General features: G+C 32.5%; 1 protein-coding gene across 1 annotated transcript; it reads right to left on the reverse strand.

Annotated features, from left to right (window-relative positions):
• Nucleotides 1–315: 315 nt before the first annotated feature.
• On the reverse strand, nt 316–41,935 carry LOC129219087 (formin-binding protein 4-like). The gene is made up of 10 exons (XM_054853406.1): nt 41,831–41,935; nt 25,956–26,031; nt 22,772–22,851; nt 14,963–15,140; nt 12,384–12,603; nt 7,414–7,978; nt 4,977–5,178; nt 4,218–4,435; nt 2,731–2,821; nt 316–407 (listed from the first exon to the last, which is right to left on the reverse strand). Exons 2-10 carry the CDS (start codon nt 26,020–26,022, stop codon nt 316–318), a joined length of 1,713 nt encoding a protein of 570 aa, XP_054709381.1. The 5' UTR covers nt 26,023–26,031; nt 41,831–41,935.
• Between the last annotated feature and the right edge of the window lie 30,154 nt (nt 41,936–72,089).

Consider the following 72,089-nt stretch of genomic DNA (forward strand, 5'->3'; position numbering starts at 1 on the left):
ATAAATATTGACACTTTAGGGTTGCCCATCTCCCAGAGAGTGATGCCCCCCCCCTAAATGCTAGAAAAACACTCAAGAATGATATTCTCAACAGAAAAGAGGAAAAAACTCAACTTCATGTTTCAATGATGCAGTTTGCGCTATCTAAAAATCTAAAATTTCTTTTTCAAAAAAAAAAAAAAAAAAATGCAAAATGTTTTGATTTTTCACAAAATTGAGTTTTTACAAAACTATTTGATTTTTCACAAAAAACGGACCCTGTGAAAAATTCTGGACAGACCCCTGTTTAAAGTCATAAAATGCCTCATGTAAATTCTAGCAATTGTAATAGAATACCATTATGTTTTCACCAGATGATTCAGAAGTTTCAGGCAGTTTTGAAGCTCCATCAATTTTTAATTGTTTGTCTGAAAGACAACAAAGAAAAAATAAATGTCAAGACTAAAAATGAAAATAGTAGGCGAAAAAAGAGTAATCATACATATTACAGAATGTATATTTGTGGAAAATATAAATTAGTATCATTAGTTTGCAGTGATAAGACGTAATAGTAGAGGGGCAATAAAAAGAATTGTTAGGTTTAATCTTTCTACGTCAATTTCCAGCATTTTGTATCACACTTATAGGTGTGATTTGAGAGAAACAAAGGGAAGCAGTTGCACCCCACCTTTCCTCCACTTTATAAGGTAGCGGATTTTTTTTTTTTTTTTTTTTAAACTTTACCTCCTTAGTGGTTACTCAAAGAAATCTTTTATTTGGTTTGCTAAACAATGTTTGCTTCACCTTTCAGTAACACTTCTTTAAAATTGTTCCATCTATCAAATTTTGTTATGAATATAAAGATAATATTCCTTATCTAGTATTCAGCCGCTAATATGAACTTGCAACCAAAGTTAAATCATTTTTTAAAACTGTACCGGTGTAGTAACTCCAAAGTTTTGCATAGCCCAAGCGCAGTTTCAAAAAAGGATCATTTGAAAAACTGCCAGGAAGGAGCTAATTTTTTAAAACAAAAGACATTTTCAAAACATGCTGATTCTTTCACATTTCATTACTTATCTGGTTTATAAATAAGTTTTAAAGGATTTTCAAGAGATGGCGTCAATGGCATTAAATAGAAATGGACAATTTTGCAACTAATTTCATTTTATAACCTCATTGTTAGGCTTTCATTTTCAGTATGTGACATTTCGCTGAAGTAAAAACAACTTTGTTTTTGTGTGCTCTGAATGTGTCAACTTTCGTGCTAACAAAACACAATTTGAGGGAAAGTTTACTTTTATGATTCCATTTGAAGAAAAACATGGCTGAAGGCAATCAAATGCTGTAAGAAGCTTACGGGGAACATGCTTCATCAATTTCCACATGTGAGTTTTGATACAGACGTTTTAGAAGTGGTGATTTTGATACCAATGACAAAGAGCACTATGGACAGCCACAACATGTTTGAAGATTCCGAATCGGGCAAAGACTGGTGCCAAACAACTTTATCGAACTCAATTGAAGCGTTTGAGCTGAGCACTGCAGAAAAAACGGCCACAATATAAGGGGAAACACAATAAGGTAATTTTGAACATGATAACGTTCAGCCACATGTTGCGCCGCCGGTCCAAAACATACCTTGATATCCTGAAATGCGCAATCCTACCTCACCTGCTATATAGCCCAGACATTGCCCCTTCCAATTACTATTTGTTTTCATCGATGACACATGCTTTTGAGGATGAGCATTGCTGCTTTTTTGAAGAAGTCCAAAATTGGATCGATTCATGGATTGCACCAAAAGACGCATCGTTTTTTCGAGTAGGCATCCAAAAATTGCCAGAAAGATGAGAAAAGGTAGTGGCCAACGATCGACAATACTTCGAAAACTGAACATGAAACCATTGTTTCACACTAAAGCACCAAACATAAAAAAAAAAAAAATTCTTTAAAACTTATTTGTACACCAGTCACAAATTTTTTTAAAGATAAAAACTGAAGCCTGCATCCTGGATATCCTGCTTGATGTATCACCTTTGATTCCAGATATGAAAAATATTGGGTAGCTCCCCACCTCGGAACTCACCAGTAAAAGTTTGCAAAAACTTCAATTGCTTCATTATAATTTATTTAATGGAAATACAGCTATTGTGTAGAGAAGAAAAACAACAAAACAGTCAACAAATGAAAAAAACAAGTGGTCATTTCTAACTTTCAAGCGAATAGCTCCCCTGCACTCCTTTTTGCTCCCTTTCAACACTGGATAAAGAAAGCAATCCTAAAAATATGCAGAAAATCTTGTTTTAACTGAATCTTTTTATGTGCTCAAAATTTCTAAATTAAAATGAAAAGTGGGCTTAGAGAGTACTAATGAATCAAAGAAACCAAAAAAGACCCATTTTCAAAGAAAAAGAAGGGAGCTCTGATTTCTTTAACATGCTCTCATGTGCTCAGTGCTAGGTCTGTTGGAGCCCCTCTCCCTCTCATTTCATCCTCCAAAGACCATAATATAAGGTCTAGTGACAGAGAAGAAGGGGACTAACTGTGTTTGTAATTGCTTTAATTTCTCCTAAGAAGATCGGGAGAACATTAGATGTGGGCCTTGGAGCCACACTGCCTGTGAAGGAATAAAAAGTGAAAAAGATGAGGCAGTTTACATGTTCACAACTGTGTGCTATGAGAAAGTTATAAATATGGTTCAATAAGAAACTAATCGTGTGATAAGTGGCTTTGTGGCTACTTGCTCACCATTTTCTTTTTTCTCTGTTGTAATGTTAGCAAACTTGACTACATCCTTTACTGCTGGAATTTGAGAAGTCACAAATGCAAAATCTTCCCCCTAATATATAATAAAATAAGATTAGGTGAAAGCAATCAAGTTTAAAACAGCAATAAAGAAAGAATTTTATATAGAAAACAAATTCTAAGCTACATGATTATTAGTCTTAAGAATTTTAAATATTTTGAAACAATTATACCAACCAGCGTTAGAAATCAGTAAAAAATGCTACTGGTTCTTTGGACTAGTCAACATAAATATGTACTGCTCAGCAAATAAAATCACTGGTGCCCTTTAAATTTAAGATTAATTACGTTTGTACCTAAATTATTTCCACTTAATGATTACATTTATTAAGTTACTTTAAATATAACTTTCATTCTCAGCTAATTGATTTAACATTGAATAAAACACTACATTTTAACTATAGATACACGGTGGAATCCATGTCAACTCAACTAGGGCTTTACCATGATATTCTTGGAATTTTTTTATTGTAAATATACGTTAAAACTCATGAAAAAACAAGATCATGGTATATTTTGGTTTTGCCCCCCCCCCCCCCAAAATTAATTCTGGGTTAAGATCCAGGTCCGGCAAAGTCGCAGCACAACATCATTTCTCACTTGAGATTTTTGTCAAAAATTTCTTTTAGTCAGGAATGGTACAACATATTTTATCGCAGTTTGTTATATTTAAAAGGTTTTTTTTGCTGATTACCTGAACAATCAGCAAAATCAGGTTAACCTGAAAATTCAAAACTTTATTTTGCAGCAAGTGGCCAAAAAAACACTTTTAAATTAGTTGTATAGCGAAATTTTCATTTTGAGATGCAGCTCTACACAGGGAATTTTATTTTTTTATGTAAACAAGAATGCAGTTTCCAGTCAATTTGCTAAAACGTAACCTTTTTCACCACGCAACTTTCAGAACTTTCAGCGTAGTGCCAAAAGATTTGTTTAGAGCAGTTGCATCTTGTTCTCACTAAAATCAAGATCCTGGATAAAGTGGTGACTCAAAATGAAAAATTTAGCTGCACAACTAAATTAAAAGTGTTTTTTTAACCACTTGCAGCTAAATAAAAAATTTTGAATTTTCAGGTCTACATTTTAACGTAAAGTTCCAGAAAAACACCTATTTTTTTAAAATGCTTCCAAAACCTGATAAGTGAAAAAAGCAGAAGCTCTCCTTTTCAGGGCATGTAGTGCTCAGGTGGTGCTAATCTTCAGTGGGGAAAAAAAATAAAAACATTTAAATAAGCATTTTTGAGAAAAAATTAAAAAAAAAAAAAAAAAGGTTTCTTTTTCAGAGAGAAAAAAAACTTGAATACATACTTCAAAATGTTGCAATTTTCTTAATCAGAGGAAAATAATAAGTTCTTAATAACATTGGTTAATCTAGAAGTAATATCACTGTTTAAAATAAAAAAAAATTAATTGGTTTCTTTTGTACTTACTTTAGGTTCTGAATTTGTGCCAAGAGCTTTTCCAATCTCATCTATTTCTTTCTCAAATTCACTAAGCGTAGCAGCCATTTTACTGGATATAGAAACTAGTTTGTGCCCATTTCTATTCTTCGTGGAACTACCTTCTTCAGAAGACGTAATATTATTGTCACTCATAACTGCGTTTGTACTTGCTAATAATTTTTCTTGAATTTCATTTTCATTCTTAACTGCTTTGGAAACAGGAAATACTAATGTTAAGTCTTGTGCAGCAGTCGAATTCTGCAGATTGCATAATTTTGATTCTGAAATTAAGTTGCTTTCTAAAATATTTGAATTTTTCCCAACTGAAATATAATTTTTCCTTAACTGCATTGAGGACCATTGTCGGATCTGTGGCAACTCTGATTTCAGAGGCTCTTTCTGTTTGTGAGTCGGAGCACAAATCAGTATTAGGAGATTCTGGTTTTTTAATTTCACATGAGGGTGGATCCTCATTTATTGTATTTAAGTTAAATACATCGCTTGACTTCACAAAACTGATCACAGCTGAAGAAGCAGATACTTGTTCCCTCGTAGATCCAAATGCATTATTTTCTAAATCCAATTGTTGTTCCCTGTTAAATCCAAACCCAAATTTACGATGACTTGTATTCATACTAAATAGGCTTTCAATATCTACTTGGTCATGTAATTTTGCTTTCTTTGAATCACTGTAAGCTGTAAAAACGTTGGAATAGTTTCTTTTAAAGTTCAATGAATCCTTCCTACTATCTGTGGGCTTATTAGTTGTTCTGGGGAGCTTTTCATTAATATTTGGCCTAGAGGGCTTTTCATATGAACATAGATTCTCACTTTTCTGTGAAGTGCTTTTCGAATCACCAAAAGTACAGTCTTTTGATGAAGATATGTTTGGCGAGTCTTGATCATCATCATCAGTAAAGCTATCATATTCCACAACAGGTTTGTAACCCTGAAAAAAGTGTTGAAATATTTTAACAAATGTTTCAAAAAAGATGCTAACATAAAATAAAAATTAATTAAAATATTGACAATTATACTGGTTTCCTTAATTCATGGAAAAGATGTATGGAAATGTAAAAGAAATGAAAAACTTTAAAGTAAGGCAAAGGTATCTAAAGAATAAGATGCTTACATTCAGAAATTCAAAATGGTCAACAACAGAAAAAAACACTTGAAACATCAAGCATGTATATAAACACTTTTTTCAATCCATTAATCATAAAACCAAATTATGGCATTGCCAAAATAAAAGAGATGTAGGAAATTTTTTAAAGTAAATTGGAGAACTTCTACCCCCCCCCCCCCCGCCACCTCAAATGATTCTTCTGCTATTAAACTCTAACTTGATACCAACTTGCACCAATTCATGTAGACATTTCTGATGAAAAAGCATCTCAATGTAACAGGTGTGCACTGTAATTGTATAAAGGGTACCTTAGAGCAAATTTTGTATGGCCGAGGTGACAAACCAATATATTATATATATATATATATATATATATATATATATATATATATATATATATATATATACTGGCCTTATGTAATGATAATTAAGCTGCTCTTTTTACCCCATTGAATAAGTTTATGCTAAGTTTATGCTACCCTTATGCTAAGTTTTACACTTCTCTAACAGAAGGTGCTAATTGTAATAGAACAAGTGGAAAAGGGCGGATCAAAAATACATGTCAAAAAAAAGTTTCTCCTAGATAACAGGACACCCCTCAATATTTTTAGACTTGTAGATATATACTGGAAGAGTTTTTGGTTTCCTATTTCAACTGAAAGAGGGTGAACCTACTAATTTTAAACTAGAACATATATTTACATTCAAAGCCATTAATGCTACTTGATCTGATTTGCAGTTTAAAAAATAATAATAATTCATGGGTTACATTTTTCAGTCTTGTAAGTTTACCTAAGTGTATTTTATATATAATAGAAAAATTTCAACTTCAAGGAGATGATAAACAAGGTAACAAATTATACCCCTCTTGCTATATGTTTCAGGAATATTTATAATCCAGGATTACTAATAAAAAGGTTTTATCTTAATTTTAGCCAGCATCTAGTGGTACTTGATATAACGATTAAATGATCTAAATGATGTAAATGATTAAATGATCTTACATATAATCTTAAATGTTTTTTTTTTAACATGGTGCAATATCCCAATAAAATTGGTTCAACGATGTAAGAATAAGCAAGTATAAGAAGAACACAACAGATTCTTCACAATATTGTTATATGCATAAAATCAAAAAATGTGGTACAAGATCCTCGGGAAAATGCTACTAAAAAAATTACTTTTTTTTTTTTGCTTAAAGCAAACAAACATAGTTGATACATTAATTAATGAACCTCTTTTTCACAAACACACACAATTTACCAAACTATTCACTAGTCCAAAAACATATTCGATAAAAACAATTTTACTTTAATTTTACAAACTGAAAGCAGCAAAAAATCAAGTTTTTGTCAATTTGATATAAGAATACAGCAGCTGTTTCTCTAGAATTTCAGCAGCAGGGAAAGGAGACAGGGAAAGGCCAAAATATTCTCCACTTCTATAGTAATTTCCAAGTTAAAAACTGGTCAGTGGATCTCACAGTCAGATGATTCATTTGGGCTCAGACAGTTATTTTTAAATCAGGAGGGGGGGGGGCACAATTTTTATAAAATATATCATTCAAATTATTACAATGAAAAAAGCTAGAACTAAAGACAACCTCAACCATTTACAAAAGGTTGAGCTAGGATTTAAATTCCCTGTACTAATTTTTTAAACAGTATACATTTAAATTATTCCAGCTAAAATCCTTATTTTGAATATAACGAAACGTAAAAGTACATTTGGTATGAGGAAGTCAAATTTTCAACTGTTTTCAAATTCATGAGCACCCAATTTTACGGATTGTTTTCATAGTCTCAAAGAGGTTTAAAATCAAACATGAACTGTAGTTTTAAACAGAATTAAAATTTTTCCATAAGAATAAAAGTATAAATTTGTATGCAAAACACCACTAAAGTCATTTGGCCCCCAAAAAAAGTTTTTTTTTCATTAATAACGTCATAAAAGCTTATATTGCTTCAGTAAATGATTTTAAATTATGAAAAAAGTAAAAGTAAATGTAAAAAGAAAAATTAATCAGTACAAAACACAAAAAAATGCATTAATACATACATAAGTAAGTACAGCTTTACTCCCTTCTGTTACAGATGGATCTACTACACTGTCTCCTTTCTTGACAGTAGAATCAGGACTTTCTTCGCCGATTTTGTAAGAATCTTTATAGCTTTTCTTGTGATCACTTATTAATGATTCAAAGTCACCATCATGTGATGATGATGCAAATGAGGTTCCATTTATATGTGACTGTGAAATACTTGAGCTAGCAGAGACAGTAGAATCTGATTTTTCACCTCCATGAGCAAAGGATGGTCGATTATAATTAGAAAGCAATTTTGGTCCAATTTCCAAAAATTCATCAACTTCATTTTGTAAGGATTCATCAGATGACTTTGGAGCATTTTTTAAATTAGTAGGAAATTGGAAATTAGGTGGCAGCTGAGGTCCAATTACTTCACCAGAAGAACTCAAAGCATTTATTTCTTGCTTCAGATTGGCAGATGGTAATTGAGATTTCAAGGCACTTTTCTTGTAGGTAGATGAGGGTTCTTCATTACAAGATTCATCTGAAGACTCATCAGATGATGATCCTCCAAAGTAGGTAATAGGAATGATTGCACTGTTAAAATAAATCAAAAGAAAACACGTGAAACAAAAAGCTTATCTTGTAATCTTTACTACATATTTTCAGAAAAAACATTATTTTACATCATTCAAATATTCTGCCATACAAAATAAAATGTTAGCTGCATATCAATTTAATATTTGTAATGTTTTGTACTATATGTATACAGAGTGATCCCGTTTAACCAGCAATACAGTCAGCCCCGCGTAAACAAATATCAATGGTTCCGACATGCCTTATTCGATTAAGCCAGGTATTTAATTAAACGGGGAATACAAGAAACGTATTTTTGAAGTATTTTGCTGGTATTGTATTCATTATTACTACAATAAACGATAAATGATTCTTTGTTACTTAAATATACACATGAATTTCACCAAAATAAAAATACTTAATGTTTTAATGTAAAGGATAAAAAAATTTCATGTACTACATATATGAATGAATGAAAAAAATTGTATTTACTTAGTTTCATTTCTTCTTAAGAAACTTTTCCTCGATTTTATCAGCGTTTTGGTTTATTCTAGAAATCTGAGTTCAGAAATACCAAATTATTTTGCAATTATCCATCTATGTTTAATTTTTAATTGCTTTCAAAAAATTTTAACTGAACACATAAGCTTACGTCTTTTCTTTTTGCTATCATTTTGGCACAGAGTCCGAAGCAGAGCAGAAAATCAACAATGAACTGATTTTGGAAAAGGCCTTTCTGTATTCTCCAGCTACAATCTTGTCTAACATCAAACCAAGTCTAATAATGTCATTGACAGTTATCTCTTCTAAGAACAAAAACTAAATAGCCCAGGGAACCACATTTTCATAGAGAAAACAGACGAGTTTCTTGGGGCATTAAATGGGACGGGATCGAACAAGACCAGAGACAATCAAAGGAGCATTTTAATCCCCCCTCACTGCATGTGGTCCAATTCTTTCAATTCTCCAAACATCGAACCCCTGATGCATTTTACAGCCTAAGAGAAGATCACAGCTAGAAGCCAACTAGGATAACTATTAGCCACTCTTTTGTACATTATTACAAGTGACCTTTTACTTTCAAGGGGTGAACTGGGCTCCTAAAGAAATAGATGAAAAAATTCAACTTGAAATAAAAGTTTGCTCAAGAAACTTTGAATATGTATGAGATTAAGGGGGGATGGATCAAAAAAAATATTTCTTAAAGCGGGGAAATTTGACATTATTGCTATAGGAATTTTTTTTGTTCCACAAATTTATATTCCTATAAGCGGGATATTCGATTACCCCTTATCCAATAAAGTGGGGACAACTGTTCTCCTATTTTCGTAACCATTAGTCCTAGATGCATACTTCCAATTGCCAAAATGCTCAAAAGCAATGCAGAGTTGAGATATTGAACGTTTGAAGCAAAAACAAAAATAAGTCAAAAAATACAACATATAACTTTTTGCATGGGCCTGAGGTCCTTTAACTGATATTTAGAGAAATAAACAAAAAACTTGACATTTGTGGGACCAAAACTCAAGGAGATATTAGAGTTCAAAGTTTTAAAGGACCATCCAAAAGATGAGAATGGAACTTATTGTCCTTTCAAAAGAATGACACGTTGTTGAAGTAAAAAAAAGGATTTAAATTCTTCATTGTTAATTTTTTAAAAAATGCAAATTTTGCACAAAAACACACTACAAAAGCTCACTCAATTTGAAAAAAATTCTATGCACACATATGATTTTAAACCCTTGTTACCTACTATTCCGCCCCCCCCCCTTCTCATGAAAAAAGGTTTCCTTGACAGCAAGTGTAAAAAGGTGTAAGTCAAAAAATGCTGCATTTCATATCTTGGTGATGATTGGTCTTACTAATGTCAAACTTTTTGTGTAGAAAGTGTGCGAGGTTTTTTTTCTTTCCCTTTTTTTATTTTTTTTTCCCATGAAAGTGTGCTAGTTTGCTTTTTCAATGGAGATTATTTCCCTAAACATAGGTTAGGGGACCTAGAGTCTGTATAAAAAGTTATTGTATTTTTTCATATATTTTTTTTTTCACTTCAAACTTTCAATTTCTTAACTCTGCATCTGATTTTGAACAATTTTGGAACTGGAAGTACACATCTAGGACTAACGATTGCAAAAATAGAGGTCTTGCAGGTTAAATGGGAACATCCTGTATAATTTATTTAAATATTACCTAGATTTTTTTTTTTTTTTTTTTTGATGCCTAGCAAATTTTCTTATGCCAGTTAGGCACTATTATGATGCCTAAGTTTAAAGTCTTACTCACAATTGTGCATATATACATCAGACTTGGATAAAATGGAAAGCTTTCTGCAAACACAAATCCTAACTGCAAAATTTTCTGCAAATAATTATTTTGCCTAATTTATCCTTGAATAAATAATTAAATGTATATTCAAATATAAAAAAGGAAAAAAATGCTTTAAAATTATTTATTTATTTTTTGCAATAACATACAGTCTATGTTTATTTTTCACCAACCGATAAAAACTGTCTTAACCATTATTTTTTGCCCAATATCAATCACATGATCATCATCATCATTTTCATTTTGTAATGAAAAAGTTCAGGTAGATCAGAATTTTTTCCAATTGTTCCACCTTATTTTGAGCTAGTGCTGTCAAAATTGAATCAGCACTTGTGCAGTCTAAGGTCTACTTAATGACCAATTTTCTCCGAATCTGTCCATTACTTCCCGAGATGCAGCAGTCAAGTACAATGAAGAAGACAATAAAGGTCAGTACCCAAAGTTGAAACTTGTCATGTGGCAACATTGTTTGAAAGAGTGGAAACCCCAAAACTTTGAAGTACAATGTGATTGGTCTTATATGAAATGGCTATAATGCGAGTTTTTCACCAGTAGCAAATTTTAGACCCAACGCAAATTCTTTGCATGAATATTTCCCCATGCGTAACTACCAGCTGTGCTATTGTCTACTAAAGTATTTTTTTCATGAATTATCCTTTTAACGTCACTGACAGTGGAAGTCCCCCCCCCCCCTACTAGTCTGAACACTGCTTTGTTTACGTATACAAACACTTATTCCTCATCCTTAATTTTTTTCATTCCAATCCGAAACTTGATGAAAAATTATACCTAAGAGAGCCGTTTCATGTAAAGTTTGCGATGATAAAAAAAAAAGAGAACGTTTCTGACAATTAAAGAAAAGCTATAGGAGATAAAGTGCTTGAACGACTAAAAAATTCGTCAAAGGTAGCATATTAGGAAGGTATAAGTGAATCTTTCATACAATAAAATGTCAAGAGAAGGAAATCTATAAAAGTTTGCAATGTAGTTTCTAAGCAAAATGGAAAAAAAAAAATATAAAAACAGAAGCTGGTCCTGTATTGTAGACCAAAGAGGGCAGGAAGAGGGGTGTTACCATAGATGGAAATATTATAAAAGAAGTAGCGAAGCACACACAACTGTATTTAGAACTATATTAGAATAATGGTTTGATCACACAGTATGAATCATAATCATCTTCATTTTTTAAAGCTACAAATATTACTTGATCTACTGTACAGTACTATTATAGTGCATATTTTATTATTACTACATACTGTACCTACCATACTGGTTTATTTTATGTCTCTCTTTCGAATTGATCATTAATTTTGTACATCGTAACAGTATTTTACGCTGAACAAAATAGCTTTTTTTAAAAATACAGTTAAAATTAAGTTTTTTATGCAAGAAACCGTAATGTATACTTAAGGAATGATTTAAAACAGTTTGAGGTGGTGTTTACAAGTATCAAAAATAATTGAGTACATTTATATAAATTTGTACTCATACCCTTTTACACAATGTGAAATTTCGACTTATGCAAGAGGTTTGGAAAGCATCCCTCATGTAAGTCAACACTACATGAAAATGGCTAACATATAGAAACAACTTTTGATTCTACTTGATAACATGCTGCCTTTGGTGCTCATCAGTTAATTAAACATTTAAATACAAAAATGGTAAGGTGAGCCAAACTGCCTTAGTTTTTCATGATATCTAGTTTGTTTATAAACTAGAATAAAGGTAATTTTTATTACTACCAGTTTGTTACTTGAAGAAAACAAAAATTACAAATTAATCCCACTTAAAATGCGTAAATTCTGAATGATGCATAAAACTAAGAATTATTTTTAAATAATCATAAAAATATTGATTATTTCTTTATTATTATCCTTAGGTGTCATGCTAAAACGGAAGGAATGATTTAGGAAAGATATTTATGTTTCATGATTCATCTCATTCTTCTGATGTGACAAGAGTAGGACACTTCCTGGTTTAGCCTTTTTAGAAGGTGCATGAACTGTGGGGCTCCTGAAAGCATTGGAACTTGTGCAATAGCATAATTTGCACTGTTAATGCGGTAGGAAGTCATCAAAATAAAAACACAAGAAAAAAAACTTACCCAACAGTATGATCATTACTTTTCTTTTTCTTTTTGGTTGCTTTGAAAGATTTCTTCCCACTAGCTGAAGTCAAATTGTTAACATTTGAAGAACCCACTGCATTCAAATACTCAGCGTATTCAACAGGACATTCCCAAGTAACATCATTGGTTTCCATGTTCCAGTAATAGGAATAACCACTTGATTCATCACATATCTCTTGCCATGGACAAGAAGTGCCTAGTAAGAATCATATAACTATAAACATTTTCATAAAAGTTTTTTTAGGCGAACAAACATTACACAAAGAGCTTTTTAGAAGCAAGTACCATATTTTCCTGCGTATAATCCATGGATTATCTGTTAAAAAAGTGTAAAGTTAATTGAAAGTGTAACGTTAGTTAAAAGTGAAAGAAAAATTTCTTCAAGACTCAACAGCTTGTGTCAATAACGTCCATAAATTTAGACTTCATAAAATATATTTAATAAACTTCAAAGAAAAAAACTTGCTATCATTTTTCAAAAATTATGTTACTGCACATAGTTATCAAGTTTCTACTGTCTACTTTTGAAAAAAAGTAACTCTTGAAACAATTATAAAAAATTAAAAGTGAAATTTTGTCATTTACATTGCTTTTATTAAACAGGTGGAAAATTTAAAGACCTTGTATGATTGAAGCGTAGCTTTGTTTTGTTATTTTTAATTTCAAAGATTAGGATCTAGAAGGATTTAATTTAATGCTTTGTTTTTAAAGTCAATTATAGTCTTATAGTCTTTTGTCTGGAATACTAATTTAATTACTACACATACAAAGTCAACAAAGATTTCACGTAGAAGCTATTGAGTCTTACATTCTATTTCAGTGATGAAATATGTTAAATGATGTAAAATTAAGACGACAATGCAAATTTGTATCACTTCAATATTTAACATAATTTATTATAATCCTCAGTTCAATTTTCTTAATTGATTCTATCTTTTTTTTTTTGTTGCATGTAAAAAAAAAGTCAAATTTACAAATTTAATGCTACAATGCATTTGATATATGTTAGTAATGATTGCATGCATTAGCCATAAATCATTCTTCCAATTCACATGTCAAGAAATATTAATTAAGTTACCATTATGTCACTAACAAGTCTATTATGTCATTCACATGGTTCATAAAAGACAATTACAAAAATACAGTAAAATAAAAATAGCCAGACTCTGCTGTCTTTTTATAATTATCCCATAACAAGAGCCTTGCAGTCCCACAGACTGTTCAAAAGTTCATTGAACCACTCTTCATATTTAGTTTGAATCGTTTTCGCCAACAGCTTTTTGTTTTTGAGACCTTCAACATCCCCCTAGCTTATCAGTATCTTTTGGCAAGTACATATGGGTTAAATTTTGTTACATTCTTTTGAAGTGGTCTGCAAGAGAGAGAGAGAAGAGAGAGAAAGACCTAACCTCTCTCTCTCAGTGTTACTACTCATGGCAGTAGTATACATGGCTCTTTACGTTAGGACTGCGGAGATGGATTCATTAATATTTTCCGTGTTATGCTGAACAAATGGAAAATATTCTGGATAAGGTTGAGAGTTGTTTAAAATTTAACCAAAAGTTATGCAATTCAAAATAGTGAGAGCTGAATTATTCCTGGAAATAAGAAGTGATATACTAATAGTTAAGGTGAGGTTGAAATTTTTATGCAATGTGATACAATCAATTTTCTGGTTTTAAAATTTTCTGTATTAATTAAATAACTAAAGCAAAACAATTTATAAATGATAAATTCACTTTTATTACGAGCAGTCAATTATTTACGTCAGCATATGATTTTTCCCAAAAAATTTGAAAAGGCTCTACTAAAACTTCCTTGGAAAAGGTATATTTCAGTTAAAAATTTAAAAAATGTTTTTTTTTTCTTAATGCAAATAAAAGTTAAAAGAACATTTAAGGGAAATAACAGGAATTTATCTTATTTACAAGATTTTGAAAGAAATTGAAAACTATGCAGTCTCAGATACCTCACGTCTCCTGTTATGTCCTACTTCTTCACCTTCCCTGTTAAGGGTTACGTAACCTTTGAATTATCTTCCATAAATGTTTCAGAATTTTTGAAATAAAACTATGAGCTTCTTGCCTGCTTGCTCCCCCCCCCCCCATTGGATGCCAGTGGCAGGTGAGAATTGATGATTTCAGTAGTATTTTTAACAATTCATATATCGCGCTGGGTAAGGTTTAGAGGGGTGAGACAGGGGCAAAATGGCTTTCCCTAGATGTCCTATATCCAATGGTGCCAGTATTGACCTGTTAAACATTGACAGCCTGGAGGAGATAGGGTTGCAGACACAGACACATACGCACAGATATTAAAAGTAAAGAATTTTTTTTAAAATAATTTTCTGTACTTGCAGAATCACCCAGACATATCACTACATACATACTGTTTCGGCAACATAGTGAGTACATCAGCAAAATATAATGTTTTCTACGAACATGCAGGTTATGCATTATTTCAAAAATTCCTTCTGCTTTATAAAAGTAATTATTCTATATACGAAATAAAAGATTAATTTTCAATTTCATAATCTTTTCTCCTTTAAAATATACCTTTGTGTAATGACTTTTGCACATTTCCTTCCAGTTTCTCCTCAGGTTTTGCTACATTTTCTAATGCCGAACTTTCTTCTTCATCATCGTCATCACAAATACCAGGAATGACAACTCTGGGTGCTGTTCCAGAACCAGATTCTGTAGCTTCTTCATTCACACGTAAAGCATCTATCTCCTGTAACATTTGCAAATAAATATATTAAATAAAAAAGTAAAATTATTCTAATCATACACATGTTTCATTTTACTCATTTTACAATGGTTAAAAACTATCAATATCAGCATTTAATTATATGTACTGAAAATTGTTATGATTATTTAGTTCCTCCCAAAGGCCAACAGCTAATACTTTTTTACAGCATAAATGTTTCTCAAGTACTGAATGCATTTGCATTTGCAACTGTATTTGCTTTTACTATAAACAAATTCTTGTATTGGAAATTAGTCTGTATATTCTATTAAGTAAAAGCATTGAACAAAAAGTACTGTGATCTCCTGATTATCCAGGGGTGGCTTATCCACGATCATTCAGTCCACTGTGATTAAATTAACACAAAAAAATGCATGCATTTTCATTTTTGGACATTTCAATTTTTATCTTCCTCCTGCCTTCCAATAACACCGAACGTTCCAAGGTCACTGAAAAATGACCAGTTGAAATTTGGGTTTTAGTTCTTTATTACTTACTGCTTCAGATTTGCACTATTTACAGATTTTTAGATCTACACTACTTACCGACTTCTACATCTAGGTCATTTATGCATGTAAACGTGACCAAATCAGTTTTGTACAAAAAATAAATAAATAAATAAATAAAGATAGTAACTTAATTTGAATTCCGAAATTTTGAATTCAAATTATGCGTTTTGCAATCACGAGTTGCAACAGGACCCTACTCATTGGAGTTAGTTTCTAGAAACGGCTCATATCCCCCCAAGCCTGCCCCTCCTCCTGGGCGGTTACATGTGCATAGTTGTGTGTGTATATAAACCTGTGGGTATGTACTAGACATGTGTATGTGTATCAGCGTGCGTGTGTGCAGGACATGGACGCCACTGACCAGAAGAAGCAGATTCCGGGGGACAGTGCTCAGGACCAGAGGAGCCTCACAGCGCCTGCAGAGGAGGGTGGGCGGGAGTGCTGCAGAGGAAGGCAGGGGGAAAATAAAATCAGAGTAACGTCAAGGACAGTCAAATGAGAACAATAAGCAATCGTGATTGCTCAAAAAAAAATAAATAAATAAATAAAAATTAATTTGAATTTTGACATTTTGAATTGAAATTATGTTTTTCGCAATCATGAGTGTGTTTGTGTGTGTGTGTGTGTGTGAGGGTATGTGTGTTTGTGTGTAGGGGGTTTGTGTATGTGTGTGTAGGCATGTGTGTTTGTGTCTGCGTGCAGGCATAAGTGTGTGGGTAGTTGTGTGTATGAATGTGTGGGGGGGGGTATATGTGTGTGTGTGTGTAGGCGTTTGTGTTTGTGTGTGTATGTGTTTGTGTATGTGTGTGTAGGTGTATGTGTGCATGTGTGTAGGATATGGATGCAACCTGGAGGCGGCTTTCCCTATAGGAGCAGCATCGTGAGGAGCCGGTCGACGGCGATGCTGCAGAGGGTGGCAGGGGGAAAATAAAATCATAAGACATCAAAACAGTCAAATGAAAGCAATAAGCAATCGTGATTGCTCAGAGAAGCAATCTCTGCTGCAAAAACATGTTCTTGACAGTCTATTCACTTGCGGGTAATCCGCCGGCAAAAAATCCCTTAGCGGATAATCGGGAGTTTACTGTAGTTATAAAACAATCACCAGTAGTAACATAACAAATAATACATCATGATTTAGGAAGACATTTAGATCTGCAACATTTCTGAAAGAGATTGTCTCCTCGTAGTATAATTCATCTGCTTTTTTTTTCCCGGTTGCCTCACTTCCAGGTTTAGTAACCTTCATTAGTCACTCCCTATACCCAGACTTAACCATCTACAAATATTTCTTGTGTTTATTTCATTGCAAGTGTATGAGTACCAACCCTATATTCTGAGAACTAAAATAAGATTTTTCCATAAAAGAAGTCAAAATTACAGGAGTAGTGTTTGAAAAAATAAATACTGTTACATCTTTTGTAAATACAGTTGGTTCTCTGTTTAACGACTTACTCTATTTAAAGAAAACTTTTCACCGTCCTGAATGCTCCACTTTAGTTTTAGAAGCATTCTATTTGAGGATGCATTCTATTTAAAAATGATTTTTTGTGGTCCCTTGAAAGTTGTATGTCACAACATGTTTTATGATATCTTGAAATGCTGCAACATGTTTTGTTTTAATTCATTTTTTTACCTTAAAAAAATACCCTTTTCATTATTTGTGAAATATATTAATCAAACTTTTATATTTTATACATAATTCATGTGTTAGAAGACAAATAGCCAGCTTTTTGAAAGATTGAATTGAAAAATCAGTCGAGTTGGTTCCATTTCATATCCGTTTTCAATAACTATCACTTTTTTGCACGTTTTAAAGCAACTTAGAATGCGACCTTGGTCAATCTTGATCGTAAATTTGCTATAAACAGGAAATGATTTGTGCTTTGACCCAGTTCCGATGCTTCTTCTTCCTCAGATTTCGATTAAATTAATTGTTTTCTGCTAGAGCGACGATGAAAGTGGCAACATAATCTATACATTTTTCAGTGGTTATAATAGCTCCGACACTTCGGAGTGTTTGGAGTTCTGCAGAATCACCATCTTTTCCTCGTGTTGTTTTGCTCTGCAAGTTACTTTCACTGCCCCCCCCCCCCCCCCGCACAAAGGAATCTTGGGGATGCTGCGCTTAGGAGCCAGCTGCACACCTAGACTGGCCTGCCTGGACATTCGTTTTATGTGAGCATGACGATGTCGCCCCTGTTACGCAAGCAAGGAGATTGGACTTCCTTGGTCTATGCTTTTTTTGGCCCCCTAACGATGTCTCGAGAGTAAGCGCTGGAAGGAGCTGTCCGCTGAAATTAGCGCAGCAAAGCTTTGCCGCAAATGTCTTCATCCCAGCCAGGGCCGTCCGAAGAGCTGACGGCGCCCGGGGCGAAAGTTTCCTGGCACCCCCCCCCCTATGCACACAGAAAAATCAAGTTAGTTATAACATCAGTGCATAGTACATACTTGAATATTTTACATATTGATAAACAGAACAATCAAAGAGCTATGCATAATCCACTATAATATTAAAATCTGTTCGCGTCCGTCTGTCTGTCTGAAGATCGATCTTCTCGAGAACCGCTGCAAATCGAGAGTCAAACGAGATACAGATAAATTCGAAATTTTCCAAAGAAAACAATAGGACCAATCTCGTAATTGTGCGGCTTTAATTAGCAGAGATATTAATTAAAACGTTAATTAACATAACGTTATTCAGGAATTTTTATTTCTTTCCTGTTGCCATTTTACATATGCGTGAGCAAGTAAATTCTAATAATTGTTTTAAAAGAGATTTTTTGGCTGCTGTCCAAATCTTAAAACAACGTTTCCATCTAGAATTTCATTTTAAATTAGTTTAAAATTGGTTGCCCTATTCGGACATACCCTTTATTTTATCGTCTGTCTTTTTTTATTTTTTACATTCAACGTTCTTAACTCTTTTCAGCATATGAAAGTTGTTTCTTTAGCTATGTTTATTGATTGTAGTGTAAGTTTATCATTCACTGGCCTCATATTTTGGTACACTTAGGATGTGCGACTAATTATGTTTATTTTGTTGGACTTTTTCCCGTCACATGAGTGAGTTTTCGAATTGTAATAACTTTTTTCCTTCCTGTTTCTATTTTTAAAATACAGTTTATATCGTTAAAAGATCATATTAAATTAAGATTGTTTCGATTTCTTTGTGAAACAGAGTTGAACAAAAAAGATTGTTTTTAAGAATTTTAACTAAAGCTAAATTGGAATCTGATGACTTGGTATTAAATTAATGTTTATTGGTAGTTATTTAGTCTTGGTGCTTTAGTTTCATGTAATCAACCAAAAAGTGTGTGTCATTTTATGTAAAAAGCTGATTGTAATTGTACATAAACAGTTCAGATATAGTCTATCAGATGTAATTCATTTTAACGTGAGCACAGATTATAGTTGATAATGCATATATTTTCATCCTTTGTGCTAATTGAAAATACTCGTAACTTGTATCATTGATAACTATGATTAACGTTAAAGAGATTTTTGACAAAAATATGCTCTAATGGTGTTTTGCAAACCTTGCATTACGCGTATTTATTTACTCCTTAGCGCTTTAGAAACTGATGTCAGAGTAATACAAAAACATCAATTGGACATCTTTTTCATTTTTTAAATAGCCCGTGCAACGCCGGGCACGCAGCTAGTACAAATTAAAACACAAGCAACGAATCTGTTTTTGATATTTGTGAAACATTAATGCCCCAAAAACTTTTCGCGAAACGGAAATGTTAAAAATTCAAATATTTATCTAGTAAAATGTTATCCCACTAGAAAAAAACAAACAATTAAAACTGAATTGGTTATTCATTTTGATCAAACTAAGAACACGAATATAATTTGTTGATTATAAAGAGAAAATGTATTTATCGAAGTAAATTACATCAGAATTAAATTTCAATCTGAACTCATCAAATGATTCTTTTCAAGAGTTTTTTGGTTTTACTTGTACCAATCAGCTTTCTTATATCTTATATGTTATAAACAAAAGATGTTATTCTTTTGCATCAAATATTTGTAAGTTTTAGGGAAAAGCCCACAAATACTCAACAACAACGAAAATTGCTCAGAATTGCGTTTTTGGAGCTCTAATTTCGAAAAATCACTGGCCCTAATGTTACAAAATATGGCCTTACAAATTGCTTTTAAGAATTGAGTTTAAGAAAATATTCGCCCCCATGCCGCCTTTCTTTAATATCACAAGCAATGGGTTTTTCAAACGACACTTACAAAAAATTTAAGTATTATAGCTCCTTAAGTATTACGTTGTCCTGACAGTAAAACACTGCTTAAATTTTTTGACAATAATTTTGAACAATTTTCCTGGGAGATGCTCCAGATCATCCTATCCATCAAATCTTCAAAGTTTGTCTAAAGCTACGTTTTTGAAACTTCAATTTCGAAAACTTCAGGGGGAGAAGGAATTGATTTTAATCTATTTAAAAAAATAATCGATCGGAAACATCTCTGATCTCCCTCCCTTACCCCTAACGTCAATAAACATGACCTATAATCGCGTTTTAAAGCTAAAATTGTGTTTTTAACACTAGAAGTTTCAGAATTTTGACCGGACACCTTTTGACATTTTTTCCTATTCGATCAATAAAAAAAAAACATTTTTTTTTTCAAAGTGGCCCCTTAAAAATATTTTCTCTGCATGCAGGGGCAGAACTCAAGCAAATTTGGTGAGAACTAGACAAAAGAGAAGTGCCTTTTGTTTGATTCTAGACAGTTATATTCTCAGAAATTGTATCTGTTTCAATGATACAAAGGAAACGAATGCTTTGGAGACTGAGAGACAGGAATATTTTAGTGCCATAGAACAAAATAGAGAACCATTGTAATGATTCTCTATTTTGTGTGTCTAAGGCTGCGTATCTATGATTCCTGAAATGAGGGGCGCCGCAAGGCGCCCCTAATTTTATACAATCGGGGCATTTTATATGAAGAGAGACACCGCAAGGCGCCCCTCATTTCATGTAAATATTATCATGTTCCGTCAAAACGAGGGGCGCCGCAAGGTGCCCCCCCCTTTTGTGGCGTCCGGGGCGATTGCCCCCACTCGCCCCCCCCCTTCAGGACGGCCCTGATCCCAGCTACCATGAACTTTCCACTTATGCGTAACAAGAACCACCTCACTTTCCTTCAAAACACTTGCACCATACAATCCTTTTCTTGATGTCGAATGCCAGCCTGTGTAGCGCCCTTTTCTTAAATTGAACTGTTCAATCTAGTAACCTGTTATTTTTTCCAACCAATCGATGAAGCTAAGATTGTTCGTGTTGCTTTTTATGATATAATATTCTCCGAACTAAAAGACCTTACCATGCCAACGGGCGAGTTTGTTGTTCTTATTTAGTGTCCCCTTGTTTTTCTTCTCCATGCAGTATCGAGCCTGGTAAAAATTGCAAAGCCCCTTTTCTACAGTGGTGGTAAAAAAATGCATCACCCTCGCTGCAAAGGAGAGGAATATCATCCTGACTGCATTCAACACACAGTCGAGCATTCCGTATCCTAGATGATTTGGGGATGTATTTCTGATCACGGAGTTTGTGTGCTTCAATTTGTGCAAGGAACAGTAAACGCTCAGGTGTATATTGGCATTTTTGAGGAGAAATTGATTCCTACTATCCGGGATCACTTTACTTCAGTTCCAAACGTCATTTTCCAGGATTATTCTGCTCTGTGCCATCGGGTAAAACTAGTAAGTAACAATTTAAAAACCTTTATCCTGCCATTAGACTTAAATGGACATGGGGTTAAGTAATTTTTTTTCCCTAAACTCGCACCCATGTTCAGAAATGGAAAAATCAGCATGTAATATGGGGTCAGCAGTTTGCCTTCGCCCAGAAACAGCCCCGATCTACATAAACAATTACCGGATTCCTGCTGTTAAATGTTTATTTCATAAGTTTTGCAGGAATTCACATACATTCATCGTTAATCATGTGACCAAAACTTCTCACATAATTCCATTGTTTTGAAAATGTGAGGGTGATGCAATTTTTTTTTACCAGCACTGCATGTTTTAACTTGCTTCTGTAACTTATTTAATCCATTTGTCTTAAAAATGCTTTTTCTAAACTGTCCTGGGTGTGCTCACCCTGTTTCGTTTACACGAGCTATATACAAAGTGTTTTTTTAATTGTGATATTCCCTATGTGCTTCCCCAGGGTGCTTTGCAAGTCACTGCCGAATTCCTCTGAATTTATTTTGTAGCAGGAAAAATTATTTAATTTAATTTTTTGGGTTTCTTTCACAATGCAATGGTATAGCCAATTTCTAACCTTTTTAAACCTTTTAATTTAACTTACCATCACATTGTTAAATAGAGAATAAACTGTATTAATTATTCTTATACTTAAGTTTGCTGTAATCTGACTAAAATTGGGGCTTTCTATTAATTTTTGTTCAAAATTAGCAAAGGTCTGGAAACTTAAACTGTAAGTTGACTTTGTCCACTTTAATCTTGCACCAATGGGATTGGCGAAAAATTTAAGAGATATCACCCAGTAGGCATCATTTTTGGTGACTTATTTTAGATGCCAAATTTGGTGCGAAATTTCTATTTCAAACATCAACATGTAAATAGTACTTCAATCTAATAACAAATGGATAACTCATGCAACCACTAGAATGTAGTAGAATACTCTTGAATGGAAAATACTAGAAATCTCTTGAACAGAAAATGCTGGAATGGTTATTCAAAGCCATATAAGGGAAGCTGCTTCAATGAGATTGAGTCTCAATTTTCAATCGGTAGTGAATGTGATTTGCTCTGTTGCGTGTTAGATCCGATATTTTTATTGAAGTGTGCACCTGGATGTAAATCCAATGGATGTAGGATACAGGACATAAAATACTTTTTAAAAACAACATTTAAATATTAATAGCGTAAATTTTTGAATATATTATCTTTCCCTAAAAATATTGAAATTTTCATATATTTTATGCATTTTATTTTGATATTTTTTATGCATTTCATTTTGATATTAGTTGCAAATTTGTAGAGTTGTTTAAGAATTTTTGAAATAAATTTAAAAAAACAGAAAAAGTTCATATTTACAAAGAGTTAGTTTTGAAACAAACCTTAAAAAAATCTGCTACTTGGGAATCTAACGGAACCGCAGCTTTCTGAACTGGTGCAGATGAAGAAGGTTCATTCTCACCTACATTAAAATATATAAATTAGGCAAATAACAGAAATGCAGTTTTTATAGATTATTGAACTCAATTTTCTGAGGGGGGGGGGGGAACAAAAATAAACAATCACACAAGAGAACACAAGAAATCTTAAACTAATTAAATAAAATTGTCTTTAAAAAAGGAAAGTTGATCATGATTTGGCAACCCAACAAATTGAAAAATTTGGAGAAATACTTCAAAATCTGGAGAGCTTTTTGCAAAAGAAAAAGAAAAAAATATTCAATTAGATATGAAAAGGAAAAAAAACCAACATTAATTAAAAAATATTATTAATTATATTTTAATTAGAGTTAGGGTTTTTTTTTTTTTTTTTTGTCCTTATGGTGGAACTATGATTTTACGTTGTCCGTTTAATATGTTATTCCACTTTCAAAAACATTTTCTACTGGAACCTGAAAAAGTCTATATACTGATAATGTTAAAATATTCTGGATATTACGCTACCCTTTTACAGAAAGTCCGCTTTATAATTTTTTTTTTTTGCAAACAGATCAAAATACTTTTTATCAACAAGGTTGGGACATGCTTTTTCTCCTATTTGGTTTATACAGTAGGGAACCAATTACGTGGGAAGTTCGGGACCATCGCTATCCTGGATATCTGAATTTCCCAGTTGTTTGGGTCACAAAAAAGCGCTATTGGTCGATTGCTTGTAAAACTAAATTTACTATAATAAATAGTTATGCATTTTAAAATAAGAAGAAAACAGTTCAGAAATGCCTTAAACATTGAAATATTAAAAATTAATAATGAGAGAATAATTTAAACACCAAAAAACTTAAGTTATTCATAATACCCGAGACCTTCACATTCTGTTTGGAAAAGAAAAAAATCCACCGTTTTTCGATGTTTTAAAATGAAAGAAAATGAAGGGAAGGGCAAAAAATAAGTTTTTGAACCTAAATGTGCGATTTTTCTACTATAGTGTATAAAAGAATTCGCTTTCATGAAAGCGTTTTTTTTTTTTTAAATTATTTATTTTTTAAAATTTTTTATAAAGGTTTTGTGTTTGCGATTACGGTAGTTATAGATAACTAATGCTTTTGCATTTCGTTAATATCAACAGAAATTTGATTTATGCATTCTTGCAGCCTTATTAGTCTTGCGTTAAATGAATTTCTAGATTTCACAATCAACTATCTGGTAAATTTGCGAATCTGGTTTTCGGCGTTTACCACACTTTTGCGACGTGACTTTCGCCCAAAATTAACGTCTTATTCGCCCACGTCTTAAATTAGAGGCTACTCAATAAAATACTGCATTAGAAATAACAATATTCATTTCCATAGCTTTCAGTTAGAATAAAACACGAAAATTTCAGACTTACGAATGTGTTTTTTAATTCAAGAAAATATTTCGGAAATTTTGCCCCGCATAAAGGATAACCATTTGAGGTAAGCGTTTGCAAACATTTTCCCGAGTGTTCCGTGAGTAATATGGTGTTGATTAAGAAATCGTTCATATTCTTTTTGGTATTTCAGAAAAACGCTTCATTTTTCAAAGATTGCCAGAAGGGCGTATTTTCAAAAAATTAATTTTTAAAGAGTTGATCTTTATATTCAATGTTATACTAGAATTTGTTTTTCTAAAAAAAACTAAATACAAAGACATTTTAATAAAATATGTTCTGTAATATTCACTATGTGTTAACTAAATGTTATGTATCAGAGCTATTCCGTAGACAAAAAGTGAAACTGTTACGTTCTTGGACATGTAAGTCTTTAATTAATTTTTTTCCATTAAAGTGAACAAATTTCATAGATTACAAACATTTTTTTAACATTTTTCTTTTCAAACCAAAAAGTTAAGCTTAAAAATGAAAACATTTTTTGAAAACTTAATACAAATGAAGGTACATAAAAGATTGATCGGACCATCAACTAACAAAATCTTAAAATCAATATAATAAATCCAAAAAATTTCAAGCCAACAGAGCATACAATAAGTCATAACATCTCTTAGTTACATATGTTACTTTTAAATAACACATATATATAAGTAACACATATGTTACTTCATATAAAAATATCTTGTCCAGTGACAAAATTCTTTAACAGTATATTTATATACTACTTAACTTCATAATGAGCTAGTACAGTCAACTCTTAGTAACTTGAAGTCCCAAGAGATCAGCTAAAACCTTCGAGTTATCGGTAGTTTGAGTTTAATCGGAAGATCCTTCCTGATCCTTCTTAAAAGTAATCTTTATTTTATTTTATTTTAAAGAAATAGTGCATAATAGATTGATTGACTACAACACATCTGGTTTGGATAAATAAATTATTTTAGTACTACATAAAAAATATTTTTAAAGAGAAAAATTTAGCAGTTTATTTATAAGCAAATTTAACTGTTGATATGTTTTTAGGCCTAATTTCTTGACTTTAGTTTGCATTGCTTTAAAATGTCTTTTGTCACAATAGCACAATTTTGTTTTAAAAAGGCTACTGTTTTCAATTTTTTGCCAAATTTTAAAGTTTTCCAAAAATTAGTCAGCAATGAAATTTTAGGTCGTCAGCCATGGCGAAAAAGTGGCCAAACTGGATACTTTCCAAGATATCTTGCAACACTGTGTGCATTCAGGATCACTATTCTAAATAAGCTATCCCACTCCTATAAGCTGATAAACAAAACAGTGTGTCGAAGGAAAAAAACAACTTTTTCCCTTATTTTGGCTGCATTTTATGCATAAAATTAAACAAAGCCTTAGTAAAACTTTGACTTAAAAAAGAGTACATTCGAGATATAGAGACAACTTTGTATTGAAAACACTAAATTATTTTGGGACCAAATGAAAACTTCGAGATAAAGGAATATTCAAGTTATAAGTCTTCGAGTTGCCGAGAATAGACTGTATTTCCCTTGCAGTTATGATTTTATAGTAAATTATAATTTAAGCATATACAAATAATAATAATAATAAATAAAAATCAGGAAGTTTCACTTATTATATGACAACACATGTGATTTAAAAGAAAATAAAACTTGATCATGCAAATGAATCCCCTAAAAAATTCTGGACAGGCCTGTATATTGTTGTCAGATAATTATTTCTTAATAAATTTACCTCTGGACGTCTTTTTATCTTCCAACTGCAGAATTTGTCTTCTACCTCCCTTGTATCTTTTTGACATAATTTAAACCTACAGAATAAACATAGAGAAACTTCCAGTTAGTTTACAACATTGGTTACAAACTTTATTTTTTCTGCAAACTTGGGCTATACAGTCGGACCCCGATTTAACGAATTCAACGGGACCGAAACTTTTATACGTTAAATTGGGGTCAATCGTAATATTGGGGAGGGAAATTTTTTTTTAAAAACTGCACTTACCTCATCTAAAATCCTTAATAAGCAACTGAGCAAAAACATCCATAATTAGAAAGTCTACACTTTTTATTTTGCTTTCCACAACTTATTATACACTAGTTATGTAAAACTTTAAACTACTGAGTAATAGATGTTTGACAATTTCCTTGATACTTGTAGTCCAGGATCTGAAGGGGGTTGAGCATACATGGAAAGGCTGACGCAATATTATTTCTGATTATTGTTACTGGCACGATGGTGATTATGAAACCACATGTCGTCGCCCCCCTGGGTGGTCAACAACCCCAGGGGAGGGGGGAAAGCAGTGGGGGAAGCCGTTTGCTAAAACACTCATAACTTGCAAACTATTTGAGATAAAACACTGAAAAAAGTGGCAATCGACGCAACAAAACAAGGGCTTCATAAAAGCTAAATATGATTATGAACCTATCTTTGTTGGTTTCTGAGTAAAATTCCATTTTTCGCAAAGAAGCAAAATTTTTGAATAAAATGCGCAAAACAAACTTTTTTTGACCAAAATAAATTCCAAATCAAAATTGTTTGATTTTTTTTCAAATAAAGTCCTAAATATCATTATTCAGTTTGTTAAAACCATTTAAGTACTGTTAACGTGTTGAAAAACAAAATGACAGTAGGACGCTCGAACACTATTCGTAGTATAGTTCAGGATCTGAAGGGGGGTTTTGAGCATGCATGGAAGACCTGAAGCAAAATTCTTTTTGATTATTGTTACAGGCCCTAAAGTGATTATGAAAACACATGTCCCCCCCCTCGGCGGTCGGCATCCCCGGAGGAAGGGGAAAGCAGTAGGGGGACGCCGTTTACTAAAACACTCATAACTCGCGAACCGTAGAAGGTAAAGCACTAAAAATGTGGCAAAAGATGCAACAGAACAAGGGCTTGAAAAACCAATATATGTTTATAGTTTGTCTTATATCTTTGTTGGTTTAAAACTACTTAATTATTACCAACGTGAGCGTTAAACAGCGAAATAGAAAATGCAAGCACCGCCCAAGTTAACGCATTGAATAAAACGGCAGTATGCTAAGGAGAAAAAAATAGCCTTATTATCCTTATTGGACAAGCACTGCCCAAGCTAATGCATTGAATAAAACGGCAGTATGCTAAGGAGAAAAAAATAGCCTTATTAGCCTTATGACGAACTATTCATTCTTTAGTTTACAAACTTATTCTAATTACAAAGTATTCAATTATGGCTTTAATTTTGTTATATACTGCTTTAAATTTGAGAGGAACCAGGCCCACAGTAGTTTCAATTCAAATATAATTTTTATTTATTTCTATTAATTTTTATTTTCAATTTGCACAAAAAAATATTGCGGGTATTGTTTTTTATAATTTACCCAACAAAGAATAATGATACAAGAAATAATATGTTCTAAATAACTATAAAAAAATGAGAAGCGTCTTTGAGCTTTTATGAAAACGAATATAAATATAAAATTATACACTAGAGTTCTAAAAAAACTAATTAAATAAAATTAGTAAAATAATGCGTATTAAAAAATAATTGCAGAATATCAATATGCATACATAAAGCATTAATATATCAGAAATTCTGAAAGCTGGATCATTTTTTTTTTTGTTGACTGTAATTGTTCTGTTAAATCGTTCTCTTCCGAGTATCTTGTAGTTTATGGGTTTTTGCTTTAGCCTTAATAGCACAGCATTTACAGCAAGATGAATTATTAATAAAACATTTACAAGATTATTTACAGTTCTTGCCTGCGCAGGGTGGAATTAAACTCTCTGTTAACACTGGCTGCATCATAAGGTGTGGGGCTTTATTGTTTTATTTTCATTCAAGTGAAACCCAAACTTGGTTACATCTAAAGGCACTGCTAAGGTACAGGGGAATTGATTCAATAGTACAGTTGAACAATACTTCTTAGCACATGTTGGAAAGAATTGCAGGAGCATAGTAGAGAGCTGATATTATATTTATTTCTGATGGAAATGACAAGAAATTATTGTGTGTAATGGTTGCATTTGCAAGAAATACCTATTTTCTTGACAATTTTTTATAATACAGCTTCTAACAGTTGAAATTCTGAAGCACTCAGATGTTGTTTTAATGATAACTCTAGTGTATAAAAAACAGTCTCCGACTTTTTTAGTAAAGAGAAAGCATACTTTTTTGTTCCTATTTTACTTGTTTGAATCGCAGTCAGAAAATGCATCAAAAGCTTGTAAAATTTTAGATGTTTGTTCCATAAGTGCTCCTGAAGATGCCATCCTAAAACTTTTTTCCTTTCCACAACACCAGCACATGAAATGGCAACCTCTGTTCCTTTAACAAAGATTGCCAATAAGAATTCATTAGTTTCTGATCTATAAACTATTAGTTACTTTTCCCCCTATTCTGCACTAAATCATATGTAGGAAGATAGATTCTGTTGCGTGCTTCGTCCTGGTTGGACTCGGGCATTTCAGAGAAATTTATTACTTGGCTCTCAGATTTTAAATAATATTCATTGTCGTTTTCAGAGTTACCAGACACCAGAAGCTGATTGGATGCAGGAACGGATGGATATGTTACATATTACATACTCTGAAATGTACTTTTAAAGGTTCTTTTTATTTTCAGGAATGGCAATGACACAAAACCACTGGTTTGGTATGTAGTTATTTTTTTTTATAAGCGAAGGAGACTTTCCTGAACTTCTGGTTTTTAAGTTAGGAAAACGACAGTGAGATGTACCGATTGTGTTTAAGGTCCACTCGTGTAGTTTGACTATTGGAGAGAAAATTTTATTATTTTTTTTGGGGGACCTGCAAAATCTTTGCTGCATTTGAAAGTAGTGTTTGGGACATTATGGAGCAGAGTCATTCCATCGATAACTTAAACTTTGTTCTTAAAATAGGGTGCTTCTTCTAGAGTTTTGCAGCAAGAAGTATCATTTTCAATTACATTCACGAAATCGGACCTCTCGCTCTGCTTCAGTGAACCATTCTGATGAACCTAACCTAGCATTGGGCTTATTGTATGGAAATGATTTTTAGATGTACTAACATCACTTTTGAGCTAATGTTTCCAGGTTAAATGTTTTTTTGGTTTTGTTTTGCTGTTTTGAAGTCGCTATTGAAGACATTGCCATTGCAGGACTTCTCTGGATAAGAGACTATTCACGTTTTCTTTAACGTTCCACAGAAATTTTGATGCTGCTTGTGTGACAATAGCCTCGCTCACTATGTTTCATAACTCAAGTGTAAAATCTGCAAAATCGTTATCCTGAAAGTTTATCCTTTTCGTAATTACTTCGTACTTGCAAACTTGCATGTTTTAATTTTTTAAAAAGTGCCATTGTGACCCATACTAAGCAGCTATAATGCGTTAAAGGTTAAATAATTAAGTAATTACTTAACTGGGACATTGTTTTGATAATATTACGAAATAAAACCGCCAAAACAGGAGAGCCACAAAATTTTCTTTGGTTTATGTCAAGTCTTCAAGGTACATTCCGCAAACTTGTTTTTTTTTTTTTTTTTTTTTGTGTGAATTACCTCAAATGTTTTTTGAGCTTGCTTTTATTTCACTTTTCAACGCTTTGATAATATTTAAGTAATTTTAAACAAACTGGATAATGATATTTCAGATTTTATTGGTTCCCTAAACAGTTAAATAATTTTGATAATTCGAAGAAAAAAAATGAGTATTTTACTCAAAATTTTTGCTTGTTTGTGAAAAATAGAATTTTACTCAGAAACTAACAAAGATATGATCAGAGTCATATTTAGCTTTTATGAAGCCCTTGTTTTATTTCATCGATTGCCACTATTTTCAGTGTTTTATTTCTAATAGTTCGCGAGTTATGAGTGTTTTAGCAAACGGCTAACCCCACTGCTTTCCCCCCTTCCCCGAGGTTGTCGACCACCCAGGGGGGCGACGACATGAAGTTTCAAAATCACTACAGTGCCTGTGACATTAATCAGAAATAATTTTGCATCAGGTCTCCATGCATGTTCAAAACCCCCCTTCAGATCCTGAACTATACTGCAAATCGTGTTCGAGCTTGCTATTGTCATTTTGTTTTTCAACGCTTTAACAGTACTTAAATAGTTTTAACAAACTGAATAATGATATTTAGGACTTTTAAAAAACATCAAATAATTTTGATTTAGAATTTATTTTAGTCAAAAAAAGTTTGTTTTGCACATTTTGTTCAAAAATTTTGCTTGTTTGCGAAAAAAGGAATTTTACTCAGAAACCAACAAAGATAGGTCCATAATCATATTTAGCTTTTATGAAGCCCTTGTTTTGTTGCGTCGATTGCCACTTTTTTCAGTGTTTATCTCAAAAAGTTCGCGAGTTACGAGTGTTTTAGTAAACGGCTCCCCCCACTGCTTTCCCCCCTCCCCTGAGGTTTTCGACCACCCAGGGGGGCGACGACATGTGGTTTCATAATCACCATCATGCCTATAACAATAATCAGAAATAATATTGCGTCAGCCTTTCCATGCTTGCTCAACCCCCTTCAGATCCCGGTCTATTGACTTAAAATAGTTCTTGTTTGATTTTATGGAGAGAAGAAACTACTGTGATATTTTCAACTTGCTGCATGAGATATGTTTTTAGTTTCCAGCCCATGTAAAGCATTTGAAAAAGTAAGTTTTAATGTTAGTTTCATTATTGCTTTCTGCAATCAGAATCAACATTCGTTGGTTGCCCCCTCGTCCGTCGAAAATCGCTAATTCCAAGAAAAGTCTTTTCTGCTTTGGATAACATGGATATAATATTTAGAAAACAGTCCAATATTTCCGAACTCGAATTAAAAAAAAAAATTTTTTTTTTCTTCGGCTGTTAAAATAATTCGTTAATTTGGGGTTTATTATTCGGTAAATAGGGGTTTTTGCCTTTATTTTAGTCGGGGGAAAAAGAGAAAAATTTGCTAAATAGCGAAATTCGTTAAATAGAGGTTTGTTAAAGCAGGGTCCGACTGTATTACTTACTGATACTATACTATATTACTGATTAAATAACTTCTAAAAAATGGAATATGGAACCAAAAATCGTGGGACGAATGGCCACTGTAAAGTTCCATGAAATAAGACAAGAAAAGCTCTTTTACTCTTAATTTTTAATTTTGTAAAATAAATCAATCCATCCAACAAAAAATCACTTTGCTATCGATAATTAATTTTCAACTCTGAAAAGTGAGAAGGCAAGGACCCATTACTTTTGAAAGGGAGGGGTCACCCTTCCCTTGTAACATATTTCAAACTGAACTCAGTCCTGTAGGATTAAAACAGCCATTCCAAAAAATATTTAGCTTTTTACTAAAAAGAAGAGCAAATTAAAAATAAATCAGTTTAAAACCAATTTCAAAAAACAATTCATCACGAAAAAAATCTGTATTTTTGAATTAATACTGATGTATCACGTTTTTTTGGGCCTAACAAAAATTTAAATTCCGACTGTCTACTCTATACAAACATGTACGTTCCCTTAAATATTTTTTTCGAACTACAGCATAGACTGATTGAATTAATATAGAAAGTAGTTAATTTTGAAATATAGAATTACATAAAGAATCACTATATCATGTAAAGTTAGTTATAATAAAATTCTAGTTATAATAATATGATTAACTATTTGTGATAAAAAGTTTTACCAAGATGAGAAGTTTGTTCAAGATTCTTCACAGGGTCCCTGTTTTGTGAAAATTCAACTAATTTTGTAAAAAACCAAACAATAATTTAAAATTTCAAAATTAGAATAATGTTTTCAGGACGGGGTGAGATGGGTCATGCCACGCACATTGAAATTTTCAAGTGGTTGTTTTTTTTCCTGGGAAGAATATTGCTGGGGATCTTTATAGTATTTGAGGGGGTGGGTGGGGGTGGGGCAATTGGTCTTCTGGACATTAGCACCGTTGATGCATCAATATCTATATAATATTTCACATTATTCTAAATTGTTCCAATTTTACTGGAAGCCTCTACTTATACAGTTAAGCATTTAACTTTTTGACACGTGATTCCCAAACAGCATACGCAAATAAAAAAAAACTTTTATTGTTTGCCCCTCTTAACAAAGTGTAAAAAATATCAAAAATGAGAAAAATTTGATTCCCATTAGGGCAGTTCTCAAAAGGTGGGAGCAAATACGGGCCTAAACTTGGAAGCTTTAACGTCAAATAACTTTTATTTTAATTCACTCAAATATTTTTGAGTAAAATTATAATACTGTATAGCACTAGAGCAGCCAGGAATACCTTCTGAAGGAGGTTTTTGATCAAAATCTTCTTCTGAAGGGGTTTTTTTTTTTGGATCAAAACAGCCCTTTCATATGCATAAACTACTGTATTAGAATTTGCATTTATGTTAAAACAATGCCTCCAGGGGGTGTTTTCACTCCTAAAACCCCCCGTTTGCTGCGCTACTGCTGTATAGAGACAATAATCGACATAAATTATATGGGAAAAATGCTCTTCAAATACCCTTAAAAAAAACTTTATTAAAACATTAAAACGCACAATTTTGGACATTCAAAACGTTAACTGAGCAAATGTACCATGCCCCAAAGCAGAATACTTGCTGACGTTCTGCAACGTAAAATCATTCGACCAAAATTGTTCTGCTAGTACTTCAAGCATTGTATACACAAGCAACCAAAGTGACTTCTTCCACAAATCGGGAGCCGTAAATCAAAATAGCTTCATACAGGATTTTTTTTTCTTAAAGCTTCACTGTTGCTATGCGTTTCTGTAGAATCTAAACCGATTGAGATCCTTCATAATTTTTTAACACTTTCTAAAATGCATAGAAAGAGCAAAGATACAAACTTTTATAAAAATCCGAACCTAGGTGTCAAACCACTTTTTTTTTTGGTTAATTTTACACGGCATAAAAGAGCAATTGACATAATCTTAATAAATATATAAATTACTAAAATAATAAATAAAATGCGTTGAGCTACAGCAGCGTATAACAAAGCACTTCAAAACTGTCTAAATAATTGAAGTATTTTCAGGATGCAAAAGGATTGAGATCTCAAACAAGACACACAATTTTCAGCAATGGACGCGTTTCAATGTTGGCATGCTTCCAAAACATACGTTTTTGGAGGAAATTTCAGTGGATGAAGATTGATTCGGAAAAATTATTAAAAGGGGAACCAAAAACGCTAGAAAAATCAGAATCTTTTCAGATTTGGAATATGAAATTTTTGCAGAAACTGCCGATTTGTTACAAATTTTTAACCCAAGATCAAATTTTGAATCGAATAATTTCCGAGAATTTTAGATTTTCTTCTAATTTAAAGAAATCTGCAAAATTTTGTCTTGAGTTGGAACATATTTTCAGAAAATCCGCAGTTTCCGCAGAAACTTCACAGAAATCTGTAGAATCTTGCACAAAAAGTTTCTATGAGTTTTCCTCTCACATTTGAACAGAATTGTTCTGCAGCTTAGGAATCTGTTCTGCGACGTACGTCGCAAATTTAGTAGTATACTACTTTGGGGGTACCATGATTTTATTTTTGTAATTATTTCCATAAGTTTCAAAAAAAATTAAGGCTATGAATCTCAAACTGAATAATTTTTTGACAATATTTTCCACAATTGACAAAAATAAAGACACGTTATTTGTTTTGTAAACAATTTTAGAAAAAAGTAAGGATGTATGTCCAAAAGCTAGGATCTGGACAATGCTATTATTTGAGAACTAAGTATTTGAAGTATATGTTTTAGCGATATTTTTTAGAGACGTACCAAGTAGCACTTTGACCGAGTACCGAGTACTCGGCCTTTCACTACTCGGCCGAGTACCGAGTTCCAATTATGTTTTAAGAACAACCACCGACACACACGTGATGAATTTCAAACTTTTTGGAATAGTAGTATAGACCTCCTTGTCCATATAATAGTTTTTAAAACAAAATTCCAGCTGAAATGTACTTACGCATTATGTAAAAGATTAATTTTGTTCGTGTCAAAAATTTTATAAAAAGGTAATTTTCAAAATTAAAAATAAACAAATAAATGATAAGTATGATTAATCATGTTGGAATTAAAACAAATTATATCAATCTATTTTAGTTCTAGTCGGGGGTGTGCACAGAAATTTTGCGGCCCATCAAAAATGAATTTTCCGGGGCCCCCTCCATATTGTTTACCTCTGCATTTCACGCCTAGTTAAAAAAATATTGGGCCGCCTATAGGCTTGGGCCAACAGGTGTCCCTTCTCCCCACCCTCATGGTTCTAATAAAAATTTCATATTTTTGACACTGCTCCATTTTTAATAAATAAGTTTTATAAACTTTGCGGACATTGAAAAGTTTTACTCCAATGAAGCATAACAAACTTCATTATTCTCAAAATTTAAATTTGTATTTTAAATGATTGCAGTATATTATATGGTTGCACTCCTTTATTAATTCTAAAATCTGCCTTAACAATATTCTTATTTTTACAACTACTCGGTATTGGCAGAGTATCTGATCAAAATTTGGCTGAGTACCGAGTAGTTACAGAGTACTCGATAAGTCTTTAGTATTTTTTTATTCTTAAAATCAACTTTTAAGTGTTTTCATATGCTTTTATGCAGTATCTTTGATGTAAAATCATTTTTCTTAAACATATATGTGAAAAGTCCAAATTCCGTTACGATCTAGATGCCGATAATTCCGTCCATTTATTAATTATTATAAATGATCTACTGTCTTATAACCTTAATAAAAAAGTTATTATAATGTTAATTTCTTTAATCCATGGTAGTTTGCATAATTAATACATTATGCATTGAACATTACATAAATACTAACAGTAGAAACAAGTTTGCAATTGTAACGAACACATTTAAGTAAACAAAATGGCGGCAGCTCATAACCCTGCAAAATTTCAAACATAGTTATCAGTCATTTTACTGATATTTTGGACAGAATGTTTTCAAATTATGATGATAAATTGACATCTAAACAGCAATTCTTTAATAAATGATTCTTCAATGTTCTATTTCTCTTCTTTGCACAAAATTCGCCAATTGGCGACAACTCACAGAGTACAACAATGCAAAGGATTACCCCAGTGGGGAGTTCCCGTTTCCGTCAACTGCATCACTTTTGGCGACTTCTTCACCTGCGCTGGCAAAATGGATAGGGTGCTTTTTCCCATTCTGCTTCTTAAAATTTTATTATTTGAAGAAATATATGCATAAAGTCATTCAAGTACATCATTAATCCTCTCTATTTTGATTGCAGAATTGAAAAAGTGAATAAAATTCCCATTAGAAAAATTCGAAAATTGTGAAACTTACATTATGAAGATGTCCAAAATCTGTTACCTACAGACCAATCATTAAATTTGCTATTCATTAATTTTTAAAAATAACTGCTGTCTTTTTATGTTTATATATGATGTTTTAGGTGTTCAGTATACTATGCAATCAAAACAAAATAGATGTCAAATTTGAAAATTTTATAAATTGCTCAGAATTAACTTTTTGGTTCCCACCTTTTGAGAAGTACCCATAAGTGGATCTGGAACTAATGTCATATACCCCCGTTGTCCACTTTTTCCTGTTAGTGCCAAAAAAAAAAAAAGTCGCCAAGAAAATTATGTTTGACAACATATGTCATACATAGTCATATGTCTTAGTCATACTTTTTTTTCACCAACAGAAAAAATTCATATAAAAAAACATGATCAAAACATTTCAGAACACAATATACATGCAAACATGAAACCACCAGCGAAAAACGTCGCGATACACACTTCAAAACTACCAGAAACTAGAAAGTTTTTACACACAAGGAAAAAATACTAGAAGTTATTCAAAATGCTTAAATTAACAAATTACTATAACAGTTTACAAAAAATATGTACTAATGGAAATAAAGGTTTTTTCGAACATGCATCAAACAAAATCTTTTCTCATACTCTACTAAAAAAGAGCAAAGCAATTCAAATTGAGATGTTTAAAACAGAACACATCCCCAAATCCAATCACAAACATAAAAATATCAGAAAGTTAATTATGAACAGAAATGCTACTAAATTAGCAAAAACTTTAAGTCTACTATTTTATATTTTTAATACTATTTCAGTCAAAAAAACGCAGTTACTCAAATTTTGATGAATGAAAAGTAGAAATGTCTTGAAAGAACATCCCAAGTATAAACAAAGCAGATATATCATACATTAATTTGCTATCCAGAAATGCTTTCAAAATACCAAAAATATCAAGACATCAAGAACATGGAAAATGAGATTTTTTTTTTTTGAATTCTAAAAAAAATAATCAACCTTTTTATTATCTAAACCCACACTTAGCCTGAAACTACTAATAAATAAGGAACTTATGTTAAGAACGAAAACAGAAAACACAACATATTAAACAATGGCGCCTTTCAGAGAGACACCCCACTTGATATTACTTTTTATTCACAATCAAGTTTGAAGAAACTGGCATAGTCAAATGTTTACAAATCAAAACACAACTATTGAATTTGATAAAAACACAAAATAAGCTTTTTTATGAGGTACATTTCACAATATATATATATATATATATATATATATATAATAATGATAACAATAACACGTTTTCCAGTGTGCAAAGGCAACACATTTGAACAGATCCAAGATTGCCTTTGGGTTGCTAAACATAGGTTAGTTTCTCCAGGGATGCCATGTTTAAAAAACTCATCGCTTCATTGGTGAAAAAAATAATTTCAATTTTGAACAAAAAATTCGAATGTAGCAAAATGGGGGGGAAGGGGGTATATGACATCTGTACCGTGGATCCAAAGAGATCACAAAATGTTTTCAATGAAGGTATGAAAAGTACAATACAGTAGAACCTCTCTTATCCGAATCTCTATTAACCGAAACTCTCCGTTAACCGAAGTCGGTTTCAATTCTCTTTTTTTTTCCTATTATTATCTAAAATTTTCTCTAAACGAACATCCATTTTTAAATTTTTTCTCCCCACATTTCTTTTGCATGTCAGCCGTTTTTTCCAAACTACGAGTGCAGATAAATAGTTTGGAATTCCTTCTCACTAGCTCAATTCTTTGTATGAGTATACTCTCCCCTACTTTCAAGCGTTCCTGTTCTAAACAAAAACACATGTCATTTCGAAATTTGGAAGGTCATACTGCCGAGGCCCAGAACAATCAAATGTTATTGCACCGTCTGATTGTAAGCAAGTGCAAAGAATCACCTCTTTTATAATCTCAAGAGCAGAGAAGATTTCTTCGCAGCAGAATTTGAAAAGGGGGAGGTCACTCTGTGTCACTTATCCTTTGTGAACCTATTCCAGGAAAAGGGAAAACCCGTTTGCTGTTCTCTGTCGCGTTGGGCTGGGCAGCTGGCCAGAATTCGAAATTTCCCGGAAATTTCGTGCTAATCTGTGGATTCTCTTTTTCTGCTCCTACATTTTCGATCAGAATTTTCTTGAGTGCTATCAGTGAAGTTGGTAGTTTTGACCTGCCGGGGGATCCGATAGAACTAACGCATTGTTTTTCTTATTTTTGAAACTCATGTTTTCTTCTTTATGATAGCTTCCATTAAGAGAAAAAGAATCGCATTAACCATACAGGAAAAATATGATATTGTAACGAGACTAGAATCTGGTGAAGCTGTTACAAAACTTGCGAAAGAGTTTCACGTTGGTGTGTCAACCGTGAGCGAAATGAAAAGAAACGCGGAAAAAATTAAAAAGTGTTTTGCTGAGTTTGATATTACGAAAGGTGCCAAATTCCGAAAAACAATGAAATTAGCCGATCATACAGATTTAGATGCGACTTTGTACAAATGGTTTGTTCAGAAAAAATGTGAAGGAATACCCCCTATCTGGACCAATGATTCAAGAAAAAGCTTTGATTCTCAACTCGAAGCTTGGTGGTTCTGATGACTTCAAAGCCAGTAGTGGCTGGTTAGAGAAATTCAAAATTCGCCATGGTTTAAGGCAACTCAATATCGAGGGGGAAAAATTGTCTGGAAATGTCGCAGCAGTTGATTCATTTGTTGCAAAGATTGAAGATTTGATAAAAGATGAGAATTTATCCCCAGATCAAATTTACAACTGCGATGAAACCGGACTGTATTGGAAGGCCCTTCCTGAAAAAACGGTACAGATGTGATAATACCCCCCCCCCCCCTTGGCGAGGATAGAATTTTTAGCTCATTTCGAAAATCGCCAACGTTGGCGATAAAACTTTTTCCGGTAGCCCTAGTAACCCTGCAGAATATACCTGGGAAGTACAGATGTGAACTAATTCTTTTCGCACGTGTGTCCGTGGAGGTAGGTGCACATATGTTCCGCTCTTAGGGGGATTTTACGACGTGGTGTTGTTTCGTGCAATATACCTTACAGGAATGCTTATTTTGTGTTAGTTTAAATTCAGTAGTTGTGTTTTGAAGTAAAAACTAGAAAATGCCAGTTTCTTCAAACTTGAAGGTTAATTAAAAGTTAACTCCAACGTGGTGTGTATCTGTAACGTGCCATTGTCATATGATGTATTGTTTTAGACTGAGTGTGAATATTTATACTATATAAAAAGGTAAGTTCTTTATTTTAGAATTAAAAAAAACCTCTCACTTCCAAAATTCTTTGTTTTTACAAATCCTTGAGGGGTTCTTGTAGTACACATAACTGTGATCATACTCCGACTGTAATGTATATTAACAGTCGGAGGGATAACGGACCAAGCGAAGCGAGGTCCTGGCGAGCCAGAGGTCTCATAGTACTTTCGTAATGAGACCGAGGCAGGGCCGGCGAGCCGAGGTCTCATTACGAAAGTACTATGAGACCGAGGGCTCGTATCCCGGAGAAATGATGAAAAAAAAATTAATGCATTAATTTCGACTTGTAATTAATACAATAATTTATTTCATTGTATTTTAATATGTTTACAAAAAACCCCGGCTCTGTACATTTTTGAAGCATATATTTGTGATGTTTTTTGTTGTGCTTTTATGTTGTTTTTATATATATTGTGTTCTGAAGTGCTTTGATCATGTTTTCTTATCTGATTTTTTCCTGTTGGCGCTAAAAAAGCATCGCTAAGAACGATGTATGACATATGTCGTCATACATCGTTTTATATCGATGGGGTATATCACATCAGGGGTATATCACATCAGTTCCGAAAAAACTTTAGCTGGGGTAAATGAAACTTCTGCTCCCGGAAGGAAACGAATGAAAGATAGGGTCACTGTTTTAGCCTGCTCCAATGCATCGGGTTCCCACAAGCTTGAACTAGCTGTTGTTGAGAAAAAGTAAGAATCCGAGATGTTTTAAGAATGTAAACAGATCTGCTCTTCCTGTACACTATTTAAATCAAAAAAATGCTTGGATGGATTCCAATTTGTTTTCCCAAGTGGTTTTTTGATATTTTCGTGCCTGCAGTGAAATCTTGGCAAGAAAAAAAACATTTGAATGGAGCGCTTCTGTTATTCGACAACTGTCCAGCTCATCCGGAACATAACTCTTTAAAATCTGGTAACATCCGGTGTTTATTTTTGCCCCCCAATACAACATCTCTGCTGCAGCCTATGGATCAAGGAGTCTTAGAATCTTTAAAACGACGTTACCGAAAGCAGTTTATCAGAAAATTACTTTTTGAAGGAGATTCTGAATCTGGTGCAGTTTCAATAGTTGAGTTTTGGAAAACTATCAACATCAAAGACTGCATTTATATGATCAGTGACGCGTGGGAATCTTTGCCGCAATCGACACTAAGACGAAGTTGGAGAAAACTTTTGCCGAATTTTTCAAGTGGCACAGATGAAAATGCTACTGACATTGCGAAAGATATTGTTACTGAGTTTTCAAGCGTTTTCAGCACAATGAAAGGCTTTGAAAATTGTGGTGATAGAGAAATTACAGATTGGTTGAATTGTGACATGGAAGATGCAGGCTTCCAGTTGCTCAATGATGAGGACTTAATAGCAGAAGTCCGGAATTCTCCAAAAGAAGATGATGAAGATGAGAATGATTCTGGAACAAATAAGATAAGTAACAATGATGCATTTGAGAGTTTTGCAAAAGGTCTTGCTTGGTTGGAACAACAGGAACAGTGTGATTCCTCTGAACGCATGATTTTAAGAAAACTTCGGGATAGAGCTGCACGGCAAAGGACGGCGAAATTGCACCAGATGAAACTTCCATTTAAACCATTGTAAATTTTGTTCCAGAAATAAATTAATTTTCATTTATAATTTTAATTTCTTTAACAGTAAAAATAGCCATAACAGTTGAACGACGACTCTACATATTAAACTAGATGATTATAGATAAATTCTCGATTATCCGAAGTTTTCGATTATCCGAAGTAGGTTCGGTCCCAATTACTTCGGATAATCGAGGTTCTACTGTATCAGCATATAAAAGAATTTATTTCAAACAGATTATTTTGGATTTACACTTTAAAGGTCTAAAATAAACATAAGGTAATATCTCCTGACAGAGAGTTGAAGCAGACAAAACTAACCCTACGAGTCATTGTTTGACTTTTTGGCCCACATAAAGAACATGGAATCTCGCTTGAAAATTTTGAGCTATGATTTCAATAAAATTAAAATAAAGTTCCTTTATTTGCTTGTTAACAAATCATAGTAATCATCAAAAATAAGTAGAATTTGATTCTCATTCGGAAACAAAGAGAATGCAGTCTCTCAAAATGAAGGCATCAAAAATATAAATATGGTTAATAAAAGGATTTATTACCGCAAAATATTTTTTAATATCATTTCAATAGGCATTTCTACATGATGAATATTATCAATAATCAGCGACATATTTGCCGAAAATTTGGAGTAAGGAAAAAAAAATTCAAAAGTGGGGATATAAAAGTATAACTGTCAATACCAGACTTCCAGAATAAACACACAGAAAAATCTGGCAATTCCAGAAAAAACAGAACACGATCATTCCTGTTAGCGTAAAAAAATTCAAATGCATACAATTTTACCACAAAATTATGTTGATACATGTTGCTAATAATTAAGGCCAGACACTAAATGGCGATAATTTTTAAACTTTCCTCCTGCCCCTAGCTATGCATTTGCAGTTCTGAGTTCAAAATGCTATTTTTTTTTCTATTTTTTAAATGAACCTTGAAAATATATGTAATTACTCTAATGATCAATAATGTGATGTTAGAGAGTTTGGGGAGGCTGCTACGCTTTCCAGTCTGTGTGCTACAATAAAAATCTGCAATATATGTGTATTCAAAAGTTAGGTCGTAAGTTGTAATGTAAAAACCTTACAGCTATAGGTATAAGTCATTTAGTTCCTTTACAGTTTTTTATTAGTCAAGCAACTGCTTGATGACAGTTATTAAAACAAAGATCATGGATTTCATCGGTTTAAAAATCCGGCTCCGGAGTAATCCCGGAAAATTTGCAGTCAGTATTATCTTTTCAGAAACATCAAATTTGGAAGGCGGGGGAAACCTTGAAAAAGAACTATATTTCATTACTTAAAAGCCACTTTATTGGAACAACAATGAACATTAAAAGCAGTTTTAATATCAGTATTTCGAATGTAAAACTGCATGCGTTTACTCTGAGAGTCAGAACAACAAATTAATCAAATCTGAAATGCATAATTTTGTTACATGTTTTTTAATACCGATACTTACTTTAGTAAAAAAGCGTTGAAACTAAATTGACAGTTCATAAGTTCAATGCCCAAATACCTACTAGTCGTTTCACTTATTTCACAACAACTCTGAACTCATTTTCCCTTTCCTTTCTTTAGACGTCTAAGCGCAATGATCAGATGAGAGACTGGAAACAGAGTCCCTACTCTCCAATTTTCCTTTTTTTTTTTGATACCCTGGTGAGAAATATTTGCACTAAGTTTGCTCGGACAAATATAGCGAAAACTTTACTTCAAAGCCGGATTCCAATCAAATTATTAAAATGTTACATAAACCACTTGCTTTCACACATAAAAGTCATGGTTTTAGTTGGAATGGAAAGGAAAAAATGGTTTGAATTTTAGACAGGACTTCATAGTGCTTTCAAAATGCATTTACGTAAAATTTAATCGGTCATGGAAAGTAACTATAGGTAGCGCTGTAAATTGGATGAAAAAGAAACCAGAAGAAAGAGACCATCAGAAAAGAAAACCATAAAAAAAGAAACCATCTTTTGCTATATTAAAGCTAAAACCGATCATTACTTCTGCAGGGTGGCAACAGGAACTGTGAAAAAATGTTCCCTGACTTTTCCCTGATTTCGTTTACCAAATTTCCCTGATTTACGTTACCAATGATAGCGGTTTTCTTTCTTTGCTCTACTTGAAATTCATTGTATGTTTGTATAAAATGCAGTATTTTAAACGTTTTAAGTTGTGTAAAGTTGTTGAACTAAAGATATATTTTAAAAAGATGCTACTTTTTTTAATGAAATGGTTAAAAAAAAAGACAATTTTTTTGGGGGGGGGGGGGGACCTACAAAATGATATATTAAATTTTTATACATGGAAAGATTATAGAAAATTAAAAATAAAAAAATACTTTACTTCCAGAAACCACTTAACATAAGAATTTTAAGAAACTATGAAAATTACTCTTAAAAATATATGTGTATTTATGATAGTTCAAAATAATTTCAATTACTCTTTAGTTCTAAGTTTTCAAACAGGATAACAATTGTTGCAAGAATAACAAGTAATAGTGAAAGAATAGAAGTAATGTAATTATTCTTATATAACTAATCTTATAACTAATTTAATATAATCTTATTATATCTAATCTATTAATTACCTAACATAATATTATATGTAAGGAAAAAAAATCTTAGATTGCTTTTGTAACAAATAACTTTGAAATGCAAGAAAAAAAAAAGCAATTGGTTAATTTCATATTATAGGTATAAAAGAAGAATACAACTTGGTTATAAAATTAAAAAATTACTTAAGCCTGAAGAAAAGAAAACTTTTATAATTTGCGGTGACAACAAATAGTATAACGGCAAAAAACTGCAATAGTATTCGGCATAAAAGTTTTTTTTTATTGAAAGTTCAATTTTAGCAATTAAAAACGCAAAGAAGTAATACTATAAAAGCTTAAAAGTTATTAATTCAAAAACCAAAGATTTCTTCTTGAAATCGTTATTACAGTACTTAATTACTTCGAGACAATGGAATAAAGGCAAAGGAGGTAAGGCATTAATGAAGGCTTCCTCTTTGCCTGTATGGTTGTTTATTTTAAGTAGCATTGAAAGCGCAGAAGGAAATTTCAAGCTAGGTAAAATAAACAACCTAACAGATACAGAAGCAATCTTAGGAAGTTCATCCTGTGGTTAATAAGTAAGATTCAATACTTGGACGTTGGGGAAAAAAGATGCACAAATATGAGGCAGTGTGTAATCGCACCTCATTAATTTTACTTTTTTTTTGAACAAATAATTGGCGGAAAATGCGTAGGGAATTAGAGTACTTAATTTTGTAAAGCAAAAAAAAAATTTTTTTTCTTCATAAAATCAATTTTCCCTGATTTTTTGTTATTTTTTCAAAATTCCCTGTTATTTCCCTGATTAATAAAGTTCCCTGACTTTTCCCTGATCTCCCTGATCTGTCGCCACCCTGTTCTAAAATTGTCTTTAGTGATTCTTGTACGTTCTGTATTTTAAGCTTGGTATGTTAACATTTGGTTATTCTTAATGCATTAACAATACATAATCTGTAGATTTATCGATTTTCTTTTCATACGTACTTTGATTTCTTACACTGATAATTTGTCTGTTCATTCTTTGGCTCTTTTACTGTTTACAGTTCTTTGATGTCTATTTTTTTTAAAATCATTTCTAATCCAGACTTTAAAATATTATCTATCTTTCCTTTGTTTACTGTTGATGTTTCTCTAACGGTTGCGAAAAAACGTATGCGCTCTTGACGCACAATTTTAGCTAGTTTCCTCAGTATTAGTTACTTAAGAAGCCGCGATTCAAAGCTCGAATAACGCAGAGGTTAGCACATTAGACTGGAGAATAAGTGGACCAGGGTTTGAAACCTGATTCGTCCGACCTCTTAGTATTTCTTTTCTTTTTTTTTCTAAATGTAAAACTCGAAAAATCTGTTTTTATCTCTTTTTCCACAAAATTATAGATTTATACAAGGAACAAAGTTGTAATATGACTTAATTTTGCTGTATTTGGATTAAAAGGCAATTTAATCAATACTATATTTAAGATGCATTAGATGCATTTTTTATGTTTAAGAACCCGAGCTCTGAAGGTCGAATAACGTGGTGGATAGCGCTTTCTCCTGTAGAACAATTGGTCCAGGGATCGATGCTTGGTTCGGGCGATTATCCTCTTAGTGTTCTTTTTTTTTTTTTTTTTTTCATAATGTGAAATTCGAAAAAAAATCTTTATTAATCTATTTTTCACATAATGAAAGATTTATGCAAGGATCCAAGTTCTAACACGACTTTTCGCTGTCTTTTGATTAAAGTGCAATTAAATCCATAATATAGTTAAGATGCATTTTTTGCATTTTTCACGTTTAAAACTTCGAGCTTCGACGGCCGAGTAGCGCGGTGATTAGCACTTTCGATTGAATAGCAAATGACCCAGGATCCAATGCCCGGTTGAGGCGATTATTCTCTTAGTTTTTTTTTTTCTGGAGAAAACTCGAAAAACGTTTTTTTTAAATCTCTTTTCAAAAAATTATAGATTTATACAAGGAATAAAATCGTAATATGAATTAATTTTTCTGTCTTTTGATTAAAGTTTAATAAATCAATAATATAATTTTGATGCATTTTTTGTTTTATTCACGTTTAAGTCCACAAACTTCGAAGCTCGAATAGAGCTGTGTTTAACGGGTTTGATTAAACAAAAAGTGATCCAGGGTTCGAAATCCGGTTTGTCTAGTTGTTTTCTTAATAATTTTTTTCTGAATGTAAAACTCGAAAAAGATTTTTTCTTTTAATCTCTTTTTTTTTTTTTTTACAAAATTATAGATTTATAGAAGGAACGGAGTACAAATATGATTTAATTTTGCTGTCTTTTGATTGCAGAGCAACTTAATAATATAATTGAGATGCAGTTTTTGTACTTTTCACGTTTAAGACCCCTAGCGTCCAAGCTCGAAGGGCGCTGTGTTTAACGCGTTCGACTAGAGAGAAAGTAGTCGAGGGTTCGAAACACCCGGTTCGGCCGATTAGCCTCTTAGCATTTTTTTTTCCTTTGAATTTTGAAACTGGAAAAACCTTTTATTTTAAATCTTTTTTCACAAAATTATAGATTGACACAATGAACGAAGTTTCATTGTGACTTAATTTTGCTGTCTCTTTGATTAAAGTGCAATAGTAACCAATAATATAATTCAGATGCATTATTTTTGATTTTTCACATTTAAGACCACTAGCTTCGAAACTTGAATAGCGCTGTGGTTAACGCGTTCGACTAGAGAGAAAGTGGTCTTAAATTCGATCATTCTCTAAGTTTTTTCACATCCGAAATATGAAACATAACTAAGAATGCTTACTTTACTTCAATGTGCAAGTGTCAACTAGCGCGAAATGGCTAAACAGCGAACTTTTCTCGAGTAACAAATTTGAGCTAACGCGAATTCCTCAATCCCTAAGACGAAAATTTTCGGAAGGGAATCGAAAGGCTTAAGTATCACCTTCTTTATTGGGTACTAAGTATTAGTTTCGTGAATGGACTTTCCTTTTAGCATCAGTGAAAGCAAAAGTACCCCACACTGTACTAGTCGAAACATCGCTTTGTTTAATTTACAAATCGCCACTTCGTATATTTTTCATTCTAAATATGAAATTGATGAAATATTATTTCACATTAGCGGACAGTTTAACATTTTAAAAGGAATAATAGAAAGTTTCTGACAACCAAAGAAATTTAAAATTTAAAGATTTTCGATATTCTTGAACAACTAAAACGTGCGTCGAATATAATTACTCTACAGTACTATTTGTTGTGCTGCATTTTATTATTGCTACATACTATACGTACGTACTGTGTCATTTTTATGTCATTCTCTCCCAATGATTTTGCGTACCTTAACCGTATTTTTATTCAATAACACAGCTTCTTTTTAAATACATCCAAATCTTTTTTTGTGCGGTCTTTTTTTTGTGCGATTTTTTTATGCGACATTTTTGGTGCGGTTTATGAAAATTTAATCAGATTGGGATTTAATTGACGGTAGTATTTAAAAAACGAACAAACTTTTTTATGCGATTTTTTTAATGCGGTCCCTCTACCGCTCAAAAAGAGGTTTGAGTATACAGTAAAATTTCAGTTCTCTACATTTAAATTCGGAAAATGAAGTTAAGAAGTGTGGGTTGAAATATTTTGAGGAGTGTTTACAGATGTCTAAAATAATAGGTACGTTGAATAAAATCGTAATAAATACTATTTTCCTCAACGCGAAATTTCTAAGCGGGAAGTTTTTGTAACGCATCCCTCGCGTAAGTTGAGATTCAACTGTAAATGCGGATGACATTCATACCTTTTTGCTTAACAAGCAAATTTTGCACGAAACGGAAACATTTCCGTTATCATACATTTCTATGACGCTGTAATGTTTATCGTTAGCCGGCCAGAGGACAGTTCAGTGTCATCCTCTTCTGTAACATTTACAGTAGCTTCCACATTAGGAGGATATTGGCACACACACACAATTCATGTAATCTCATTGACATCTAAAATGCTCATCCACGGGACATTCTCTGCTGACAGAAAACACAATCGGGGTACTACTTGGCAGTTATCGCTTGTTCTTCTCTTTTGAAGTCATGCTCTACCGAAGGCAAATATTGGGGAAATGTGAACATTTCGATGCCAAACAAACTAATGGCGTCTAACAGATAGAACATATGGCGTGGTGCAAGTTTTACTCGCGTAAGACTTGCAGCAGTCAGATTGTTTAAAACCTTTTTTTTTTGAAACTTTATTTAAAAGTAATTTTTAGAAATCGTTACAAACTTTTTTTTTGCAGCGAACTCCTTGCTACTCTACTTTTTTTTTCAAAAGTAGTGCGCTACACTACAAACTATTAAAAAATGTAGCTACTACAGTAGCGTCGCTACTTGTAGCGCGCTACTTCCAACCACTGCTCAAAAGTGATGCTAACAAATCAGAGAAACATTCCTATTCACATTTTGTTGAGTCATAAGCTATTGGGCTACCCGTTATGTTTGGCTCATTCGAATGGTTACTAAGAAAATCGTGAAGTTCAATTTAGTGAACTTAATTGAAACTGAGACTTCTTGCAGCGCTTAAATTTTTAACGTGCCATTTTTTTACTCACTGTAAAAATTCATCCCTTTGAAATATTGGATAATTCAGTTTAAGATTCATTTGAATTAAGTATAAAAAATTGGTACGTTCACTTTAAAGCTTAAGAAAGATTACACGCCCATTTAAATTCCTATTTTATAATTATATTTTGTTGCATTAAGCTTTATTGAAAAAGGTGAAAATCATTGTATTATTTTGAATTTGGGTTGTTTAAGTTCCCCTAGGGTGAATTCATTTCAAGTTATGCTAACAAATAGGAAAATAAATCCTTAAAATGTCAACTTCTGATGGCTTTACCTTATTTTTTTGCGCTTTGTATCAAAACCAGTTTAACCCACTTTTTAGAGACGAAAAACGTTCTCGGATTGAGCTTTTTTCAAAGAAAAGTTTTTTAGCAGCAGTTTTTGACTTAACTGAGCTGGCTGATCTTCAAATAGCTTGTAACGTGACAGGATCCACCATGAAGTATGAAAAAATGTAAAAATTAAAAAAAAAAAAAAAAAAAAAAACTTTAAAGAAATTATGGATTGAGCTGGTTTTGGTGCTAAGCTCCAGAATTGTGCATTGCAAGAAAAGTATTTCCTGAAATGTGCAACCTTACACTTCAACATTTTTGTGGGGAAGGAAACTAAGGAAAAGTCTTGTTTCTTCAGTTTGTTGTTGGTCACCCAGTTATTAAATTTTAAATCAAACGTGTGAGCGGAAACACTTTTTTTTTGCTGGTACTTGAAAAGAAATTTTCCATTTTACAAATATCCAAAGGCTCTAAAACAGAACGGTATTATCATTTAATTTGAAAAATGTGGTAGCAAGTTGTTTTCCTATGCCTTTACTTACGACGGATTAAAAGGGGAGGGGGCGGAAACGCTTTTACTGAGACTTCAAATGTTCTATACTAAATTAACTAAAAGTGCAGTGAGGTGGATGGTAGATGGGGGCGGAGCAAACCCTCACCGAACTGTCTATTTAAAACAACTCTACTCGCCAAAAGCATTGCAAGTTTGAGAGATCTAACATTTATACGAGATAAGACAGTAACAATTGTACTTTCTCAATTAAACTGATCTTCCTAAAGTGTAAATGTACTAGTGAAATGTAAAGAAACATTAATTGAATGGGTCCCTAGAAGAAGGTTATTGTTACAAATTAAAAGATTTTTTAAAGAAAGTTTTTAAAGAAGTAAAGAAAAAATATGCCCTTCTACTGTAAAATTATGCACTTCTTCTAGAAACCCATTCAATTATAGTTAGTCATGAATTATCGAAAGAAGCGTTTTAAAACCTTTTGCATAATAAATGCTTAAAAGAAAAGTTGCTGCGATCAAAGCCAGAGAAAGAGCAAAATCATATTATATGCTTTTGGTTCAATTGCACCCATTTATTACCCTTTTCATTTGAGAAGAATTTGAGATTGTTTATTTGCTTTTCTTCCAATATAACAAAACTTTATTTCCATTTCGGATGAACTTTTTTTTTTGCATGCTATTTTTTTTCAGTAATTAAATAGTTATTTTGTTCAATTCCTCTATCATGTCTTGTCTTAAACTAATTTAATATTGTGAAATCGAGAAATATCAGAAGAGTTGAAAAATATTAATATTTGTTTCTTATTTTGTTTTAGTCTTGAAAAACTCATATTTCTCCAACTTAAAACAACTTTGGCCTTTGGTCAGTAGTATAGATAGCTAATCCTACTGCGTGAAATCTAACCACGTAACAACACTCGTTTACTCTCAGAAATTCATCGCGTATTTTCGAGCTTTTTCTTTTTAATCTTTAAGCAAATTTCTTCATTTAACAATGATTCTTTCCTTGTTGGGACAGAAACTCATACTAAAATCTCACGAAAGTTTTGTCAGTTTGATGGCAATTTTTTTTTAATTTGACGAAAATCTTCAAGAAGCCATTTTTTCAAAAACAACGAAAATTTCCTGAGATTTGATGGTGCATTTCTGTAAGTGCTAAGTAAGTTACAGTGGCACACTTATGCCTAGCACCCTTGGTGAACTTTAGGGTTCACGTTTTACAGAAATTCAGTAAATTTATTTATTAACATTTCGCAAAAGACCATTAAAGCTCAAACTTAAATTACCCGGCAATCAAACGTGGATTTGAAGGATGGGTCCTAGTGATCATGAGCTCCCCCCCCTCCTCTTTCTGACGCAACCAATGATAGCCTAAAATTGTTTTGCGGACTTGAATTTCAAGAAATTGCCCGGCAGAGTCTAGATTAGATTACCTTCTTATGAGAGGATAAAACATTTCTGACCTCACTTTCACTAGTCTGTATACTCACATATGAACTATGATCCGAAATAATAATGAATCCAAAACAAAACATTAATGAACCCAAAGCAGTAAACAATAATGAATCCAAAACAGAAACTGCATCCACTCTTGTTGCAAAGTAATATCAAAACAGTAATAAAACGCATACTTTTGATGATACGCCTTCTTAAATCTCAATGTGTTTTTCCCTGATTATTATATTATCTATATTTACAATCAGAATATAGCCCCTACGTTTTTCACACACAAAGCAATTATAATCTTCCTTAAGTTCTTAAAATAATTTCTAATTCAATTGAATATCGAACCAACATTTATTGTTCTGGTGAGATAGACAATCAATGAGTGTAACACTTTATTTAATTACTTTAAACAAAAATAAATCATGTTCAAGCCCCGTGTATGCTCTATTCATGAAACCCAAAGTTCATTGTTCTTTTCTGCACGTAAGAAAATTTATATTTCATTAATGTTCAATAAATCAACAAGTTATTAAGAATATGTGCTTTCAAGACTTGAATGAATAGTATAAACAAATGCGGAACAGTTTAATTAAAGAAATAAAAGTTATTCGTATAAAAGACTAAAGAAAAACAATGTACTTTTTGTAAAAAGGGAGTACCAAAGTTCTCAGCCGAGTAAAAAATAATTGATAAATAAATAAAAAACACTTATGCGTCGAATGCTTTTTTCGAATGGCGTTTAATGCACAAGTAAAAATTTTAATTGCCCAATAACATCCTAAAAAACTACCGAATAAATTAAAAAAGGGGATTTTTTACAATAAATGCATAACAGCCAATAGTTTGAAATCGCCGTAAGAACAAAAATTGTCTTAGTTGCAACATTCACTCTGTAAATGCACAGCATTTTGAGCCAAATGAATCGATTAGATCAGTGGTACTCTATCTTTTTCGCCAGTGAAACAACCCGCGACCCAATAGGTATACCCTCATATTATTGTACACACATTGAGGGTGTTATACATGAGAACTTATGGTGTGTGATGCACTTTATTTTTTTAAACAAAATTTTAAATAGTATACTTTTATTAATTTAAACTGTTCGTGATTAACATCACTACGAAGAAAAATGAAAATGCTATTTATTACATCATGCTATAGTTGTAAAACTGTTCCTTAGTATGCATTTCAAAAGAAGGAATAATGTCGCGTACCCACAAGAAATACACTGAAGGTCCATTTGGGTCGCGACCCACAGTTTGGAAACCCCTGGATTATATGTACCGAGTCCATTCAAAATGAACAAATCGGCTGTGGCTGAAATGTCACAGATTTCAATGGAAATTTTTATTTAAGGTAAATCATGCACGAATATATTACGACATTTAGCACGTTATTGGGCATTGATTTCAGCGAAGTTAGTACATTCCTTAAAGCTTGAGATTAAAAAACAAAATGCTTAATTATGAGAAAACTGAAATACTTTCGGTTTTTAAACCTCAGTTTAAAGTTAACTATAATAACTGTGAAAAAGTTACTGATAGCAGATGAATCAACCAACTCCATAGATTACAACAATATATAACTTTTACGTTTATATTAAATAGTTGATAAAATACCAGCCTTCAAAAATGCAACATTTAGCATTTATGAGTATGTTGTTAAATTTGACCAATTTTCAATCCCATGTAACTACCAAAATAAAAAAATATTAAGCCAAAAAATTTTAGATGATTTTTATATAGGCATAAATGGAACATGTATAACAAAGTTTATAATAATCTGTTACCATACAGCCAGCACTTATTTGTCATTTTTGCTCATTTCATACGGAATAACCCAAACTGATTATCATTTAGGATTTCATAATAGTACCGAAGGGGTTTATCATGTCAAAGTATCAATAGCAATCATGTTTTCAATTGAAGAGACATTGATCATTATAATGAATAAACAAACCTAATGAAGACATCATTCGCTTGTTTTTAAAGAAATTTTCTCGACAAAATTATTTATAAATAATCTAAAGAACAATGAGTATCATACGTGATTACAACTGAACTGTAACTTCCACGCAACCAATTATACGGGAATATAAAATGAATACTTTCTCTACTTACATCTTCACAGCTCCCCTTTAAGTTATTGACGGTTCCGATGAACGTTGATTATTTCATTAACTAAGTGTCTCTGTTTTCACAACTAAAGTAAATAGGTAGATAGCGCAGCAAAATTAACTCTTTACAACACAAATCACTAAAACATAAGAAATAAACTTCTACAAAGAATATATCCACACGTAAAAAAGAATGGACGGTAATTTCTTTGAGCACTTGAAAACACGACCAATACCAGCAACCGATCAATCAACACTACAGTTACAACTAATTTGAAATGTAAGTTTAGTACCAAGCATTAAATTTTGTGCATCTCACTTTGGCGAAGAAAACGCTATTTAGATTAAAATCCAAGTGTTTCTAGCGCCACGCCCCTTCTCAATGGCTACGCCGCTTATACGTTTGAATAGTAGAAACTAAACTTCAAGATTTATGAACCCAGAAGTATCAGGTATGTAGTTTATTTTTTAAGCATTTTTTTAGGTATTTCGCAATAAAAAAAACTTGCATGTCTAGATGAATCTCAAATTTGTTCTTGTAATTGTTGCATTTATTTTTATAAGATGTGTATGTTTGCTTTAAGAACTTAGTACTTGTTTTATTCTTAGATTTAACATTGTTTTTTCTTGTTCCGTTTAAAAAAGCCATCATATCTCCAAACAATATGTGACCGATTGAACCACTTTTCCCTCATAAGGGTCACACCATAGACCAGGGTTGTTTATTTTTTTTTTTTTTGAACCTAAGAGTAGCCACTTGAAAGATGGGGGTATGATTAAAGGGGTATTTTTCTCTTTTTTTGGGGGGTGGGGGTTAGCTCATGCTCTTAAGAGGGGTGCGCCCTTGTTCTTAAAGGGGGTGAGTTCCCCTTCGGAACCCATTTCAATACCAACATTTTTCGCGGAACCCCTGACATTTTCTTCAGTGGTATAGTTTGAGTGTGAAGTTCTGAAAATGGTTAATTTGCAATAACAGCTAAATTTATTTCAAATAAAATTGTCTAACAAAAGAGTTTCCAAAATAATTTGAAGTCTTTAAACAAATTTTCAAGATACAATTTCAATGAGATTAGTGGTACTTATTTCATTATCGCAGATGTTCTTAACATTTGGCTTTATGGGTTGAAGATAAAGAATAGCGTCAGAGATTTCACCTCAAATCTGTATTTGTTGTTAAATAAATTGAAAAACCAGTTTTTCACAAATAATGGCAAGTACTTCAAGTGCCACCACTGCTTTTAGTGACAGTTGAAAAGATTCATCTTTTGAATTCACTAGAATGTCAATAAAGGTGCTAATTTTAATGGATGTTGCAAGAATGAAACATAATGATGTTTTAATAAAAGTTTTGTATATTTTTACAGACTTGATCGAAGGTAATCCCTAATGTATTTTGATATTTTATCACCTGATTCGGAGAATACTGATTAAAGCCTTCATCCAACCTTGTTTCAATTGATTTTCAAAAATGACTAATTTGAATCATTAAATAATACAAATTTCGCGAAGCTCTTCAGTAATCTTCATGGAAACCTTGGGTTTCATGAAACACAATTTAAGAAACGCTGCCCCATAGACGATTATTTATCAATGAGAAATGTATGGTCATTCATAAATGTGATGGAATTTACAACGAAAACAATTGTACAAAATAAATTACAAATGAATGAACAAATTTGTGTTTAACCAATTTTTTTTTTTACCAGTATATTCAAATAGCACTTATTTAGCTGTTAATGATTTTAAAAATAATCGTATTATGTACTTGGATTATTTTGAGAACTTCTAACTTTTCATTAGATGAATCAATGTCTATGACACTGCTGTTAGAAGTTAAAGGGCTAATCTTATATTTCTGCATTTTTTTTTTTTGCGTTCTTGTCATCTAGTTATCTATTGCACGTTAGCTTTACTGAACAATCTTGCATTTTTGGTCTACGCTGAAACTAAAGCACGTAAAAAGGTCACATTCCAACATTTCCCTATTGTTAGTATGGAATCCAAAACGCGTTTCTTTTTTAATATCTCAAAAACTCATTTTTGTAGATACTGCCCTTTACCTTTCATACGGCAGGTTACATTTGTCGCATTCCCGGTATAACTCCTGAATTTTAATCATCTTTAATTACATAAATTACTAGCGCATAAATAATAATTTTAGAACAACGACACATTTTGCTCGCTTTATGCTTCAGTTTCAAATACAAATACAAAAGTGACTACCAGCAACAGGCTCTGGGCCCAGCTAGACTGGTCCTAGTCAATTTACAATCCCCAGTGAAGATCAATGGCCCTCTTAAAACTGTCTACTCCTTTGCTCATGACCACCTCTTCCGGTAAGCTGTTCCAAGGTTCCACTACCCTGCTAAAATAATAATTTTTCCTAATATCCATGTTAGCCTGAGATTTAAATAGCTTAAAACAATGACCCCTTGTCCTGTTTTCGGTGCTAAACTTTAGCCCCATAACATCTTTCGTTTTAATAAATTTAAACAGCTGAATCATGTCCCCTCGGTCTCTTCTTTGCTCAAGACTGTACATTTTTAGCCTTCTAAGCCTGGAATCATAATCTAAGTGGGAAAGTCCACTTATTAGCCTTGTAGCCCGCCTTTGAACCCTTTCCAATACATTAATGTCTTTCTTAAGATAAGGAGACCAAAACTGAACAGCATACTCCAAATGGGGTCTTACCAAACTTCTATATAAGGGCAGAAGAACTTCTTTAGATTTATTTGAAATATATCTATTGATAAACCCAAGCATCTTATTGGCTTTGTTGCTAGCAATGCTGCACTGTTGGCTAAACTTTAAATCCTGACTTATTAAGACCCCCAGATCAGTAACTTTGTCTGCCTGACTAATGACTGAACCTTGCAAATAATAACTTGTACACTTATTTCCATGCCCTAAATGTAGCACTTGACATTTCCCAACATTAACAGCCATACCCCATTTATCAGCCCACTCCGTAATATGATCTAGATCCTCTTGCAGCTGATTTGCTTGTGCTTCATTTTCTACAGTTCCCATAACTTTGACATCATCAGCAAAACAATGCATGTTCCCAGAAATATTTTTGTGAATATCGTTCATAAAGACAATGAACAAAACAGGCCCTAACACTGATCCTTGAGGAACCCCGCTTAAGACCTCACTCCAATTAGAATAATTTCCCCTTACAACTACTCTTTGTTTCCTTCCGGTCAGCCAATTTTTTACCCAAATGAAAGTTTTCCCTCCTATTCCTATATCAGCTAATTTGCTAAGTAGAGCAACATGCGGTACCTTATCGAAAGCTTTTTGAAAATCAATGTAAACAACGTCTACAGGCTTCTTATTGTCCAAAGCCATGGTAACTTTGTCATAGAAATGTAATAAATTAGTTGCACAAGATTTACCTTTCCTGAAACCGTACTGAAAACTAGTCAATAGATTATTAGTCTCTAGAAAATTTACTATCTTAATTTTCATCAATGTTCCAAAAATTTTGCAAACCACCGAAGTTAGACTCACAGGTCTATAATTTCCTGCACTCCTTTTAGACCCTTTCTTCAAGAGCGGTGTAATGTTAGCCAGCTTCCAGTCCTCCGGCACTGTCCCCGAATTATAAGAAGCATTGAAAATGTTTGCGATTACATCTGCTAATTCCTCTGCACATTTAACTAAAATTTTCGGATAAATATTATCTGGCCCCGGAGCCTTAGTCTCTTTAATTTTTTTCAAATGAAGTAAAACGTCATCCCTGGAAAATACAAAGTCCTCAAGCTGTACTATAGCTTGTGTCTTGTTGGTGTCAACTGTTGAGATACAGTTATCGTTAAAAACACTCGAAAAAAAGTTATTAAGAGCATTAGCAATATCACTATCGTCCTGAATTAAAATTCCGTGCTCATCAACCAGTGGTCCAATATGACTATTTCGAACTTTCCTCGAATTAGCGTATGCAAAAAAAACCATGGGATTCCTGTTTATGTTATCTGCCAGTCTTTGCTCCAACTCTCTTTTCTAAATCCGTACCAAATACTTAAATTTACGCCTTGCCTTACAATATTGGAGCCTATCTGCATTGTGACCTGTTTCTCTAAACCTATGAAAAGCAGCTTGTTTGTAATTTAGAGCGTCTTTAGTTTCCCTGGAGAACCACATTGGCCAAATTTTAGTGTTGACACACTTTCTCCTAAAAGGAACATGATCCCTAACCGTATTCGCTAGATTTTCCTTAAACTCTGCCCACTGAAGATTCACATCGCTATTGTCCAATCCAGAAGAAAAAACTGCTTTCAAACTCTGCCGAAGTGCCACAAAGTCAGTATTTCTGAAATTGGGCACAAACCTAAAATTCTCTACTTTGTGCATATCAAATTTAATCCCAAACCTAATACTGTTGTGGTCACTATCTCCAATGTGTTCCCCTACACATAACCCCTGAACAGAGCCTTCCATGTCGCAGAAAACTAGATCTAAAATCGCATCCTGTCGAGTACCCTGAGTTACAATTTGATCTAAGAAACAGTCACCAATTACTTTCAAAAATTCCTCTTCTCTGCTATTACTATGGTAAAAATTATTCCAATCAATTCCTGGAAAATTTAAATCTCCCATTATGATGACTGACCCCGTGCTAGAAATGTCACTAATAATACTAAGCATCTGTTCGTCTTGACCCTGGCTTAAGTTGGGTGGCCTATAAATATTCCCCAAACGTAGTTTTTTGCCCTTATTACTAATCAAATCCAGCCAAATCATATCAATCTCATTAGGTTTATCATTATCTACCAATTCATTGCAATTTAAAGTGTCTCTAACATAAAATAAAACCCCACCACCTCTTTTACCTACTCTACCTTGTCTAAACAAATTATACCCAGCAATAGATAATAAATCATCATCCCTTTCGGTAGCCCATGTCTCGGTAACTCCAATAATATCCAACCTCTCGTCTATAATTATGCTTTTCAATTCTTCCATCTTGTTCCTAATACTACGAGCATTTGTATAAAAAACCTTAAGTAAGCCCATCTTACTTTTATTTAATGCTGCAGGATTGTTTGAATCCCAAGTGTTAAAATCTTTTCTCTTATTAGCCACCCTATTTCCGTTTCTACTAAAATCCCGAATTCTACTAAAATTCTACTAAAAGTTTCAATAGCTTATGTAATAGTTGAATAGTATAAATTATGTTTATTAACTATTCGGGGAGACATTCTCTTTTTTTTCTAAATCTCGCAAAATGTTTGAAGCTACTGACACTGATCATCATGGCTAACTTCATATATTGAAATTGTATGGTATCAGAAGTGGATCATTTCCTTTGAACTTGTTTCAGACTTATATAAAAAATAAAATTATAATCGTCTTACATCTGTACACATCAGCTCACATCTTTTTGCATTGAAAGAGGAGTTCGTCGCAACTCCGAAACTCATGTTGTCATTTTTTGGAAAATTTGTGCTGGTTTAAAAGTTCTCGATTTTACATTTACTTTTAAGCACAAAGGTATGTATTTTTAAGTGTTAAATGAGATTTCAACTATCAGACGCCTCGTAAGAAATTCCTCAAGGGTACCAGACTGAAAATAGAGTATCCTGACACTGAAAAATATGAGTAGAAGCAATTAGAATTTGATTAGAATTTCATGAAAAAAACGTCTAAACCTAGCTAAATAACTCTCTTTTTAGGAATTTGATATTGAGTTTCAAAGTAGTCCGGAACTATTGATCACCCCTTTTCCAGCGCAACTGTCATCTATTAAATGTGACTTTTCAAAATACTCCATATTGGTTCTTATGTTTATCTTTCTAACTGGCGTTTCCTGTGCTTTAATTAGTGCTTCATGCAGATCAGATATTTTTGTTTTTGAAGGGGGGGGGGGGGAAGGGGAGAATTTAGTGTACAACCTTAATTCAAAATAATAGAATAACAGAATTTTTTTAAACAAAACTTGTCAATTTTTCAAGTAAAAAGAACTCTTGTAAATTTAAAGAGTGATGTATAATATTAAAGAAGTGCATAAACAATTTTCAATAAGTTTGCATGTATAATATGTGCTCTTTGAAGTAAATTGCACATTTACTTCAAAGAGCGCAAAACTTGCCTAGCGATTTTATGCAAAACGTCCGGCTACGTCAAAACGTCTGACAGGCAGTTTGTTCTTGAAAATAAAATAGAACTTAACATAATTTGATTTCACATAGCTTTTAGTTAGGCTCATCAAAAGTACGTGTGTAAGAGTTGCATAATAGTTTTTTTTTTTTTTTTTTTTGATTTTTAGTGCTAGTCTTGTACTTTTCCAAACTATGAACATTCAAATTTCTTAGTGTATGTAATAGCGTGCTTCGTTTTGCAACGGTTTTTTTTTTTTTTTTTTGAAGCGAAATGTAATAACTGGCAAAAATGACCTACTCACGTGGACATAACAGATTTAATGTTTCTTTTTTTTTTTTTTTGCAAATCCAATTATGTGATCTATCAGATGTATTGCCTCAAAATTGCAACATTTTGAATAAAAACACGAAAACATTCACCAGTTTTCATTAGTTTAAGCCGTTCTGCACACACGTTTTTTATTTAAGGGCTATTACCTTTGATGAAATTTGATGTTGGAACTTCAAAACTCCAGCTTAGTAGCTTCAGAAAGGTTAGAATTTCCTCTTCTGTATCTAAAAATGGGCAAAAATTCAGTACAAGAAGCAGATTCGAGGCAGTGAGAAGCAAAGGGATGTAAGTGGACAGATTAAAATTTCGAGTAAAACGCTTTTAAAGAAAAGATCCTAGGCTTTCATTAAAATTCTTTTCCAAATCATGCTGCATACCAAATCATGCACCTACCAGAGCTACTAGTACTATCTCTTGCCCCAAAACGGAGGAGAGGTTCACCTACCTTTTGTACCGTTACCAACAAATTTTTAGTTTTGCCACTTACACCCCTTTGCTTCTCACTGCCTCATTGGTAAGTTTTCGATCCAAGTATATTTCAAAAGTAAGAGTGTTAAAAGTAAGCATTTGAATGAATCAGAGCAAGAATTTTAAACATTTGTATTTTCATTAAAATTTTTGGAAATTGATCAATTTTTACCTTTTTTTCAAACTTGGAAGCTTGTTTCTCGGTAGGTAAACCTTAATATTGCAAAAAAATAAAAAAAAATAAAAATAAAAATAAAAAAATAAAAATAGAAATGTATTTCTTGGATGACTTTACTTCCAAAAGCTCGCTATTCTTTGCTTTGAAAAATGGGTTCTTTGAAGCCCTGAAACACGACTCTGAAAATTCTTGCATTATTTTTGTTTGATTACGTGGTTGTTATATAATTGCAGACTTGGGGGGGGGGGGGGCTCTTGCTTTTGGGGGGGGGTGCATCTTCGCGATATTTAAGGAGAGGGGGTGCGTCCTTGCCCTTATTAGGAGGGCACCCCTGTAGGTGATATTAGAGGAAGGGAGCGCAGGGACATCTCCGAAAAATGTTTGAAATTTAAGTTTTGGAAGCGTGATTGTAGACAATCTTTAGTAGCTTAAGAGCTCGGGAAATTTTCTAAATTGATGCTCCATTTCGCAGTTTTAGACGATCTGAAACAATTAGCGAGGAGTATCTGGGGGTGTTTTGGAATTAAAGTTCCTAAAGTTCTTTTATTTACTTTAATAATAATCTAAACGTTATAGGAGACTTCACTCCAGTTTTTCTTTTTCAAAAAACTTTTAACTGATTTGGTTTTCTACATAGTGACATTATTAATTTCCAGACTAATTTTTGCTTGTTTGAAATAGAACCCATTGCGGCAGCAGAAATTTTTATGTTTTGGACTGATATGGTATTTTAAGTTCAAAAGGAAATCATTTTTAATTTTTTCTTTCTTTAAACTTAAAGTGCAGTTTTTGGCTTTATTGCTTATATACTGTGTTGTTAATAAAAGATCAATTTTTTAAATTGAATAAATTCTTGTAATTGAAACTACAGAAATTATTTAAAATTTTTCAGCTCTCTATAACATATTGGAAACGTAAACTTGGGTTTAGGCCCCCATATCTCCAATAATGTTTATTTTAATATTGGGGTTTAGTCACTTCCCTCGAAGAATTTCTTTATTTTGCAATGCTCACTATATTAAATTTGATAACTATATTTTTGTCTAACCGGGATATAGCTTTCCCTCATACTTATCAGATTCCATTTCACATGTATCAAAGTGGGTTGCTTCCTTTTCCTTTTTAAAACCGTTTTAAAATTTAGTTTTAAAGTCACAGCATACTTGAAAGCTAATATTTTACAGGAAAAAGAATTCGATTGTGTCGTTTGCAAAAGCTGTCCTTTTTAAAATTTGTCATACATTGGATATATTTCATCATAATATCGATATTAAAGCTTTAGAATTCAAAATGACTAATAACCGACAAAAATTTGCGTTGACGGTAAAGCAAATAGTTTCTCTTTACAGTTAATAGAACTAATGTCTGCTTAAAAACTATAGCAATTCCCATCAGACTATGTAAGTGCCGTGTCAAACAAACGAAATTAGTTCTGTCGCCTCAACATCTGCTTTGATGAAATTTGCCGATGGCAATGTGAAGATTTAAATATTGGTCTTAAAAATAGCGTATCCAGAAAAATTTTATGGAAATGCACACAACGAAATTAATTAAAGAAAAAGCCCTTTGGGACTTTGAAACTTTAGCAAGATTCATTCACGCAAACTTTTATTGAAGTTGCGTATATGAAATACTTTTGAAAATCTTGCATTTTTAGTTTGTAATTTTTTTCTCTAAAGCTGAATACTTATCCATCATGGAAAGCTGTAAAGCGCGCTTAATTTAAATACACGTACTTGTTCATTTTAACTGTAACGAAAAATTACTGTTTTTTTTAAATTAAAATATAATTTTTGACGTTTTGGAATTGTCTCAAATAATATTATTGCATTGAAAGTCTTGCAAGTTCTTGCTCTATGTATGAATTGATTAAGTGAAATAGGCAATTAATTAAATAAATTATAAAATTTAAATAATAACTGAAGTGAGTTTTATATTGGTAAAGAGAAATACATTTGAGCTATATTTTTGTGCGCCTTTGAACTTTCAAAATCTGAGGCTCAAGGCCTATTTCATCAACGTACACCTTTTTGTGCATCATTAACTATGTGTACCCTCAAACACTTTAGTTTATTAAAATATGTGTTGTACTAATTTAAGTTCAATTTTTATTCAGTTAAAGCTTAATAACAAACAGGAAATTTAAACTGAAACTAAGAAATTTTATTTTAACGGATAATTTACTGCAAAGTTTTCAATAACAAGGCAAAAAATTAAAAAAAAAAACCATAGAAATAATTAGCCGAACTCTGGACTTGCTTGCGTATACAAAGCTCATGAATATGTGGTTCCAACTTCTTCAAATTCAGCTATAAATAATTCTCAACATCATGAGTTTGTTTCTTTACTTGTTATTTAGGTACGTTAAACTTGAAAACCCTTTTCCACCCCAGTAATTTGTTATAAACCTCAGAAGATAGTTCATACTATTATTTGTTAGTTCATAGTATTCTTTTTCAACACCAATTCAGTATCAACAAAGTATATAGCAGTACTTTCGCTTCAAAGTTTTTTATCACATGAGGCAGTGAGAAGCAACGGGATGCAAGTGGCAAAATTAAAAATTTTGAGATAACCAGTACAAATGGAAGGTGAACCCCTCCTCTCTCTTGGGGCAAGAAATAGTACTAGCAGCCCTGGTAGGTTCCGGTATACAGCTTTATTTAGAAAAAAAAATCAGTGAAAACCTACCTAGGATCGGATCTTTAAACGCGTTTTACTCTAAACTTCAAAATGTCCACTTACATCCCTTTGCTTCTCACTGCCTCACATGATATTACTCAAACATTTTATTAGTATCATTTTGTGCATTTTTTGTACTTCTTACAGATTTTCGGGTACCCAGGGTGCGCGTACCACTGGATAAAAATCATATTCAGGGCCGCAGAGAGCCAAGACGGGCCCCTAGTCAGTTTTGTCACCTGGACCTCTCCCCGCACCCCCCCCCTCCAAGAAAAGAAAGAAATAAAATTAAAAACTGCTTACTGGAAAACAATTACGTAACTCTATTTTAAATGACGCAACAGTAAATACCAAAAGAGTAAATTTCACTAACAATCAAAATTTTAATTTAGAAGTACTACTTGTATTTTTTTCTATTTGAATTAATTAGCGACACAGAAATTGGCACATCAAAACTAAATTTTAATTTATTGAAATTATGCATATTCATAATATTGAACTTATTTCAAAGCATCCTTCTTCTTCTTTTTTTTTTTTTTTTGATTTACGAAATGATTTATAACTTTTTCGAAGTTCAAGTCTCTTGAAAGCTTATTCTTCCAGAGGTAAAACCCCAAGACTAGTTTCCCGTTGAAAGGTAGGGGAATGTGGGGCGAAGTGAAATAGTTAAGATAAATTATTTTTTCAAAATTAACAAGTTGGAAAGTCTTTCTGAAAGTTACGGTACACAACGATAGAATAAAATATTTTACAATATAACTTGCATTGAAACATTATTTTTTATTTTTGACAGTAAATTTGTGCCTCCAAAAAAAATGTTTTTCACTTTTTTTCATGGGGCAAAGTGAAAAACAAAATATTTTTTGATGAAATATTTTCTATTCGATAATTAAAGATGTTTTTGAACTAATAAATGAGTGAATAAAAGAATAGATGAATAAATGAAAAGGAAATGAAAGAATAAACAAAGAAATAAATAAGTTAATAAATGAGAAAAATTAAATCAGTGAATAAAATAAAGAATGAATGAATTAAGAAGGAAACTATTAAATGAAGAAATAATTAATAACTGAATACGTAGTTATTTTGATAAAAGAATAAGGAGGGGGGGGGGGGAGAGGGGTTCAGTGTCAAAAAATTCACTTTTTTTAAAGAAAATGATTTGATTAAATTTATTAAAACCTTTTGTGCATTATTATGTATGGTTTAAAAAATATTCTATGCATTTTTTATTAAAAAAATATTCACAGACAAGCCGGTGACAGAGCTTTACCCAGAGCACCTTTGGAGAAAGATGATCTGCGGTGTTCACTGTATCTCAGGTGACATTTATCTGAAGTCAAATTCTATTTGAATTTATTCAAAGTATTAATTAATCCTCCCCCCCCAGGTTCTTAGATTTTTTTTTGTTTAACTTTAAAATTTTTTGCAGCCATTTCAAGTTAAAAGTGCTATTTTCAACGAGTAATTCCGCTTTTTTGTTCGAAAAAAACGCATTCGAAAAAACCCCCCTCAAGCTCAACGTAGGGGTGGGGGGGTTATATGCAGGATGTGTGTACAAAATTTGAAATGGATCGGTCAGTTGGTTTTTAAAATGAGAGTGAACACCCACTTTGAAAAAATGGTTTTGAGAAAAACGCGTTTAAAGTTTTAGAAGCTAAAAGGCATCAATTCCAGCTCCATAGAAGACAGTCCCTGTAGCAGCTTCGATTTCCTGAGCCTTTTCTTTTTTCATTCCTTATTTATATTATATTTAACTAACCTCAAGCAAGCAGCACTGACATTCTGAGCGTCCGCAGCTGTCAGAACAGCTGCATTCTTCGGCAGCTGTCGGAGCTACAGTTTGAAGGAGCAAAAACTGAATACTGGATAACTTTGAGAATTTTGCTCGAAACGACTTGAAACTCTGGGAACATATTTTTGAAATGTTAAACTACAAAACGAAACAAAAAAGAAAAAAAATCATTTTTTTGAAACTGCAAAACCGTCCCCCACCTCTCTTAAGTAAATGAAATGAGCTATTTCACTTTGCCCCGCATGCACTTGATTAAATGTATAAAGTATTTAAAATACAAATAAGCGTAATAAACAAATGAAAACTGCACCGAATATCAGTAGATCTCAATTACTATTTAAAATTAATAACAAGAACTTTGTCATTTAATAATAATAAACATAATTTTTGACTTACAAAAAATATTACAATACGCGTATCAATTTTTGAAAATTGCTTGTATTTTTATATTCTTTGTTTTACAGAGGTATTTTCTTCTTGACTGGAATAGACTGCATATGTTAACACAGTTAAAATAGGTGGTGCTAAACTGGAGTAAATATTTCGTCATTTCACTTTGCCCCACACTCCCCTATCAGTAATTATTCTTCGTTTATCATGTTAGATGAAAAATTGAACCAACTTAGCATTGTAAAAATACATTTTATTTTAAAGCAATGTCTAGCGTCGGAAGACAGACCTTAGAAGAATCTTCGATCTTGCTTTCTTTTATTAATGATTAGATTATGAATGTAATGAAAAGTTCAGTTTTAAAACTATTACAGTCTATTTTAGATTGCTAAACAAGGGCATGAGCAAAAACACATTGAGATGGGCCCCGAAGATTGTTAAACATGCCAATGGCACTGACGTCAGTAATACAATTCTGAATTCGATAACCTCAGCAATGCTTTTTTATGATCGTTCTTTTCTGGAGGAGTTGGGGGGGGGGGTAATCTATTATACGTATATACAAAAGGTTGCAAGCACGGAACGATCGACGTTTATTTCATCATGCACTTTCACTCTCCTTATCATTAGTAAGGGCAGAACATTTGTGTATTCGCGAAGACTTGAAGGTAAATCTTGTTAACGTTTTCACTTGTTCAGTGTTTTTTTTTCCTCCTTTTTCTTTCTTTCGATTTTCCTTTTTTTCTTTTTTTTTCTTTCTTTTGTTTGTTTCTTTTTTTTTTGCCGTAGTGTCACCAGGCCCCTAGTTTGCGACTAGGCTTACATTGCCTCAAGTCGACCCTGATCACATTATTTTATCATATTCGATATAGTTCTTGGTTTATAAATTAGAAATATATTGTGTGTAAAAGAATTTAAAACGACGCTTTAATGCACAAATTAGCAGGAATACTGCATACAATTGTTTCGGGGTTAAAAGGAACCACTATTTTAATGCAAAAATGTGAGCTTATGAATGAAAAGATATTCAACAAAAGCAACGAGGCAGGGCAGCAAAAGATGTTAAAAGTAAACAGCGGATTACAGTTGTTTGCTGCTCAACCTCGTTGCTTTTGTCGGATATCTTTTCATACATAAGTTCACTTTTTTCCGTTGAAAAAGAGGTTCCTTGAAAACTCGAAACACGTGTATGCAGTATTCCTGCTAAATTGTGCATTAAAACGTTGTTTTATATTCGTTTACTTTACAAGCACAGGGGTTTTAATTCAGTTCTTTTTTCTGTGTGATCCAACCATACTATTGTTTGCAGTGCTAATACTGTTAATTGTGAATTGCAATGTACAGTAAAATCTGCTATATTAATTTATTCATGATTTTCGGGACACAGATTAAATGTTGCTTTCTCAAATATAAAAGATCTTCCAAAGCTATGTTACACTCTGTCTTTTTCCCATGAAGTTAACGAGAGAAGACTTAAATGATCGTTAAAAAATTACGATGCCAGAACTTTAGGATCTATTTAAAAAAGTGTGATATAATTAATTATAACATAATTTTAGTTTGCAGTCAAAAATTTTCAGGCCACAATGAGTTTTAATTTTAAGGAGAAACTGTGAGATAAATGTTTGGCAGTAACATTTAAGTATCAATCAATTGCCGAGCTCTCCCTATTTTTTTTTTTTTTAACTTTTGAAAAACTGTTGCTAAACAATTAGAATTTATAATATACTATTCCTATATCTACTACACATTCAGGAGTAATATTAATATAACAGTTGCAGATTATTCAGATAGATGGCACCACAAGACTTTTGTAAGTTTCTTTTAACATGCACAAATATAAAAAATCCCTAAGTTATTAAAGAAAAAAAATAACATAATCAACAATGATATTTCTCTAAGAACATGCTTCAGTTGACTGAAATGCATGGTAGTAGCATTCGTAAAACTCAATTAAGAAGGTTATGAAACTATCCATGCGATGCTTAACTGAGATATTAGAGAAAATGATGAAAATAAATAAAAAAAAATATATAGTTGACGCCCGCTACTACGCGATTCGACTTAAGCGAAATAGTATATAACGTGAGTTTTTCACGAATAACAAATTTTTGAGCTGACGTCAATTCCTCTCCCGCTACGCAAAAAATTTCAGAGGGAAGTATCGGCTTCATTATTGGTTACTAAATATTGAATTCGTGAATATACTTACATCCCTTTAAGTATCACTGAAGTTTATAAGGTGCTAAAATATGATTAAGATGTGTTGGTAAAATTTCAGTTTCATTGGATAATGCACTAATTTAAAATACAAATGCATAATAATAATTAAAATCTAACTAATTATATTAAATAGCAAATAACTAAAATTGAACTTTTATCTAATTTTTAGATGAATGTTGAATTCAAAATTTCACAGTCCAAAAAAAGAAAAAAAAAATCTCACATGATAGCTTCAAAATTAAAGAAGGTCTGTGATGAAATAAAAACTGAAAACATTTTGAAGCGTATACAGAACGCTGAAGATCATAATAGCAAATTAGAAGTTGCTGTTTCTTCTAGTTCATTTTATAAGAAAGAAACTGAACAAATTCTTCACGAAGATAGTTCAGTAACTGAATTTTCAAGGAGTAGTATAGAACTTTCCTGTAATAATATTAATAGAACACAAACTAGTGAAAATCAAGATGGATTTATTATTTTTTTTTTTTTTGAGGAAGCTAAAGCAAATGATAATATAAATACTGATATCAAAAATTGGGACTTGAACATTCAAGTTTCTCATTCAGCAGTTAATGACCTATTAAAAAATTTACGTCGTTATCATCCATCCTTACCAAAAGATGCAAGGACATTGTTAAAAACACAAAAAAAAAAAAAAAAAAAATCCCGATGTTATTAATTTAGATAATGGTGAATATTTTCATTTCGGTACTCAAAATCGACTTGAAAAAGCTTTAGATTCGAATGTCATCAACAGAGAAATGTTTATTGATATTAACATTGATGGTTTTCCTTTGTTTTGAATTCTGAAACTAATTTTTGGCCATTGCTAGGCAGAATCAAAGACACTACTGATATATTTGTTATCTGATTTTTTTGTGGATCAGATAACCCAACTCTTTTATTTGAATATTTGAAACTATTTATTACCGAAATGCAGCATCTAATAAAGAATAGATTTCAGTAAAAAATTGTCATTTCAAGCCACTTATCAGGGTCTTCATTTGTGATGCTCTTGCCAGAGCATTTGTAAACTGCATCAAATCACATTCAGGAACTTCTAGCTGCGAAAAATTTACAGAGGAAGGGGATAGATTTGATTGCCGAACTATAGGAACTTCACTTTTGTGAAAAGAACAGATTATAGTTTACTAAACATGACTGATGAGGATCATCATCTTCAATCATCTCCTCTGACATCTCTTTCTGTTGGCCTTGTAAGCTAGTTCCCTTTGAACTACATGCACCTAATCTTTTGGTTGCAACCAAAAAAAAAAGATAACATAACACTGGTTTAAAGGGAATTTTAAGGTTCGAGTGCCATCCCGAAAAATTAAAACAAATTTCTAATCTGAGTCTTCAATTTATCCCTTATATTCCAAGAGAATTCAATCGAAAGTCACGGAGTTTAAGAGAGTTCAAAAAGTGGAAAGCAACTGAGTTTAGGCTTTTCCTAATTTATACCGGTTCAGATGCATTAATGAATGTAATTGACTTGGCGGTATACCAAAATTTTCTGCTTTTGCATGCTGCGGTATACATTCTGATCAATCCGAATCCAGAACTCTCCTTAGCAGAAAACTGCTCAAAGATTTTTGTTGAGCATTGTATGAAATTCTGTCGACTGGAGTTTCTTACGTACAATGTTCATGATTTATTGCACACAACAGAGGATGGTAGAATGTTTGGCCCTGTTGACAGTTTTAGCTGCTTTGCTTTCGAAATTTTTTTGAGTAAATTGAAAATGATGTTAAGATCATCTTATCGTCTTCTTCAACAGGTGACTTACAGGCACATCGAACTGAAATCTTTTCGAAAAAAATCTGCAACTTCTCCTCAAACAGAATCAAAGAGAAGACATAGTATGGGGCCACTCACTGATGGAATATAATGACAGCAATCCCAACAGTTGAACTTTTCAATGTTTATTCTAAATTTTAAAGATTCTGATAACTGTCTATTTTTAAATAATGAATGTGTGGCATTAGTTCGAAACTTAGTTCTTTGTGACGAAGACATTTTTATACTGTATCAAATGTTTCTGTCAAAGGAGGAATTTTATGACTATCCTAGTTCCTCAAGCAGTTTGGAATTTTTTTTGTTTCAAATCTAGAAAATAATTTAAGATATTGTTCATCATCAGACGTTAAATTTAAATGTATGCTTTTGCCCAAGTAGAACAAATATGTTTGTTATTTTTTAAAAGACTTATCAATATAATAAAGTAAAATTGTTCATTGTTTATATACAGTAAACTCCCGATCATCCGCTGGGCGGATTATGTATGACATTTCTCATTAAAAAATAAATAAAGACTGGGGGAAAAAAAGACTTTAGGAGAAAATAAAATTCTGCGATGGTTAACTGAATGTATATAAACGTACACATTTTAACTTAACAGTGCAAAATCTATTTTTAGACATTCCTATTCATTTCTCCTTCCTCCCTTCCAATGATATCAAACCTTTCAAAGCTACTGATTTGATTTGTTCAAAACTGAGTTTTAGATTGCCAAACTTACTGCTTCAGATCTACGCTACATAATGACTTTTAGATCCACCCTACTTATTGTAGTTTAAATCTACATAACTTACACTCGTAAACGAGTGAAGTGAGCAGTCTTAAAAAAAAAGTTCTTTTCCCCTGCCCTGTCTTTTTTGTCTAACCTAATTTGAACTGTGGGAATTAATCTAATTATCCTGTTTGTGAGAAATTTTCGTTTGGGAGAAATGAGCGATCCTTCTTTTAGCCTTTACATGCATTTTTTACATACACTGTTATTGTTTTATCCATTATTCAACCATATGCGAATGTTGTTGACATCTTAAGCCATTGTATACACTAGCATCATTTAAAACTTATTTGCAGTTTATCTGCGATTACCGTGCCACCCTATTCCGCAGATAATTGGGAGTTTACAGTAGTGAATTTTTATTTCATAAGGTTCTCTTTTGACAAAGTGATTAAAATTTACTTTCAATTTTAAAAGTAACATAGTTTTTTGTACAATGTTTTAAAATTATAATCTGTGCCAAGTTTTTTTTTTCAATTTAAAGGTGTATTTTAGGAATTATTGAACAAAAGGAAATTTTATCTGAATTAAATATGTACGAGTATTTCCGGAAATTTTAAGGGTGTTTGAATAATGATTTTCTGCAGTGTTTGTTCTGTAAAAAAATGTGTTTTAAATGTATAAATTTCATGAATATGGTGTGGGTCTGTGTGTTTTTTTTTTGGAAATGTTGCTATTAGTCATACTTGAAAGATTAAGAATTGAAGGTGAAGAGGAATATTTTTCATTATGGTATATAAACTCTCAAACCAAGCTGTAAATAGTTATTTTTGGAAAATATGAAGGCCTGCGTAATCTTTGTGTATACTTAAAAATTGAGAATTGCATTAAAAAAAAGTTTATAGATGTTTTCGATTGTCCACTTCGAAGCAACTAATGAGGTGGAAGTTGTGAGCTCTGATTGGCTAGTTAAAGAAGGCTGTTGTGCATTGCCTCCATTCAAGCACAATAAGCTGAAAAAAGACCTCCTATCTAGACAATCACCAGATGAAGATTGGAAAATCTATTCTATCAAATTTTTGGGCTAATATGGTATGAAAATTATTTTAAATTTTTAGATGAATTGAAAATGATGAATCAACTCAATATTCAGAATTGTTTTACTGATTTATTCCTTGATGTATTTACCTTGACTCATATCATAGTTTAGCATTTCACTATTACTACATATACTGTACGTACCGTGCTGTTTTGTTTTATTTCTATCCATCCCATTGATCATTCATTTTGTGCATCTCAATAGTCTTTTGAATAGCACCTTTTTTATTTTTTAAGTACAGGAGAAGTTCAGTTCATTATGTAAGAAACTAATATGTATAGTTGAAGAATGGTTTAAAGCAGTTTGAGAGAGGTGTTTATACCATGTAATATCAAATCCGTGTTAGTGTCGCAAATTTCGTGCCGTGTAGAATCGAAACCGTGTTGTAGAAGTACCGTGTTATATGAGGGATGCTGTCCTCGAAGAAGGAGGAAATGAAGTAAGACAAAACAACGTAAGCAGAAGCACAAATTTGTAAATTACAGCAGACACGTGTTTCGGCGTTACAGGGAACGCCTTTTTCAATGCAAAAAATAATGAGCTTATGGATGAAAAGACATCCGACAAAAGCCAAGAGCAGATAAGCATGCAGCTTAAAAGATAAAAACAGCGGATTAGCCAAACACCAATGACAAAGTTATAAACCAATCAGGAACCAATAGGAATGCAAGCAAAGGCCAAGAGCTTTCTCTTAGGTACGAACCCAGAAAGAAAGAATTAAATTGGACAAAGATTAAGCCGAAGTTTAAACAAAAAGAAAAGAAATTGTCAGTAACCGTGAACCGCAAGAAAGGAAAAGCTGAATGGAAAACAATGATATAAAATAAACAGAAACAAAAAATATTCGAGAAAAGGAAAAATAAAGATAAATAGAAGAAATTGGGGGGGGGGGGGTGTCAATCAAGACAAAAAGGTAAAAATAAACAAAGGAAGATAGATAAAAATGAATGGGAAAAAAAGGGGGGGGGGGAATGGGGAAAGGACAGTATTAAAGATATGGGAGCCAAATGTTAGAAAAATATGGAACAGCACTAAGATCGTTAACTAAGTTAGAACTGTTCCTCAAAATATGAAAGGATTCCCAAAAGTCAAGATCTGATGAATTGGGGCATTTTTGGATAATCTGATAAGAGTTAAAATCAAAAGACTGATTCGAATCCCAACAGTGTTGAGCAATACTAGACTTATTTAATTGTTGTTTTTTCACATAATTTTGATGCTCTTTCAAGCGAATTTTTAAAGCACGCCGAGTCATTCAATATAGGCAAGTTTACAACTACAATTAATTCTATAAATTCCACAACAATTAAGAGGGTGAATAGGATCTTTAAGAGAAGAGAATGAAAATTTATTAATAGGAGAGAACACCACCTGGAATTGGAAACGTTTTAGAATCTTAGCAACCTGATAGCTTACAGATGGAAAGAATGGCAAAACAACCAAATTCTTTCTGATGAAGGTTCGGTTAAGAACATTAGTTTTTGATATATCTGAAAGTTTTTTATAAATGGAATCAATCAAAGTTGGCGGATAGTCTCTATCAATTGCCACAGCTTTAAGATAATTAAGTTCCACTTTAAGAAGTTCCGACGAAGAACAAATTTTAATTGCGCGATAAACAAAAGAATTGAAAGCAGAATATTTTTGATTTGGAGGATGAGACGATAGTCTATGAGGAGGTAAAGAAACAGCAAAAGGTTTGCGATAAACAGTAGTTTCAAAACCAATTTCAGTACGAGAAACAAGTACATCAAGAAATGAAATGCAATTATTCCGTTCTTTCTCACAAGAAAACTGAATATGAGGATCAATGGAGTTTAAAATAGATAAAACCTCATCACTCTCAAACTGATTCTGGTTCATTAGAACAAAACAATCATCATCATACTGAACATAAAATTGAAACTGCAGTTTTTGGAACAACTTAACCTCAAAATAATGCATGTAAATATCACTAAGAATGGGGCTAAGTGGATTACCCATAGCCAGACCATTTAACATAATATAAAATTTCCCATTAAAAACAAAAGAACATTGCTTAAGACAAGTACGGGTAAAGAAAATTAAATCCTCAATTTCCGTAATGGTGAAATGAAATTCAGAAAGTCTACTACGAAGGCATAACAATGAACCCTCGACGGGAACGTTCGTAAATAAAGAGTTAACATCAAAAGAAGCCAAAAAAGAATTATTTGGAACGAAACTATGAATTTTTTTAACAAACTCGACAGAATTTTTAATAGTAAATAAATTGTGACTCCTAAGGGGAGAAAACACAGAGACTAAATATTTTGCAAGTTTGTACGAAGCCGTACCAATAATTGGAAACAATCGGCCTGAAAGGAATACCAGCTTTATGCACCTTAGGTAAAGCATAAAATCTAGCACAATTAGCAATAGATAGAACAACAGAGCGTTTAACATTTGAAGGAATAGACTTAACAGACTTGACAGCAGATGAAATAGTTTTTA

Source organism: Uloborus diversus, chromosome 3, assembly GCF_026930045.1.
Source record: "Uloborus diversus isolate 005 chromosome 3, Udiv.v.3.1, whole genome shotgun sequence".
Taxonomy (NCBI): domain Eukaryota; kingdom Metazoa; phylum Arthropoda; class Arachnida; order Araneae; family Uloboridae; genus Uloborus; species Uloborus diversus.

Coding starts and splice junctions, on each gene's coding strand:
- LOC129219087 (XM_054853406.1), bottom strand. CDS start 26,022: ATGTCAAAAAGATACAAGGGAGGTAGAAGACAAATTCTGCAGTTGGAA. Junction 7,979..12,383: donor AGTAATGATCATACTGTTGG/GTAAGTTTTTTT, acceptor TTATTTTAACAG/TGCAATCATTCCTATTACCT. Junction 408..2,730: donor AACAGAGAAAAAAGAAAATG/GTGAGCAAGTAG, acceptor GTTGTCTTTCAG/ACAAACAATTAAAAATTGAT.